This window comes from Dipodomys merriami, unplaced genomic scaffold (assembly GCF_024711535.1).
Source record: "Dipodomys merriami isolate MVZ:Mamm:240054 unplaced genomic scaffold, mDipMer1.0.p SCAF_4, whole genome shotgun sequence".
NCBI classification, from domain to species: domain Eukaryota; kingdom Metazoa; phylum Chordata; class Mammalia; order Rodentia; family Heteromyidae; genus Dipodomys; species Dipodomys merriami.
The window spans coordinates 55,940,170-56,012,258 of NW_027205603.1; positions in this window are offsets into that span (position 1 = coordinate 55,940,170).

Here is a 72,089-nt window from a genome sequence, read left to right on the forward strand (position 1 = left end):
TTCCTGCCCAGCTAGCTTTGAACCTCAATCCCAAAATCTCAGCCTCCTGAGTAGCTAGGATGTGAGCCACTGGTGCCTGTCTTCTAACTCCTTTTTGCTGCCTTCCAGGTATAGTAATTCAGTGTTAGGGTCTACGTCTTATTTATTCTGATCTCTTCACTGAAGCCAAACAACAACAAAATAAAAAGCCCTACTTCTTCAGTAGTCCATTATCTTTTCTTAGGTCATATCCAAATCTTCAAGTGTTCTACTTTTAATAATTGCTATAGAGTGCCTAGAACCTGATGAGAATTGCAATCCAATGAGTACTCAAAGATAAAGAAAAGTAAATATGAGGGTATTCTTTAAGTGAGAGTTTTAACTAGAGAAAAATTTTCAAGATATAAGTCTCATTGAATTTACAATGCACCTACTAAGAAATTAAAATAACACTTAGGAAGATCCTTCAGAGACTGTACATTATGATGATTCCCATAAAGAGAAACGTGAGAGCCTACGGTTAAGAAATAGAGAAAAATTGCAGCTTTGTATGCATACAAGATCCATTTGCATCTTGTACTTGTATCATATACTCAAATGGTAAATACAATTTTTCAAGTTAGTCTTGACTCTTCCAGAATGTCAGGATAACACTAGTAACTAACAGAAATAAATTCCACTTTTAAATTTATTAACTATGGGAGAGATTCAAAATATACCTTCAAAATGAATGCAAGATGAAGTTTTGAATAAGTTTCTGAAGAAAGACAGAATATGAGCAGTTTCATTATGTGTCTATATCATACAAACTGTACTTCAAAATTAATCAACTTCTGAAGATCCTTCAACTATAGATCTGAAAATTTCCCTGGGTTTTTCATTTTTCATACAACTAGTGAAATAGGTTAGCTATATTTTTCTGTTTGCTTGGTTCCTACCCAAATGGAAGTAAGCACTTTAGAATCAATGACTGTTCTATTCACTCAGAATCTGCATCCAGTCAATGTTCTAGATCTTTCCATGACAAGGAGATGTTGTGATCCCCAGCAGATGTAGAAATGACTCTCAAGTTTTCAAGTCATAGTTGGCCATGCCAGATATCAAACTTAAAATTTATATCTGATAGTTTTATATGTAATTTTAAGTTTTATATCTGATGACTTGTTTAAGGGATTTTTGTAAAGCATTATTTTCCAAAAGCTATGTATCATCATAAATAATGATGGAGAGAATATGAAGACTAGTCCAGCACTAGTCCATTTTACACAAGTAAAATGGAAAGTATAGAATCATCCATTAGCGTCATGATCTGGAACCAAACATGATGAACCTGAATTTCCCCATCCTTCAAATGAAAATACAAAGCACTCACTGTTCTGGATGCCCTTAATGTGAATCTCAAAGAAGGTAAATGCATACAAAACACAGTAAGTATTCAAGTATTAGATTTTTATCAATAAAATTATTTTCATAGAAGACTGATTTAGGGGCATCACTTGAAAAAAAATTTTGGTGCCAGTCTGGGGGTTAAACTCAGAGCCTGGGCATTCTCCCTGAGCTTCTTTTGCTCAAGGTTGGCACTCTACTGCTTGAACCACAGTGCCACTTATAGCCTTTTCTATTTATGTGGTACTGAGGAATAGGTTCTCAGGCATGCTAGGCAAGCACTCTACCACTAAGTCACATTTCCAGCCCAGCACTTAATTGATTTATTATTAACTTACTAAAATTAATGATTCCATATTTTTGTTTGTTAAATCATTTTTAAATTTTATTTTAAATATATTTTTTTGTTGTAAAGGTAGTGTACAGAGGAGATACAGTTACATGAGCAAGGTAATGAGTCTATTTCCTCTTGAGCATGGTTACCTTCTCCTTTGTTTTCCCCCATCATCCCTTTCTTCCCTATCTCCCCAACTCCTCCCTCCCCCTGACGCTGGCAAAGTTGTAAAGTTCATTTTCAACATAGTGTCTTGTACATCTCAGTGTTACAATTGGTCATCCTGTATCATTATTCAGCATTTTGTTATTTCCCATCCCCTCCCCAAATTAGGAAAATGCATATACAAGATGCAGGGCACTGGAATTTAATATAGTGAAAACAGGGTTGTACCATGGGGGAAGTACATAGAAACAAACAAAAAAATCACATAGTACATTATAAGTACATTTTAAAAATAAACAAGAAAGATACAATTATTTCTGTCCCTATTGGGGTTCGTTTCACTTAGCATCAGGTTATATAGTCATACATACAAAGCTTTTAAACTCTTCTACCTGTACTAGACATAGAGTATTTAATGCAGATAAGGGAAACCATGGGACCTAGGTTGGGTCTGCATTACTTCACTTAATATGATTTTTCCAAGTCTATCCATTTACTAACAAATGGAGTGGTATCATTCTTTCTGATGGAGGCATAGAATTCCATTACACACACACACACACACACACACACACACACACACATACACATATCACATTATCTTGATCCATTCATCTACTGAGGGGAATCTGAGCTGGTTCCATATTTAGCTATGGTGAGTAATGCTGCAATAAACATAGTTGTGCTGGTAGCTTTAGTATGGTCTTGTTTGTGATCATTTGGGTAAATGCCCAGAAATGGCATTGCTGGCTGGGTCATAGAGGAGCTCTATGTGGAGTCTTTTGAGGAACCTCCATACTGCGTTCAAGAGTGCTTGAACAATTTTACACTTCCACCAACAATGCAGTAGGGCTCCCTTTTGTCCACATCCCCTCCAGCATCTGTTGTTATTAGATTTCTTGTTTATAGTCATTCTAACTGGGATAAGGTGGAATCTCAATGTTGTTTTGATTTGCATTTCTTTTATGGCTAAAGAAGTTGAACATTTCTTCAGTTGATTCACTGAGGGTTTGTTGTTGGGGGATTTAATTTTTTTAGTTCTACGTATATTTTAGATATGAGAGCCTTGTCCATTGTATGGCTAGTGAAGATCTTCTCCCAATCTATGGGTTTTCTATTGATCTTGCTTGCTATGTTCTTTGCCAGGCAGAAACTCTGCAGTTTCATGCAATCACAGTTTGTCCAACCTTTCTTTGATTTGTTGTGTTTCTGGGTTTTTATTAAAAATCTCAGCCTGTTCCTAGTTTCTCCTATTCCTTCTTGTAATGTTTTCAGGGTGTCTGCTTTTATTTCAAGGTCTTTGATCCAGTTGGAGTTGATTCTGATGTAGGGTGATATATAAGGATCTAGCTTTAGTTTTCTACAGGTGTTATTTTGCCAACACCATTACAGAAGAGGCTTTCTTTCTTCCATTCCATTTTTTAGCTCTCTTACTGAAGATTAGGTGGCTTTAGGTCTGTGGGTTCATTTCTGGCTCTTCAGTTCTATTCCATTGGTCCTCAGGTCTGTTCTTGTGCCAGTACCAAGCTGTTTTGATTACTATGGCTTTGAAGTAGAGTTTGAAATTTGGTATTATTCCTCCAGCACTGTTCTTTCTGCCAAGGATTATTTTGCTATTCGGGGTCTTTTATTGTTCTATATGACTTTTTGAATCGCTTCTTCTATTTACTGAAGAATGAGGTTAGAATATTGATAGGTATCTCATTGAATTTGTAGATAGCCTTCAAGATGTTAATCCTCCCAACCCAGGAGCATGGGAGGTTTTTCTAATTCCTTAGTTCTTCTTTAATTTCCTTTTTCATATTTTTAAAGTTTTCAACATAAAGGTCCTTCACTTCGTTAGTTAAATTAACTCCTAGGTATTTTGTTTTTTGTGGGGTTATTACAAAAGGAGTTGCTTTCCTGATTTCAGCCATGCTTTTCTCGTTTTTGGCATACAGGAAAGCCATTGATTTTTGAGGCTTAATTTTGTATCCTGCTACTTTGCTAAAGTTTCAAATCAGCTCTAGTATCTTGGGAGTTGAGTCTGTGAGGTTCTTTAAATACAAGATCATGTCATCTGCAAAGATTGAGAGTTTTATTTCAGCTTTCCCTATCTGGATCCACTTTATATTTGTGTCTTGTCTTATTGCTCTCGCTAGGCATCCTAATACTAAATTGAAGAGACATGGAGAGAGTGGACATCTTTGTCTCGTTCCTGAATTTTGATGAAATGGCTTTAGCTTTTCTCCATTAAGTATAATGCTGGTTGTAGGTTTGTCATACACAGCCTTTATTATATTGAGGATTCCTAGTTTTTCCAGAGCTTTCATCATAAAGAAGTGTTGGATGTTGTTGAATTCTTTTTCTGCATCTATTGAGATAATCATGAGGTTCTTATGTTTGCTCTTCTTGATGTGATGAATTATATTAATTGATTTGCTTATATTGAACCAGTTTTGCATCCCTGAAATGAATCCTGTTTGATCATGGTGTGTGAGTTTTTTGATGAGTTGTTGAAGTCGATTGGCCAAACTTTTGTTGAGAAGTTTTGCATTGATATTCATCAAAGAAATGGGTCTATGAGGGTTATGATGGCTTCGTAGAAAGAGTTTGGTAGTGAACTTTCATTTTCAATTTCATTGAAAAGTTGGAGGAGTATTAGTGTGAGTTCTGCTTTGAAGTCTTTGTAGAATTCATCTGTAAATCCATCCAGTCCTGGGCTTTTCTTGGTTTGGAAGTTTCTTATTGCTGTTTCCATTTCAATGCTTGATATGAGTCTGTTAAGTTGGTTTACCTCATCTTGGTTTAGTTTTGGTATGTTAATATTAGCTAGAAATTTGTCATTTCTTGCAGATTCTCAAGCTTATTAGCATAAACGTTTGAGAAGTATTCCCTTATGATGTTCTGAATCTTGGTTTTTTTCTGTGGTAATATTGCCATTCTCATCTCTGAGTTTGTTTATTTGGGTGTGTTCTCTTCTTTTTCTAGTAATATTTGCTAAGGGTCAATCAATTTTGTTAATTTTTTCAAAGAATCAGCTCTTTCTTGATTTTTTGGACTCTAATTCATTTTATTCTGAATTAATTTTAATTATTTGTTTCTATCTACTGGATTGGGGTTTAATTTGTTATTCTTTTTCAAGGAGCTTCAGGTACCTTGTTTAGTTGTTGGTTTCACATCTCTCCAATTTGTTGATGTAGGAAATCAGAGCTATAAACTTGCCTCTGAGTACTGCCTTTGCTGTGTCCCAGAGGAGCCAGTAATTTGTGTGTTAATTTTTGTTAAATATCATGAACATTTAAATTTCCTTTCTAATCTCTTCTATGACCCACTGGTTGTTCACCAGTGTGTTGTTCAGCTTCCATGTATTATACGGTATTCTTTGGTGAATTTTGGTGTTGAATTTTAATTTTATTTCTCTGTGGTCTGAGAGAATGCAGGGCATAATTTCAATGTTTCTGAATTTGAACGAATATGTTTTGTGACCTAAAATGTGGTCCATTTTGGAGAATGTTCTTTGTGCTGGTGAGAAGAACATGTATTCTGATGCTGCTGGGTGAAATATTCAGTAGATGTCTGTTAAGTCTAGTTGATCTCTTCAGATGCTTAGGTCTAAGTTTTCTCCGTTGAGTTTTTGCTGGGATGATCTGTCCAGCAAGGATAGTAGTGTGTTAAATTCCCCAACAATTAATGTCTATATATCTATGTGTGATTTTAGGGAAAGTAGTATTTCTTGTATAAATTTGGGTGCTCTGTTATTTGGTAAATAGATACTTAGAATTGTAATATCCCTCTGAAGGAGAGATCCCTTAACTAGTATGTAATAACCTTCTTTATCTCTTCTGGCTAATTTTAATTTGAATATTTTAATCATATAAAGATTGCAACTCCTGCCTGTTTATGGGAGCCATTTGCTTAATAGATGTTATTCCAGCCTTTCACTTTCAGAATATGTTTGTTTTTGTGGACAACGTGTGACTCTTGAAGCCAGCAGATAGAAGGATCTTGCTTTTTAATCCAACTAGACAGTCTATGTCACTTAATTGGAGAGTTAATTGAATTTATATTGAGAGATAGGACTGAGAAGTGTTTGGTAGTTCCTGAATTCGTGGGGGTTGTGCCAACTGGGTTCTTCTTATGCCTCTTGGATTCTCTGTTTGGGGGTTGTTTCTTGGCCTTTATTGTGTGCTTGTTGTTTTTCTATGTGTAGTACATCTTTAAGTACTTTTTGTAGGGATGGTTTGGTGGAGATATATTGTTTCACTTTTTCTTTGTTGTGGAAGATTTTTGACCTTCCATTTGAAGGAGTTTTCTGAGTATAATATTCTTCGTTGATACTTGTTTGTCTTTAGGGTATGGCACACATTATTCCAGGCTCTTCTGGCTTTGTCTCTGCAGAGAATCTGAAAGTATTCTGATTGGTTTCCCTTTATAGATGATTGATCTTTTCTCCTTGACAGCTTTAAGGATCCTTTTCTTGGTCTGAATTGATCCTGTGCAGATTCCAATGTGACAATAGGGATGTCCTGTTATGGTCTGGTCTATTTGGGGTTCTAAGGGCTCCTTGTGTTTGAATAGGCCTATCCTTTTGCACGTTTGTGAAGTTTTCTACTAAGATCCTGTTAAATCAACTTTCTAGACCACTAACTTCTGTCTCAAGGTGCTCATCTACACCCATTATCCTCAAATTAGGCCTTCTGATGGTGTCTTCTAAATGTTGAATCAATCTATCTTATTTCTTGGATTTGGTCTTGGATAGTTGTCTGTTCTTTCTCTATGTCTAGGCTGTCTTCAGTCCCAGAAATTTGATCTTCTGCATAATCTAACCTATTGTCAAGAGTTCGTACTTCATTTTTTATTTCTTTTCCTTCAAATCGGTCAGCTTTGATGGCTTCAAATTCTTGTTGGAGTTTTGTTTTAGATTTTTTATGGACTTCTTTACTTCCTTAATTTGGTTAACAGTGTTCATTCTCCAATCCCTTAGTTGATTGGTTCTGGTTTCATTGGACTCCCTTTCCTTCTTTTGGGCTTAATTCAGCATTCCCTTCAGGCCCTCACTGGATTCCTCTAGCTGTCTGTGGATTCTATGAATGCCTCCATCAATCTTTGTCTACTTTCATCCCACTCATGCAATTCCTCTATTAATCCTAGATAAGCCTCATAATACTTGCGATATTCCTGTATTAATCTTTGGTTAGCCTCATCATGCTGGTGGTATTCCTGTATAAATATTTGGTTAGCCTTATCACTATCACACAATTCCCTATTCTGCTCACGAATTTCCCTATCATGCTCATACTGAGACCTTTGCAGGCTTTCAAGCTTTTCATTCAGCATGTTTACCAATAAGTGTGTAGAATTTGCCTCTGGGTTATTAATTGACTGCTCAGTTGTCTGATTGTCATGAGCTGGAGGTGAAATACCTGGACTTGCCATTTTTGTGTGTGTGTTTCTGCTTGTTCAGCCTGTTTGAGTATGATAGCCAAACCATCCGAGCTACAACACTATTTTAAAGCAAGCATCAACCAGAACCCTGTATTTGCACACAGATTGTCTGATCTAGTCAAAATGGGTACAGATACAATCTAGTTCAACATCTACAATCTAGTTCAATAACAAACAGCTAGGGATCAGTGGACTAAGAAAAATCAAAGAGGTCAGCACACCAGAAATTAATAGGTTTAGGGAGAATTGTGAGAAAAAAACAAGATTGGTGGAATGTATGGTGGGAACGTGAGAGAGTGATTCAGAGAAAGGGCAGGGATAGAAGGAAAGGAGAAGAGAGGTAAAGAAAAAGGAAAAAGAAAAAAATTTAAATGAAACACTTAAAAATTATGTAAGTATAAAGAAATAATTCTACAATTAACAGAGTTAAGGCTGGGAGTTTGTGAATTGATTAATCAATATCTGAATTAAGTATGTGCACAATAAAGGATAAGGTCTAATAATCTAAGACATATATATCTGGGGATGAACAGAACAGTGATTAAGTAAGATAAAAAAAAGTGAAAAGAGTATAAAGAGAATATTTAAAAAACAAAAAAAGAAACATCAACAACCAAAAAAACAAAAAAGAAACCTAAAATAAAAGTGAAAAAAATATAGACCAGTTTTAAAAAAGGAGCTCTCGATATATTTTTTGGACAGGGGGATGTAGGGGGGGGATGTGTAGGGGGGGATGAGGATCTAGTGTCTCCCCTGTATTAATCAGTCTCTTGGTGGTGGAGTTACTGGTTTGCTTGCTTGTGATGTTTTGTTGTCATGTGGCTTGGTTGGTTTTCAAATCAGATTGTTTGAGCAGGCTGAAGAAAGCTCTCTATTACAGGAGAATTTATGTCCCTCCTCCTGGGCTAGTTCAGTGGAACAGCCAGAAATCTACTTTGAGTATCACAAAAGAGGGAGGTGGCTTTTTCCTCTAGCTTGGAGTTGCTGTGAGGGGGACTAGGTTGTAGGTAGGGCTGTGGCCTGTCTGCAGTCAGTAGCTTTACCTTGATATACTAGCTCCTGAGGGATTCAATCAGCCCTGCCTGGAGCCAATCTCAGAATTTATGTGTAACAAATTTCCAATTGCTCTAGGGCTGGAGTTGCTGCTTGTATTGCAGCTGTGTAGGATAGCCTCTGACTCTGTTGACCCACTAAGGATCATCTTCTGCCCTGCCTACATGGAGCTGCCTCTGTTTGGGAGTGATAACTTTCCTGAGAGGTGGATCTGAGCCCTGCATTAGGTCAGATCCCTTTGACTTGTTGAATGGCTCCTATTATCTTCTTCCAAGGCCTGAGTTACACTAGCTGCTTTGGCTGGGTCTGTCAGTATCAGAGATGGAGTTCTTCTCCAGTGGTGGAGGAAGTGCTACCTTCCCACTGATGCTGCATGAGAATGAGTGAGGATGTCTTGGTTTACTCACAGCTTTCCTTTGGTTTTGGGATCATTCACATCCAAGGTCTGTGACTGTATGTGGTCAGCAGGATAAAAACTTTCACTCCTTGTCAGTTCTTGCTGGTGGTGAGTAGAATCTACTTGTGCACGGCCTCTGGTGCTTTTGTTCTTTTCTCTGTTGATAATGGTGGCCAACAGCAACAGCCACCACTGCTGCCACTGCTGAGAACTGGGGTGCTAAAATTTGTGTCCTTAACTAAGCTGCCTGAGTTTTTACTTTCTGGACAAACTCTCTGTATTATGATGAAACACTTGGTGTGACTCTCTAGCCTTAGATTTTTCTACTGGAACACTAAAACTGGTTTCTACAGGAGGGCTTGCTTAGCCCCCAGCTTCTCCTCCATTATCTTCCAAGGATCTCCTGTTTAAAGAATTACTAATCAATAAGATTACTAATTCCTTGCTTGTGTTATTCTTTTTATATCATATCTAAGACACATTGCCTAATGAAAGGCCACAAAGATTTCTTACTGTGTTTTCCTCTAGAAGTCTATAGACTCAGCCTTTACATCTATGATATTTGCAATCGTTGTTTGTAGTTATTATTTTGTATTATAATAGAGTGAATCAAAGGACATATTATGATTTCACATTTGTTATTCCATGTAAAATCAGAAAATCCACTTTAAAAGTAGACTAAAGTTTGTAATAAAAAACTTATTATAAAGACATATACAACAATGTATTAGATGTACGCCAATGCACACAGCCACTAAAACATTCCCTTAATACAGTCGCAAATAGTTACACAGCATGATGCTGTTAGTTCTAATTTTATCTCATTTAAACAGAGATAGAAATTCTATTGCTGGAATTTATTTTATTTATTTTTTAGATTTTATTTTTTATTGGTAGTGGGGTTTAAAATCAGGATCTAGTGTTCAACTGGCTTCCTTGCACTAGCTGGTACTTTACCACTTGAGCCATACCTTTAACTCAGATCTTTCTATGAGGATTGGATCCAAAGGGTAATCTTCCAGTCTCAGTCTCCTGAGTAGTATGAATATAGGCATGTGCCTAGCTCATAATTAGAATTTTTTAATTGAGCAGAAAGTACATTGTTATTCTAAGAATTAAATAATATTGTCTAGAACTCTTGGAAATGCTGAATGTTCAGTAAGTAATTGAAACAAGTATTCATATTGATGATGACTCAGTGTGAATTGAAGGCACATTTTTGGTTCTGCTGTTCTCTGTTCGATTATGTTCTTCTCTTTATACATCTCTATGTCAGACATTTTTACAGATGAAAAATGTAGTGAGGTCTAGGGAAAATATTTTAAAAGTCAACTCATTTCTACTTAGAATATATAACAAATGAGGTGGTATCTCAATATTGTTTTGATTTGCATTTCTTTTATGGCTAGGGAGGTTGAGCATTTCTTCATGTGTCTATTGGCCATCTTTCTTTCTCCTTCAGAGAAGTTTCTTTGTAAGTCTTTAGCCCATTTATTTATTGGGCAGTTGTTTCTTTGAGGATTTGTTGTTGGAGGATTTAAATTTTGAATTCCAAGTATATTTTAGATATGGGACCCTTGTCCCATATCTAGTGAAGATCTTCTCCCAATCCCTGGTCTTTCTATTGATCTTGCTAGCTATGTCTTTTGCCATGTAGAAGCTCATGCAATCCCACTTGTCCAACCTTTCTTTGATTTGTTGTGTTTCTGGGTCTCTTTTAAGAAAATTTTGGCCTGAGCCAAGGAGACCTAGGGTTTCTCCTATTCCATTCTGTAATGTTTTCAGATTGTCTGTTTTGACTCCGAGGTCTTTGATCCATTTGGAATTGATTCTGGTGCAGGGCGATACACAATGGAATTCTATGCCTGCATCAGAAAGAATGACTTTGCCCCATTTGTTAGGAAATGGAAACTTGGCAAAAATTGTATTAAGTAAGCCAGGCCGAAAGAAACATAGGCTCCATGGTTTCCATTATTTGCAATAACTAGTATATGTCTGAGACAAGCAGAAAAGGTCAGATAAGTTGATGTTAGGTGAAATGAGCCCCAACATAAGGATTCAAATGGCTTTTCTTTCCAGAGATACATTTTTTTTCAATTTTGATTCACTTATCAATATAGAAAATAAAGACTAACTCAACATCATTTAAAAGAGAATTGATGCTCATGAACATCAGATTTTAAAATTTAAATCTGAAAAGGAATACTTATGCATGACTCTTTGGCTTGTGACACTACATATTTGGCTTAGTAAGTGGCAGCTTCAGAGTGAACTGGACATGGGATTTATGACTTAGAGAATCACCTACTGCCTTATTCCTACTGCATACTTGATGTCTTGTAAATGAAGAAATACATTTTTTAAAGAAGGTGAGGAATTAGCATTTCAGTGATAATTAAGCTTTGGGATTTCATCAGTCAGAATATGAAGCTTTCAGAAACACTATTTAGGTAACAAAAATGATATTGAGAAAAGTCATACTTTTCCTTTCAAAATTTGATGTATTTTACATTTCTGTAGATTTGTTGATTTTATCTGAACTTTTAAATTTATCAGCTAATATTAAAACTACATTGAGAAGCTTAACCAACATAATCAATGACTATAGCTTTAGATTTGAGTGACTGCTCTCACCTAAAGGGGAAATAAAATTTCACCACAACTGAGGAGTTGGCTACAAATAATTCATCCTAAATCCTGATACTTATGTTTTCACAACAGAGATATTTTATTGTGTCCTGAAGTCTGTGATGAACTCTCTCCCACTAAGTGTTAATTGTGAAAATACCATTCAGAGGAGTTACAATTACATGGGTAAGGTAATGAGTACATTTCTTATCAAGCACTGTTGCCTCCTCCTTTGTTTCCCCTACCCATCCCTTCCCATCTCTGCCCCCTCACACCCTCCCTGTACTTGAATTTATATGGTCTATGTCCAGAAGACTGCCTTATTCAAAACTTAACAGAAAGAACCCTGTGCCAATAATGGAACTGAACAAATATGAAAAGATTCATTTTTAATATCAAAATATTGCTTAAAGAAACATTCCTTGAGATAGTATAGTGACTTACAATTGGAACAATACATCAATTAATAAACATTACTATTTTAGTGAGGGTTTTTTTGTTCATCAATAATTCAAGTAGTTATGTTAAATGAAAGCATATCATTTCATTTATTCAGTTGCTCCAGCAACAGTGTTGAAAATGTCCAATAAAGAAGCAAAACTTAGACATGTTTAAGCTAATGAAGAATTGTAGTTTATGTAGAGTTTACCCCCCCCTTGGTTAAGTGAGTGTGTATCATGTAGATGACAGATTATTCACAAATTCCATGATAGAGAAAAATAATGCTCCAAATGTTAAGAAAACTGCATTGGTACTGAGTAGAGAACTTGGGATAGTGGTGTAAGAAGTAGCTATACATGGAAGCAGATGAAAAAGTATGCAGGTCTTTTGGGTGCTATGTAAGGAATTTGGGTTTTGCTCAAATTAAAAGCCTTTACATCAGTTATGAACTGGAATTGTTTGAAACCAATTGCTTTGATTTCTATGTGAGGAAGTGAGGAAAAAATGTAAAGAACAAAAGGAAAAAGGATATTTAGGATTCTATCATGGCATTTTAGAGAGATAAAATCTGTGAGAGCCTAAGGACAATCTGACTCATTGAAGGGATGGGAAAAGCAAGCATGGAGCAGGGTTTCCAGGTCTTTGTATTTCTTTGTTTTTGGTCCCATATTCATTTGGAATTACTACAGGAGGAAGAATAAGGGAAGGAAACAATAACCTTTTTTAAAAATATTAAGAACTATGAGAAAACAGTATAAACAAGCTAAAATATGGATGGCATCACATGAGGGAACACAGAGCATGAACAGGGAAAGCTGTAGATAAGATAGGACTATGCCTGGAATAATTATAGAAAGGTCTTCAAAGGCACATTAGATTTGAGTACATTTCAGTATCCTTCTTATGAAGAGGAAAAATAATCCCAGGGGAAAAAGGGTATATTGACATAAAGATAAACTAATCAAAATGGCCAAGAAATTCAGTCACTTTCTTATATCCCTTTCATCACATGTATAATGGTGAGAATATAGACATGGAGGTGATAAGAGGCAGACATTAAGTTCTTTATTAAGCAAATAAAGTTTATTTCTTTGAAGAAAATGCAAAGTTACTGATGTATTTCAAACAGAGAAGGATGTGACTAAGTTTCCTAGTTGAAGAAAGAGGAAAAATTACAATAGGCTTTCTTAATGTTGTTCCAAATAATATTAGCTCAAAAAAAGGAAAGAAGAAAGAGAAGAAGCAAGGAAAGAAGGAAGAAAGAAGAAAATATGATACACACACACACACACACACACAAAATGGAATTCTATGCTTCCATCAGAAAGAATGACACTGCCTCATTTGTTAGGAAATGGAAAGACTTGGAAAAATTGTATTAATGAAGTAAGCCAGGCTTAGAGAAATATAGGTCCCATGGTTTCTCTCATTTCCAATAATTAGTATACATCTAGAATAATTTTATCACTTGAGTAGAAAAGCTCAAAAAGCTATGTACATATGACCATATAAGATGATGTTTATCTTGGAGTTCATTTCACTCACTTTGCATCAATTTATATGGACATATATAAATAGATTTTGAGCTTTTTAGCTCATCTGGTAAGATTATACTATATGTATACTAATTATTGAAATGGGTTATGTCTTTATTGTTATTATTTTAAATGTACTATGGGATTTTTTTGTTGTTTCCTTTGTATTTTCTTCCTCCTATGGTATATCCTCTATTGTCACTGTACTTGATTTTGGTACCCTCTATCTTGAATATACATTTGTCTAATCTGGGGAGTGGAAGAGGAATAACAAAACAGTGAAACATGAACACAGGATGACTCATTGCAACAACAATACACACAGGACATTATATTGGAAATAAACTTTACAATTTTGGGGGGGCAAAAGAGTGTGGGAGGGGGGAAGGAAGGGATAGTTGGACAACAACAAGGGAAGGGGTAACAATGCTCAACAAGAAATGTACTCATTCCCTTACTCATGTAACTGTAACTCCTGTAACCCCTCTGTATAGCATCTTTACAATAAAATAAAAATTAGAAAAAAGAAGGAAGGAAGGAAGGAAGGAAGGAAGGAAGGAAGGAAGGAAGGAAGGAAGGAAGGAAGGAAGGAAGGAAGGAAGGAAAAGAGGGAGGGAGGGAGGGCGAGATGGAGGGAGGGAGGGAGGGAGGGAGGCAGGGAGGGAGGAACAGACAGAGGGAAGATTTCAGTTGATGAAGCCCTCAACCAGTGGCTGATGTTGTAATCCTAGCAATTAGAAGGCTGACATTTGAGGATGGTGGTTTCAAGCCAGTCCGGGATTGAGTCTGAGACTCCATCTCAAAGGAAGAGGCCGAGAATGGTGGCAACTCTCTGTCATCCCAGTAACGACAAGATGCCTAAAATAGGAAGTGGCACTGTGGCTCAAAGTGGTAGAGCACTAGACTTGAGTGGAAAAGCACAGAGACAGTGCCCAGGCCTTGAGATCAAGCTCTGCAACTCCCACTGTCCCCTGTCACAGTTGCACACACACACACACACACACACACACACACACACACACTCACACACACACACACACACACACACACTCACACACACACACACACAATCCAGGAAGCCTAAAATAGGAGGATTTTAGTCCAGAAGCATATCTGAAAAATAATGATGGAAACATAGATCTCCTGAGATCAGGAGTCAATAATGCAAAAACCCAAAACAAAACAAACACAGTAAAAAATCACTCAGTTGTATAAACAAGCAAGTTTGGGGAAATACTGAACTAAATGCAGGTCTCTATCACAAGTAATTTTCAGAGACTACAGTGTGCTAATGTAAATTGCTAATTTTCAGAATGGAGATGAAACACTCAGTTTCTCAAAGGTATCAGACCATGGAACAATTTCTTCAAATAGTAGCCTGAAGCTGTTGTTCTACAAGACATACATTTTTAAACTGCTCACATTTAATATCATTTATGTAACACTGTTCTTTCTGCATAGATTTTATGATTTGTAAAGACCATTAAAAATGCATAGGCATAGAGCAATGTGGTGGGTGCAAAATGGTGATGAAACTCACTAAGACACAATCAACTTTCAGTTCTGCAATATTTCTTTTTTAAATAATTTTATTGAGATTGATTACATAAATCACAAATTTCACAGTATTGTGAGATAGTGATACTTAATTAAAGCCACAAACACATTTTAACCTTCACATGGCAACTTGTCATTATCATGGTCTATAATATCTGTGAATTCTATGAGCTTTGACAATACAACTATTTTTTTTCCACATTGGGTAATATGTACATTATTTTCCTTTTGCTTAGTATAAACTGTTCCCTCTTTCCCTCTCATTCCCTCCCTCCCATTGCTGCCCTTGAGTTGCTTAGTTCATTTTCATCAATATCCAGTGCAGCTGATGGGCCCCTCTGTAGTATATTTTCCCATTTCCCTCTGATTCTGTACCCTTCTCCTAGCTTCCCTCAGATGTGCATATACATACATATATATATATATATATAATGATATATGTGGTCAAGAACATGGAATCATTTAGAAATGATACAACAAATTGAGTGGAGGTCCTTTGTTGCTTGAGTCCTGTTTACTTTGTCATATCTCCTTGCATTTTGCATTTAACATCCACATATCAGGGAGACTATTGTCTCTGGTCTTGGCTCACCTTGCTCTAAATGATTTATTCTACTTCCATCCATTTTGCTGCAAGTGTCATTATTTTGTCCTTTCTAATGGCTACATAATATTCCGTTGTATATAGGTACCACAGTTTTTGGATCCATTCATCTGTAGTGGGACATCTGGTTGTTTCCCTATCCTGGCTATTCTGAACAGTGCTGCAATGAACATGGAGGTGCATGTGTCCTTGTATGCTGGTTCCTGTTGCTCAGGTTATATGCCTAGGAGTGGTGTGACTGAGGTACCACCAGACTGCTTTCCAAGTGGTTGTATTAGTGTACACTCCCATCAGCAATGTGAACCAAATAATAAAAACAATAAGAGGAATCTTTGACCACATAAAGACAAAACTGAATAAGAGCAAATGGAGAAAACAAATTTTGCTCATGATGATCTTGCTTCTATTTCTTGCATAGAGCCAATTCTTTCCATGTTTCCATTGATTTTTCCTGAGTGAAAGTTCAAAGCCACTTACCCTTACAAAAAGATAACAAATTTTATTTAGCTTAAATGTCAATAGTCACCAAACCCAAGTAGTATGAGGATGGTGTTATCTGGCTTCAGCTTCTTTCTATACATTTTAATTCCTATGACCACTCAGACTTCTTGTTTTCTGACTATGACGATTAAGAATGCTCAAAACACTCATTTCTCAGCTTTCTTAGGAGTATAGCTGTTGGAACATTTGACATATAGTGGAGAAAGAACAGTCACTGATTATAAAGTCCTATGGGTCTCATATTTCTGTTTCTGTATTATTCACACCCAAATTCCTTCCACGAGGATGAATCACATTTTTTTATATTTTAAGTTAGCATTTGTCTTAATTCAGCACACTATTCAATTGCTTAACGTTTATAAAGAGGGCAGCTGGTCTATGTATAACAATCGGCTCAGTGCTTGAGAAGACTTCCTTCAAAATAGCTAATGACAGGAATGTTTACATAATGTGAATGTCCACAAAAGATTTCCTACATAGAATTTGAAGAAGTGAAACATTAGGATATTCGCACTACTATAATTACTTTTGAAGTGTGCACTGTGAATTATCCAGTTTACAAGTTACGACATATTCAGTCTCATTCTTGCACAGCTGTAGTTAATATGTGGTGGTATCCTCTGCAAAGATTCATGCTACAATACCAAGTAGGAAAAAAATCATTTCAATAGGGTCTTTACAATAACAGGGTACCTATTCCATGCACACTAAGCCAATTACTATTTTAAGGGAAATTATATATAAAATAATAAGGGTTCAGCATGTTGTCGAAGGAACTGCTTTCTTGCTATTGTTTCTAACATATTTATAAGACGATTTCTTTGTTGCTTTGTATGTACCTCCCCCATGGTATAACCCCTGTTTTCACTGTATTTGATGTTGGTATAATTTGGGGAGGGGAAGGGAAACAATAAATTGTTGAAATAGGGATACAGGTGGACCCATTGCAACAATGAGATGTACAAGACGTTATGTCAAAAAACGAACTTTACAACTTTGGCGTGGGGGGGGGGGCCTGGGGAGGTATGATAGGGGAAACAAAGGAGGAGGCAACAATGTATGATAAGAAATGTACTCATTATCTTGCCTATGTAATTGTAACCCCTCTGTATGGTATTTTCACAATAAAAACATATATGTATAAAAAAGAAAATAATAAGGGTTTATCTTAAAATTATTCTAGTAATTATACACTATATGTCAATAGAATGTGTGCTTTCTATACAAAATCACTTCAAGAAGCAATATATAATTTTGTTTGCTAAAATATTATTGAACTATCAATTTGGAATTGCTTTTGCACCCTGTTTACCACTAATATGAAAGAATTAATGTCATTTACGTTTGGTTAGAGTGAACAAAAATCTTTAAATGAAAAGTTAAGTCTTACAGTAGTTTAGAACTAGGAGAGATTATTTTATATGTGAAGAAGCCATGTACGAGAAGTGAATTTTGAATTGAAACTGTTTGGAGATAGAAAGACTCAGAGACTACTGTGTACAGATAGAAATATGTAAACTAAGTATGTAGAGCAACCCAAGTTCCAATCATAAGAGAATAAATAGATGTGGCATAGGAAATATACACCAGAGAAGATGCCTGTAATCCTAGCTACTCAGGAGGCTGAAATCTGAGAATCCTGGTATGAAGCCAGCCTAGGCAGAAATGTCTCCTTGAGAATCTTATCTTCAATTAACCACGCAAAAACTGGAAGTGCTACTGTGGCTCAAGTGGTAGAGTGTTATCCTTGAGCACGAGATGCTCAGGGACAGCATCTAGGCCCTTAGTTCAAGCCCCACAAATATCCAAGAAATGAATAAATAAATAAAATAAAATAAAATAAGGTAATTGTGGAGAGATTTGGAATAACATTACATACTGATATTCCTGCAGTCCATACTAAGAGCATTTTATTATTTTATTATAAAACTTCTCATTAAGAGTTTAGTGGAGTTTCTCTGACAATACACAGAGCTAATATTGCTTTCATTAACTATGATAAACAAGATGCTTATTAAAAAGTCTCTCATTTCTCATAGTACTACTACCTTTATTTGTTAGATATTTAAAATTAAATATATTTGAACAGGTGTGAATAATAGGTGACCTACTTCATTAAAATGTTTAATGAAAGATGTGTCCTGTTTTCTAAAGAATGATTTGGGAAAGTAATTGGGGAAAATATATAAGCTTGCAAAACCCAGCAAGCCAATCTATTTTTCACCAAAATTGGTAATTTGGGAATTGTTTTTGTCCATATTTCATTAAAAAATGAAGTATCATCATTGGATAGAAGCATTCCTTTATCCCTTTGTTTTACATTGCTCAATATACTTACCATCTTAACTCATAGGCTTAACTACCAAAATCTTCTACTTACATTGTTAATGCTGAGAGCAAGTGACAATGGAGCAGAGATTACATTCATCTGGAAAATGACATTTGTGTGTTCTTCTCCAATGTCTTTGAAACATCATTACCTTCTTCATTTGCGGTCATTCAATTATATCCAGAATCTTAAAAGAGACAATTGAACACTCAAAATATGGTTGTAGAAGAAATCTGGATACCACTATGGGACTCTCTAAAGAAAACGAGAAGCCCAAACAAGAAATGATTTTGGAAGGCCCCTATCAAGCACAGTAAACCTAAGGTTAGTTCCAAATGATAGAAGTGACTCAAGCAAAATATAGATGTAAATAAATGTTATCAGAAAGCTTAGAATAGGCAAGTTTTCTGAGGAGATAGAATTTGGGACTTTGATGTAACAACATGTTAATTGACAGAGCTGTGAATTATTGATTCTGAGCTAGGGTATGTATATGAGGAAATTGCTGTGAAAAGGAAATCTGGGTCTGGATCATTTAGTCTTAAATGCCACACTACTGATATTGTGCATCCTGAAGGGAAAAACATGATAGCATGGCTGACCTTTAAACCTGGGTATTGTATTAAAATTTTGTAACATTTTTGTACATGCAATGTAATGACTGGATTGCTGGTAGTAAGGACTAGAGACAAAAAGTTAAAGTTTATTATTCTGAATGAGAGGTGACGAAGGTCAAATGTGGCAGGAGGAGTAAATTGGCAAGACTCTAGGGATATGATGGCAGTAAAAGTCAACAGGATTTTATGGCATATATATGGAAGTGTGAAGTGAGAAATAGAAACGTGAATTTAAAAGTACAGCTTATATGGTATTTCCTTCAATTAATTGCTCAAAGTATTAGTCATTATTTTTGTTTAATTTATATTGTCTGTTAATGAAGGAATAGGATTTCTTGTAATTGTATAAAGTTGTTATCTGAACTTACATTTGCACATCCTTACAAAGACTTATCAATGTATTTACAGTTAGCTGACATCCTATGATAATGGATGTTAATTGTCTTCATCCACATATTACTAGTCTGGCAATGGCTTCTCTTATAGCTGTGGGCCCCAGAGTGTCTCTTTCTCTAATTACTTTCATCTGATTTCCCAGATGGTGATGAGAAGAATTTTAACCTAATTGGATCCAAGTTGAGACCAGGGCTATCCAGATGTCAATAATGGGTACTCTCTGATTCATGTCCATAGCTATTCACCTGGTATGTCAGGTTCTAGGGCTTGCTTTTGAAACCCTTGCTGTATATGTGAAGCTATATTAGTATAGCAATAAGTATGTGAAGCTATATAATTATAACAATAAAATGTAAAGAATAGATGTTTTATGAAGAAATAGTAACAATCCATGTCCTACCAGCAGAACCTCTGAAAACAAGGCTTTCTAGTTCTTCAATCTTTGCCAAATTGTCATGATTGCTCTGATCTCAAAGGATGGTCTACCTAACTCTTAAGGAGCTCAAGGAGCTTGTTTCTCCTACTAAGACAGTAGCTTTATTTTATCAGCTTCATAGAGTCTGTGAAGGAGTTTTAATTTAAAATGGATTTCCAAACATCTGTTTTCTTTCTTTGAAAAGCAACTTATTCCACATTGGGTTTTTATTTTTTGAAGTGTTAACCCACAAATTGAATACAGCCTGTGCTTGACAAATGAATATTAGATGCTTTTTCCTGGAAAATGTGTTTGTTCATTAAATTTGACAGTCATTGCTTATGTGGTAAATGTTATCAGTGCCAAGAACTATCTGGCATGGTTGCCAACCACAGGTCCATTATTTTAATTGCCTTTAACCTATAATCAATATTTACTGCCTTCCATAGAAAGAGACGCATAGCTAAGCAGTATAAAAAGTGAGTTTATTATTCTGCACCTTAGATTCTGCCTTCACATCTAAAAGATAATTCTACATGTTCCCTTTGAGTAGTACTTTCTTTGTCAAAATTGTTCCCTACCACTGGTTTTTGGAAATGCTTACATCAGCCAAACTATGTGTACTTAAATGGAAGAGTTTGAATTTATGACTCAATGAGACTCAAATTCCATTCATCATAAAGTTGTCTATATTGTTTTGTCTGAATTTTAATAACATTTATTGAGTAATGGATACTTTGAACCATAAAATCTCTAGGATTTGTTGCGGAATCCAGAGAAAAGCTAAGCCTACCGATAAATATCAAGATGCCTGAATTGAAAAAAATAAAAAGAGGCTTTAATTGGAAAGAGGCAGACAGTAAAAGCTACAATGATGCTTTGATCTTATAAACATTCAAGCTGACAATGGGGGATCTTATAAACATTCAATTTGACCATGGGGAGTCATTGTAGATTACTAAACTGAGGAATGGCATTATACAAATGGCATTGTGAAAAGATCACTCTGATGTTAATATGCAAGAGAGCATAATGGTGGAGCAGGGAAAGGAGGTAAGTTTTACTATGTATAAAGACAGGAACTTAAATGAATTACAGTAACATTGTGCATTAAGACTATTATAATTGTGTGTGTGTGTGTGGTGTTTGTGTGTGCCAGTGTCTGTGTCTGTGTCTATCTGTGTGTATAGAGCTAGGCTTATGACTTTTCATTAGATTTGATCATCATAACAAACGTTTGGGAAGAGCTTAAATTGTCAAAACTCAATAACTGGTAAAAAGTAAAAATTAATATTTCATTGAAGTTGAGCTTTGAGAACTCAGTTTAGTTATGTAATATGTGTCATTTATATGATACATTAATAAAACACTATTAACACACACTTTGAAACAAACACTATATATGTACATGTGAATTGTTAGCAGTTCATTTTTATTTTCTCTTTTAAGCTATATTTAGTTAATTTTTACAGTTGAGCATTGTGTGCGTAGTTTATAATATTTCCTACACAGTAAAAGTTTCTTTCACTTCTCTGTGGAATGAGTCATGAAATTGAGGGAGAAGGCATAAATTTGTAAATTAGATGTAACTCTTACTTATATGGATTCCTAAAAAATAGCAAGTGTTTCGCCAAAATCACCAAGAAAGCCCTATGATAGACTCATTTCTCAAACATTAACTTTATGTATCATAACCTTACTTTGTTAGAGAAGGTTCAAATAATGACAGCATAAACAAGAACTGTTGCATGTGATTTATTAATGTGTAACTGCTACCAAACAACCCTAATTATTCTAAGAATGAAACATCTACAGACAGTAAATGATTCAAGTTTTCAGGCACAAAGAAATGAGTGTCTCTTTCTAAATAAAGGAATCCCTCACATTCTGTCAGGTAGACATGAACTAAGCTAAACCTGTGGTATTAATCATGGATAATTAGTATAGAAATTATAAAATTTTCAGTCATAAACAGGTGTCTAAATTTATATATATGGCTTAGCTTATTCAATGAATACATGTTTCTAGTATGTTAAATTTACTGTGGTTAGTTCTAAAGAACATTAAAATTAGAAAATGCACTGTAATCTTAAGGAAGTAGCAGGCAAACAGATAAAGTAGTCATTGAAATCCAGAAGTTGTGATAAGAATAATACTAAGAAAGACACAACATTTATCTAAGTTTGACTATAAAGGTTTTTTTTTCAGGTTTTTTAGAGGAAGCTGAGAACAAAACAGTATATTATGTCTTGAATGTTTGTCTCCTACAAAGCTCATGTTGAAATTGGAATAGGATTGTAGGCATTGTAGAAGTCTGAATTTGATCTAACAATATGTAAATGTCATTTTCCTTTTACAAAAGATGTGTGATTCTTACAAAGTAGTCCATTAGTTAAAAACCTTTATTCATCCTGTACTTCCACTAATGTCCACACTATATACCATGGACCTAAATCACTGTATAACAACCATCTTTGGAACTACGCCATAGATTTAGATTATTTCCAATATTGTGCTTTGAGAAGTATCAAAATGAATGTTATTTTGCATATTATGCTTCAGAAATATAGAAGCGTTTTTTTTCAGGGTAGATTCACAAAGGTAGATTGTTGAATGAAGACATAATTATATGGGTATATTTTCAGAGTCTTCTTGTTTATAATGTAATGTTTGGAATTCACACCATCATAAATGAGAGTGAATTCTCCGTAGTCTGACCAACACATTGTATTTTAAGCTTTTGGAATTTTATCCATCCCAAATATCAAAGTAAAAGTATTATTTTCATTCAAATTATCTATTGCCTCAAAGAAATTCCAGTCTATTCATACCTTCCTTTTTATGTGCGTTTAGGATATGCTTTTGATTTATTTACTATATGAAATAATTATCAGATGAATCACAATTTTAAGAGTAATTTCTTTGAGGAAAACTTTTACAAGACATCATATTAATAGAAAAATCTTAAGAATGTGTCACCTGCTCAATTGATCTGTTCACATCTCAGTTAATTACACTGAATAAATCTATAATGTGGTAGTAATTGACTTGTTATTCCTCATGGTCCAATAATTGGTCTAGAAAAATATGAAAGGATAAAAATTGAGACACTGTCCTTTATAAGTAATTACACCTGGCATTTGGTTGAAAGTTTCTATAGCTTCATACCTAAGGAAATACACATGGAAAGATGAGCTTACTTCTTTATGTAACAACATTTGTGGTTTCATCAAACGCTTTTCTATTAGATTTAATTAAATTTAACTTTAAAATCTACTGATTCTTTATAAAATTTAGATATGTTAAATACTGAAGTTCTTTAAAATTTGGTCAGTGGCTGTAATCCAAACTTCTTAAGTCATCTTCAACTCTGTGGCTTCACTCTGTTCATATTGGTATGTCAAGAGCGAATGCCATCATGGAAATCCACACTTGAAGTTAATCTTGTTTTATGATTCTTTCCATGAGCTGCCCGAGCCCCTGTGGCAGACAGCTAGAACACCAGCTTATGTAATGGTGCTAAGGACTTGGAAAGAAGTCCAACCTCAAATTGCCAGGGAAAATTACATTAATTTATAGGCCTATGTAGAAATTTAAGGACCAAACAGCTCAAATCTCTGATTTTTCAGGTTAGTAAACTGAGGCATAGAAAGATGAGCTCATGCTTAAGGTCAGATATCAAGTATATTTCAGAGTAGCACTTGGATGCCAATTTTGCATACTTCTAGTCTCATACAAGTCATTGCAAAGTGGTGCCTCCTTTAGTTAATAATTTTGCTTTTTAAACAACTATTCTATGTATATCAGTATGTGTGCTTGTGTGTAAGTGTGTGTGTATGTGGGGGTATAAAAATTGAGTTTCTAAACATACCTTAGAGCTACATTTTAATTATGAAGTATAATTGTTTCTTTGCAATTTATTTTGCTTTCTTTATGTAATATAACTACGTTAGTTTATTAAAGTGTGGCACACTGAAACCTACATATTTAAACTATCTGACCATTTTTTCTAAGCCTCTTCCAAGATCATGATTGCAAGATTACAATTTTTACAGTAACGGAAAAATACCTTATTTATCTCACTATCTCCACAATTTACCAAGGCATGACATTACTTTTTCCCCATGATATGTTACTTATTTATTATGCTATTATTTATTTCATATCTACATCTGTACTTTCTGGTTACTAATGACCTATGGCCTATATGATGTCTTAATTATTCATTATAACTGTATGGGAGAATTGGGAATGTAGCATCATCTGCAAATATATGGTATCACTATGTCTTTTTAAAATAAATGGTGTAGTTTGTAAAACTGAGGACTTTTACTTGGTATAAGAATACAGAAGTCCCTCTTGGGGCATATTAATATGCAATTGTTGTATAAGGTTTTAATTTATTTTATTAGTCCTTTGAGAGTTAAGGAATGTCTGGTTTCTAGTTCTTAAATATTAACACTTAGTAAAAAGTCTGGTGGAGGTAGGTCTAGTATTTGACATTCTTGATTTTCAATCTAATTTGGGTACTTCTTATGTACTGGAACAATTATATCATCTTAAACTTTGTAAATATAAGTAAGTTTAAATAAAAAGTAAATACAAATCATTGCTACTTTTTAATTTTGTTTTGTGATTTCTCTTAGGAAATACAAGTATCTCAAAACTATTCAAATTGTTACTTTTTTGTTTTAACTTCAGATATCTATAAACATTGTATTCATTCATTACCTCAGAATCATGATACTTCACAACCTGAAATCTCTTATGCTCTAAAAATTTAAATAAATTCATTATAAAATTTTATCAGAAATGCAAACTTCAATAGTAAATAAGTAATTTTATAACTTTAAATGTGCAGATTTTTGTGTAATTCCAATTTTTTTTCCATGTTACCTCCTTTTTTATTGTAAAAATACTGTACAGAGGGGTTACAGTTATATGAAAAAGGTAACGAGTACATTTCCTATTGAGCATTGTTGCCTCCTCCTTGGTTTTTCCTTTATGTTACCTCCTTTTATAGCCACACATTTCCAAGGACAGAAATGCATTTGTTCTAATTTCAATAAAGACAATTCCTTGTTAAGAAGTTTAGACTGTGCTGATCAAGTTTTCCAAGCAGAAATTACAATTATTTAGCAAGCACAGGGTATAGAACACTTACTCTGTGGAGTTCTTGTCCTGAATTAACTGGTTGATGACCCACTGTTTAATTGCAACATGTTTATTTCCCCAGGTGATGTATAGTAATGTCGACTCTAAGTGTGCCCAGACAGCCTTTATGACTGAAATGCAAAGAGATTGCCTTGCAAATGAGATTTTGTCTGCAAGTTGTTCTTAAATGGTGTCTATCTAGCTGTGAGAAAAGTGGAAATTTGACTTTTCCTCCTTAGCTTAGCAACTGTGAGTTCATTTTGATTTTCTCAGCTCATTCTCTCCTTCATTCCAGCCTTTATTCCCCATATCAGGACAGTTGTGATCAATTCCTGTTTTGCTGCCTTTCTTCCATGCTTCTTCCTTCCTTCCAATATAACTCCTAAAATCAGGGTAAGCAGGATATTCTCTAGTTGTACAGGGACTTGATTAAAACTCCTCATTTTTCCATGAAAAGTATTTCACAATCACTAGATTCTTGGGCTCTTTCTTATACAAGTTCTGCATAGTAGACACGTGGATCATTCTATTCTACCCAGAACGAATCTTTCTTTTTTAAATTTTTTTGCCCAAAATTTATTTTCTTACTGTTTTCATTATTTTTTTCTAACACTAAATTCTAATAATCATTTATGTAGTAGTGAAGCTCCTTTTTCATCATCTTCATTTCCCACATTTCTAGATTGTTTCTCATATATCTGCAGTTTTTGACCCTAACTTAATATAGGACTCAACTTCAAGAAAAGTTAGCTGTACCCTTAGCTGTGTGTTTTTAATTAATCTAGGAGAATAGTATATAGGTAAGGGGATTTTTAACTCTCTCTAGAGAAATCTGGTTAACAGCTGCTGTCATATGTGCTCTACTTATGCACTCACTGCATAGTTCATTAAGCAATGTAGTATGACACACACCAACTGGGAAGAGTTTATATATTCTAAAGGGTTGGGGTTCTGTATAAATGTTCACACACTTGTGATCTACTAATACCACATGAAAAGCTATTATTTTGTATTTACTGTTTTGTATATTGAGAGTATAGTATAAATAGAAAATATAATTTTTAAACAAAATATTTTAGTCACCAATAAAAATACCTCTTTTAAAATTATAATTATATAAACGAAGAACCAAACTTCTCATTTCCATTGTTGCTCTTTACCAATATTAGTCAGTATCAACAGATAATAAAAACAATCTATCTCATAGAGTTCCTAGATTGGGGAAGACAGAGAGGGACAAGTTCAAAGACTGATTATGCTTAGTAAGTTTAGAAAATAATGTGAATAGCAATGTAGCTATAGAAAAGTAAGCAAGAGGACTGTGGCAGGAAATGATAGAAGCCATAAAACTGCTTGAGAGCAAACCCCATTGTACCAGGCTGAGCTTCAGCATTTACTGAGATGGACAAACACCATTGGAATATGCACAGTTTGGAAGGACATATGAGAACATCTCAAAACGTTTTGCTGTTGTTAAGACTTCTTTTTATACATAGGGTGAAAAGCTAGGGTTAGTAGTTTAGATTAAAGAATAAAAAATATTTTTCAGAAATTAAAAATTCTAGTTAAAAGACTACTGAGTAGCTTAGAAAGACAATAGTGATTTGGAACTCAGAGGCCGGAAGGAAAATGGTATGAAGTATTGGGATTCTGGATATATTTTGAAGTGAATGCCATATACAGATATGCAAGAAAGAAAGAGCATTAATTTTACTCAAAGATTTTTAAATTAAGAAAACTTTATTGAAGGCCTTAGCATGAAATCAATGAAATTTGATAAGTGTAATCATCAGCTGACTTCAGCTGACCTGTGAGATTAAAGATATTACTGTATGATCTTTGAATTATATAGCTAGTCCAACTACTAATTGATGCATTGTAATTATAAACAATGTATACATTCATTAAGCAGTGTAATACAACACATACTATTTTTGTCACATAATACCAGTTACATTACATCCCTTTCTCTTTGTAAAATAGAAATGACAATAATATTCACATAAGAGTATTGTATAAAATAAAATAATATATGCAACATGCATATGAAACATAGCTTGGCTCAACGAAGGGAAATGTGACTACTGAGGGTTTTGTACACTCTTGAAACACAATGAATTTCCATGGAGGACTGAACATTTTAATTACAGTTGTATTACTGGGTATTTACTTGGTCCCTTGAGTTTGAATGGGACTGGCACAGAATGTTGAAAAAAACATATATTTAAGAATAACATATAAAGTGCAGCAAAGAAAGATGATTATAGGGGGAAACAAACCCATCACTAGGTGTAATAATCTTGAATCCAAAATCAGAGAACAAAGACCTCAGGAAAAGCACGCATTTTATAACAGTGCTTCATTCAGCAATAGATAACATATATGACAGTAGTCATATGAAATGACAATAGTGCTGAAAATCTTTTACTGACAATAATTTTACTGACTCTGAATGATTCATACAGAACTTTGTATACTAACACAAACCTAAACAGTACATTCTCTGGGATGTATGCATTTCTCCAAATGTATTCCCATAATCAAGTGGCACATGATCACAATTGCAAATTTTAAGTCATTTATCTTCTGCAAGACTGCCACACCATATGGCACTTAATAATTATCCAACATATAAGTGGATAAACAGTAATAAGAAACTAATATAAATAAAACCTTTTTATAGATCCAGCTGTGACTCAACATTTGATTTTATATAACAAAATGAGTTCCATGGTGCAGTCTTATATTTATTTGTACATGACTGCTCAAATTCTTATTTTCTCTACCCATAAATCAGAGATCATAATTCTTATAAGGGTATGAATAAGGACTTAGAAAGATTTCTAAAATTATCAGCAGTTCAATAAACCAGAAGAGGAAGATACCTGAGATGAAGACAATATGAGAAGGGTTTACAAGTTCCTGGTGCGGAGAAGGTGGATTGCAAACAAGATACCACAGATGGCCTACATACTGCTAATGGCACCAGGTGTCTAAGTTGCTTGTGAAGTAAACCTTCATGCCATTTATCAATAATATTGCGCAGGTACTTTAATTCTTTTTGTTACTATCATTAGTCTAAATTATCATGCAACTTTGGGTATATAAATCAGGCATACTTGAAACAAATAGACATAACTGTCCATCTGGCTATGATTTTGGAGCCAAAGCAGGAACTACACCTGCAGGGTGACCAGTTAGAGTCACATGTGATAGCAATCAGTGAGTGCCCAAACAGGCTTCTGTCTCTATTCTCAGGTGAATAAACTTCACAAAATATCATCCAAAGATAAAGTGATTTTTTTAAGCACAAAAGTTTTGCCAAATACCAAAAAACAAGCACTTACATTTGTTACCTCATTTCTGATCATGCTGCCCCTAAGATAAATGAATTGATTAGTGTTCTTACAATATTTTCTAATAAATGTCTTACATATGCCAAAAGTTAGAAAACTGGGTGTGCTCAAAATACAATATCATTCCTATCATTGGAAAACTACAGTACCATTGGCTGATTGAAACAACTTACTTTAATAAGTTGTACCAGAGCTTTCTGACTATGTTCAACCAATGATAGATTAAGAAAAGTTTGGAAGTGCCAAGCAAGGGAGAAGACAAGGTGTTGCTAACTCTATTCCTTACTAGAGGAGCAAATCCAATACTGGCTTTCATGCAGTTGTAGGCTTTCGCAGGATTGTACTTCCCACATGGCCCCAGCTATCCAGGAAGTCTTCCACACTTTTGCATTTGCTCTAGTGGCCCAAGATTCTGTCTGCCATAATGCCACCATTCCTTGAAGAGGTAATGATTTTCTGTAATTATTCATTTTTTTTGGGGGGGGGTTCGGTCGTGGGGCCTGAACTCTTGGACTGGGTGCTGTCCCTCAGCTCTTCAGCTCAAGGCTAGTGCTCTACCACTTGAGCCACAGCGCCACTTCCGGTTTTTTTTCTTTTTTGCTTATGTGGTGCTGAGGAATCGAACCCAGGGCCTCTGGCATGCAAGGCATGCGCTCTACCATTGAGCCACCTTCCCAGCCCTAATTACTTATTTTTTCATCTTTTATTTTATTATTCTTAAAAAGGATTTTTAAGGAGTTATACAAGAGAGTTGTCATTTAACAAAGCAGTTTATGAATACAATATATCTTGATTAATGTCATCTCTTTCAATATTCTCACCCATCTCTTCCCTCCGAACCACTTCCCTCACTCTTCTTAATTTTGTAGGATATACATTTGATTCTTAACTGTGCTTTCCCTCTACTTCTCTGCACGTATTGACCCTTTCCCCTTGACCTGTACTAACTTCCCCTTTGCCTCCTATTCCTATTGCAAGCTAATTAGCTTTTCTTTCATGTGGCCAAAAATTCTTTGAAATATGATTCCTCCATTTGCAATACTGGTTCCTATTTATATGACTGGCTGGCTGGCAAATTGGCTCATGACTATAATCCTAGCTACTGTGGATATGAAGATCAGAAGGGCCACAGTTCAAGACTAGTTCAGAGAAAAGGTTGGTTAAATCTCATCTAGGGAATAAACAGGGTATGGGAAAATCTGTCTGTGTTTACAGCTACATGGGAGGCCATAGGTAGGAAGAGCACCATCTAGAGTGTTGCAAGGAAAAAAATAAGACAAGCTAAAATTTAATATAAAAGCAAAAAAGCCTGGATATGTGGATCAAGTAATAGAGCATTTGCTTAAAAAGTGCAAGGGCTTGAGTTCCACAAACACTACAACAAAAGAAAAGTCAAAATACGTATTTTTTATTGTGAAAATACTATACAGAGGGGTTACAATTACATGGGCAAGATAATGAGTACATTTCTTATCAAGCATTGTTGCCTCCTCCTTTGTTTCCCCTTCCCATCCCTTCCCATCTTGCCCCCCATGTCTCCTCCCACTCTACACTCCCCTATCCCCCCACTCCACCCCCCACCCCCCCGCCAAAGTTGTAAAGTTCGTTTTTCTACATAACGTCTTGTACATCTCATTGTTGCAATGGGTCCACCTGTATTCCTATTTAAATGATTTTTTCCCCTTCCCCTCCACAAATTATACCAACACCAAATACAGTGAAAACAGGGGTTGTACTGTGGGGGAGGGACATATAAAGCAACAAAGAAATATCTTATAAATATGTTATGAATATTCAAGCTTGCTTGCAATTTTACATCACTGCTAGTGAAAATGATTTTTTAATGTCTAATGTATTAGCAGTGTTCTTTACTTCTCCAGAGGTAAGGTTCATTTTTCTTTAAGAATGATAGCCAGTCTCTAACTTATTAACAATGCTAACACAGTGATTCACTTTAACTATGTATTTATGAGCATGAAATACATTAAGTAAATACATATTCAATAAATTTGAATTGTAGCATAATCAGGCTTATCCTAATTTATTTAGGTATATGTCCATTGTAAAGATACAGAATTTGAGCTGGGTGATAGTGGCTAGTGCAGGAGGCTGTGCTCTGAGGATCATGGTTTGTTTGTTATTAGTTTTATTTTATAGTAAAGGTGCTGTACAGAGTGTTTACAGTTACATGAATATGGTAATTAATACATTTCTTGTCAAACACTGTTACCCACTCCATGTTTCTCCCAATAACTCTACCCTCTCCTACTCCCCTGCCACCAAAATTGTAAAGTTTATTTACAACATAGAGTCTTGCGAGTATCTTGGTTCATCTTTTGTCCTGTTCCACCATTTTGTTATTCCCCCTTCTTTTCCCCAAATCATATAAACATATATACAAGACTCGGGGTGCCAGAATCAAAAACAGTGATTGTCAGGGTAAACCAATGGAAAAAAAGAAAAACAAAATAAAATAAAAAGAATATGATACAGTACATTGACAATAACAATGTTAGCAACCAAAAAGATCTGATGTTTCCATGTCTTGGAGTTCATTTCAATTAGCATAATTATATAGGGTCCTATGTATATACCTGTTGGGCTATTATGATCCTCTGCTAGGACTATCCTAGACATATACTAATTATTACAAATGAGGGAAACCATGGAGCCTATGTTTCTTTAGGTCTGTCTTACTTCACTTAATATGATTTTTCAAAGTCTTTCCATTTCCTTACAAATGGGGTTATGTCATTGTTTCTGATGGAAGTATTGAATTCCATTCTATATGTGTAGATAGATAGATAGATAGATATAGATAGATAGATAGATAGATAGATAGATAGATAGATAGATAGATAGATAGATAGATAGATAGATAGATAGATAGATATACCACACACACATATCACATTTCTTGGTCCATTCATCTATTGAGGGGTATCTAGGTTGGTTCCATATCTTAGCTATGATAAACAATGCTGCAATGAACAAAGTTGTGCTGGTAGCATTAGTGTGGGCTTGTTTGTGATCATTTGGATAAATGCCAAGGAATGGGATTGCTGGAACAAAAGGGAGTTATATGTTTAGTCTTCAAAAATATGTTTTTACTGGTAATTCAAAAAAGAAATCATGGTTAGTTAAGGTTTTGGGAAGAGATATCTCCAAACAGTTTCTTCTTCATAGGAATTTTCTAGAGTTCTTACTTCAGGGTCGTTTCCAACAGGAAATATATATATATATATATATATATATATATATATACACACACACATTATTCTTTATGTTATTATCAAAAACTGGGAATTAGTTTGTTTTGTTTTGTTTTTTAATGTTATGAAGTACCTACCAACACCTCATGGAGGTATTGTTATTAAAATGTATTCTAAAATACTGTTCAAATACACTTTAACTTGCATTTTTTGTATATATAGTATATAATGAACCAGTGTTTTTCTTTCTTTCTTTTTTTTAATTTAGTTTTTTATTGTGAAAATAGTTGAGGAGGTGGGAGGGATGGTATGGTAGGGGAACCATTGTTTAATACATTCCATTTGAGGCATTCCTAGCTGCAAAATCCTGAAACAAGTATTTTGAAAATGAAGGGAAGATGGATGGCCCAAGTACATAAAAACCAACTCTTGCACTTTAATCCATTTGCAGTATTGTGGTGGACAAAGGCAAGTTATTTCATGCTGAAACACCTTTTACAAATTTGGTAATTGGATCCCATTTGTGGAGTTTGCACCCTGTAAATGCCACTGCATTTCATTTATAATCAAACCGACTGGATTTGAGATGATATTAAATGTGCCAGATTGACTAAAAAAGTCCAAATGGATTCATACAGAAATGCTATTAACTTGGAAATGGTTCAATGGGCCTTTGGCATTTTCACATTGGTAAGCTTAATTTGTGGAGTGAGAACAATGAGCTAGAGAGATATTGAGCCCTGTACTTTTGCCACTTTTTACATTTATATTTGTTGCCTATGAACCTGAGCTGAGAATTAATTAAATTTCTGCCTTGTAGCTTTTCAGCTTTATAACATAGAGAAACTCTGTGATATTCACTTATTTCCTGTGTATTATCAGTTTAAACACAGATTTATTTTCCATGCAAGTATTTGTCTCAAACAAGGATAAGAAAAAGAAATGGGTGAAAAAATATAGCCCTGTGAAAATAAACTCAATATTGCATGCTTAATTGTACAAGTATCTGAGGTTTAAACCCTTAGGTTCTGCTCATAAAGACAAGGTAAGTATGTATTGTGTAAAGGTGAAGTAGCAATTTCAGCTACACAAATGAGCTGAAACCAAAGAGAAGCAGTGATAAAGACCAGTAAATAGGAAAGTATGTAAGACAGCTTCTGATAAGATAATTCGCAATAAATAAATGTCTACCAATATGATAACACCTTAATATTTGCATTCCCACAATGACTAGCAAAAATGCTGTGCAATCAGTATTCTGCAAGAATGAGTCCACTTTCTGTGTATAACATATAATCAGAGTCAAGGTACTTAAGAAGAGGTGTAAATTATATTTCATGAGGTTCATCATAGTAACCAGCTCTGATCAAAACCAGTTAGCTTAGGGCTAAGTAGTCAACTCTAGTCATTTATTTGCTCCTCAAACATCTATTTCCCTACTCTGATGGACACAAAGTTAGGTTATTGGAAATTTTAAGACATTTACATGATAAGCAAATCATATATTTGAAGACAACAAATGAATGCTAACGGTATCTTAGAACCAAACATGTTAATAAAATAGCAAGTGGTGAAGCGGCTTTTTAGTTGAGTGGCTACTGATATCTATGTTCCAAGCAGCAAAAGGGTCAAGAGGTGAGGGTGTGCTTAGCAGTTCTCACTTACATCCAGTAGCTAGTGTGGTTGGATCAGATAGGAAAGATGAAGGAAGTCGGGAGATTGGGTCAAGCTTTCTAATCCCTTTACAACTCTTTTATCATTGGAGAAATTGGATTTCAAAAATCTCTGAAGTTCTCTAATTCATGTGAATAAGATTGATAAAATTGAATCTCACTGACACATAGGAAGAACAAGAGAATAAAAAAATCCCTATAATACAAGGTAAATAATAGAGTGTCTAGAAAGTAAAACAAATAATAAAAATTCAGTTATGCTCGCTATTTTTAATAATTGTCATCAAAACAAAGGTCAGTCTATAGAGGAAAAATGTAACAGAGAATGAAATGCATAGCTATTAGCAACTTAAATCATCTTTACTATATTTTTTCTTCGCATTGTTACATCTGATATTACATTTAATTCACAGAATAATTATATTTAATTCACCAGTCCTTGAACTAGGAAGAAAACAGAATTTTGAGCCAGATATAGCTCCTGTGCTCAAAAATTAAATTTTAATATAAACAGAGGCAATAGAGCAGTCAGTTGCAGTAATATATGATATGTGTATGGAGCGGTAGTAATCAGTGGCTGTAGAAGAACATAGAAAGTCATGTAATCAAGCTGTGAGATCAGAGAGGCCTTCCTGGAGAGCTAATATTTATTCTCTTTGGGATGAGGAATTATTCAGATAAAAGAAGTCAGGGACAGGAGATGAATAGGGTAGGGGAAATTACAAGGAAAGAACTATAAAAAGGCTTAGGAGAGAGAAAAGAGAAGATTCAACCTACTTGGAGACTCTCAGGTAGTCACTTGAAAACAACTTGTAGTGCAAGTATAGAATTCAGAAAAAAGTTGTCAAACAGGTAAAAAGATCAATAGAGCTTTCTTGTGTCATTGGCGATTTTCAGTAATGTAGCAGACTGGTCTTATACAATGATAATTTAATTTTTCAAGTATTTTAAACTTTAACAAAAATATTAACAGCTAATATTTTACTTAAGTTTACTATATAATAAACATTTTATATATTAGGAAGGTAGAATGATTAGCATTCCATATATATATATTCCATACATATGTGGAATATATATATATTCCACATATGTATGGAATATATATATATGAAATCAAAACACTCAAAAGAGCTAAGTTACATGCCTCAACTCTGATTGATTTGGAGAACAAATTTTGGGGAGTCAAGTTAAATCAAGAAGACATTTAGAGTACTCCTAAAATAAGTAGTTCAGATACTATGAATAGTAAAATAGTACATACATGTATATAGTAACAGTGAACCTAAGGCAAAACTACCAGTATAGGGCTGTGATTCAGAATTCCAATAGACATGAGAGATGGAAGAGTGTAGGATATCTACCAACTTTGCTACAGAATGTAATGAATGGTACTGCCACTGGCTAAGGCAATGACCTGGAGAGAGAACACTCAAGAAAGCCAGAGTCAATGAGGAAAAAATTAGATATGGCTGAATGTGAGGGATTGTCACACATTTTAATACTCAGGCATTTGGATAGGCAAGTTTAGCCTGTCTGAGATAGAGAGCGATCGGGCTCTGCTCAGGTGATGGTGGGTATTCAGTGTTATGGAGCATGTGCAGGAAGAGTTAACATAGGAAACTGAGACGGATATTTTGAGAGCAAATGTTCTTGTGAAGTTGGCCCTTTGGCGGCCTCTGCAACTTAGCTTTTGAAGTATTCCCTGGTATAGTTGTTTTGCTCTACTTTCATTCTACAAACGTTTGTGGATGGCAAACACCCGCTTTCTCTTTGGGATTCTGAAATTTTTATAGCTTCTCGGCAGAGACTGCCTACAGGAGCAACCCCCATTAAAAGTCTAAAGGTCTGTCTCTGCTAGGCTTTCCAAATACACACACTGCTATATGAATAAATGGTGGCCCTATGCTACCATTCATGGGGAGGGGGTGAGAATGTAGGAAAACCAAGCATACATTTCTCCAACTTCTGTTAGCATCATGTGGCCTTAGAGCTACCTGCAGGACTTTGCTCTTGTAATAAATTTCGGCTACATACTTACCTAGTGAATGGTTCTAATCATTTACAGGTTGTATGGGTGGCCACGGGGAGCATTAAAACAGAAAACAGCAAGATTAAAAATTACTCCAGGTAACAGGTATCTGTTTTCAGAGAGGTAAGAACAGAAACCATATTTGAACAGGTTTACCAGTTCTTGAAAGGTAAAGAAAGTGTCAAGGGAATAAATATTCTCCAAGAACTTGAACTTTACGAAAAAGGAATAGTTGAAGAAACATGAAAAGAAACATAGTTTAGGAAAAATTTCAGAGTTGTAGAAGACTTGACTATGTCTATATGCTAATGCGAAGAAAAAATATAAGATTAAATATATAGACTAGAGAAAGGACTCAGTAGAGAAAGCATGCAAGGTCAAAGCCACAACAAAGGTATCATATTTTGATTTGGTTACCAAGTAGTAAACACTTACAAAGAGATAAGAAAGAAGCAAAGCTTAGTATGCAGAAAGACAGATGTAGGTAAAATGGACATAGGATAAGGGAACAGGAAACTTTGATTAGATGACTTTGTTATTTAGTTTAATTGTGTTTCTCTATGAAGTAAGAGATTTGTTGAACAGAATTATATAATTTTGATCAAAATAAATAGTTTCTATAGAATTTAGTAGCTAATTTTCATCCATCTCTCTCCTGCCCAACCCTTTTTTGATATATTATATTCAGAAACTGCTTTGTTAAATGGCAACCCTTTTGTATAACTACTTAAACATAATAAAAACATTTAAAACCTGTCATCAAAAGATTAATAAAGTAGAATTGAGTAGCTGAATTGATAAGCCATTTTAATTTTGGGGCGGATAGGCCTTCTGCAGTGAAGATCTTATAACTATCCATACTAGCCTTCTTACCAATGGCCATGGTCTCACTGATACTCACTTTAATATTCCCAGTAAAGGGTTTTTCAGACAAAAATATGGCAGAACAGAAAAAGATCATCAACACATTCATTGCAAGTTATCACCATTTTCTAGTATATAATTTCTTATCTCTTATTATTAAGTATTTTCTTGTAGCTAATCCTTTTTATTTTCCACATGAAAAGCCTTCAATTAAAGACATAAATTGGTACTAAGATTTTTTTTATTCCTTAGAATATCTATCTATCTATCTATCTATCTATCTATCTATAGAGGGCTCTTTACTATGTTCATAAAAGACCATTTCTGAACCCTTTATTAGTTTCTCTTTTACTGGTGTGTATGACTAATGATGTCAGTACCTATAGAAAAATGAAGCTATGGTTTAAGGTATGGCTTGGTAATTTAAAAAGTGACCTTTATAAAGAAGCAACCTCAGTAGAGACACTTACAGTAAAGACTTGTTTCTTCTATAAAAAAAATTATGAATAAGTAAGCCTGGAACCTGTGGATCATACCTGTAATTCTGCTCAAGAGCTTGAGTTCTAAGGACTGCTCTAAGAAGCCAGCCTAGGCAGGAAATCCATAAGACTTTTCTTCAACTAATCACCAAAAAGCCAGAAGTGGAGCTGGGGCTCAAGTAGTAAGTGGGCTATCCTTGAGCAAAACAGCTCAGAGACAGTGAGTGCCCATGCCCTGAGTTCAAGACTCAGGACACACACACACACACACACACACACACACACACACACACACACACACACACACACACAAACACACATCAGTTATGATGAATGAAATAAAATCTATAAAATACTTAATATAGTCATAAGGAGATTAGAGAGAAGTAATACTGATTATGGAAGACTTTTTCTGGTAGGTCCAGGGAAATAATTTTCCACTCCTACATCAGCACATGAAACTGTCACCCATCACCTGGAAACTGGCTTGCAATACATTTGTATGGCTACATCAGGTCTAAAGTACCTGAATCTCTAGAGAGAGGAACCTGCAACTACAATGAAAACTGGGGAATCTGCTATTCACATAATATGTCAATGATAATTAAGGAAGAAACAGGAAGTGTTAAGCAGAGGATGAGTCTTATGATCTGGCAGATGCTAAAAACATTATCCTTACTTTTTTGAAAACATGCATAAGCAGAAGCAATGAAGTCAGTTAATGGGATTTATGCATAATTCAGAAAAAAGGATGATAGGCTTGGTATTGTCAAAGGAAGTAGTAGAAAAAGAGTGAATTCTAGGTATATTTCAAGGTAATTTCAACAAACAGAATGAATAGAAGAGCAAGAGAAAAGACAAGGAAAACAACACAGATGTTTGGAGAATCCTGAGGAGTTGAGCTCCTCTGAACTAATAAATTTTCCCTCTTTATAGGACAAACCTGGATCTGGCCAAACTGAAATAAAAATGATGACAGTTTATTTTCTCCTCTCTTTATGCTTTTTCCTAGCATACCAGTGACATCACACATAGGTGGGATCAACAACCTGAATAGAATGTTCCAACTCTAAGAAAAATGCTTTGGAAGCTCTCAAAACATTTTATACAATTTTTGACTTACCTTTGAGAAGTCACTAAATAAAGTTTAAGCTCTGATTTATTGTTACTAAAGACATTATTATCATCATCATCATCATTAGCTGATATTCTGGGATCTTGTTATTTAATACCCAGAAACTGTAACTTGTCAATTTTTCATATTTATGATAATGGCAGAGAAGACAGGAGCTTTTATGAGAATTTTATAACACTTCATTCCCACCCAGATGGAAAATTGAGCTCTAAGATTTACCACCTGATGAATTCAGATATGCTTCATATAATGACCAAGAATGATTCTCTCCACTCTTAGGAAGCACTTTGCTCAGAACTATAACTTCAGTGATAAATGATGCTTCTTTAAAATAAAGTGCTTCTATTTTTATAATTAATACTTTCAGTAATATTAATGATTCCCACAGCTGATTTGATTTTTAGATAGACAATTTTTGATTTCCAAACACTATCAAATTTTGATTATTCAAATCAATGGAATAGAACTTTGGAAGAGATTATCCCAAATACAAATCACCCAAGCCATTTTATCATTACTTTCAGAATTCATTTCCATACATTTTAATTTGAGTTTCTGAACAGTCAAAATGCATATACTCATGCACAAATTATGCAACTTTCTCATGTGATAGCCAAAGTAAAATTATCCCATGTTATTGATACCTAAGTTAATTATTCAAAATTGAATATTACAAATGGTCTCATAGTATGATTTTAGTCATTGACATAATGTAATGTGACTTGCTGACTTTGTGCATCCTTTTTGTCTTATTTTGGCTAGTTTGAAGCCAAGAACTATAAAATTCAAACCTAGTGCATTTCACTATAGTGATTTTCTGATCACTAACAAAGTGATTGGCTGATAACCTAGATTTGCAAAATAAAGAAATAAATAAAATTGAAAAGCTCTATATCTTAGTATTGAGAAGTTTAAACTTCCCTAATCTAATTTTTATCAAATTACTATTATTATAGTTATTGCATTTAGAAAGATTTTTATTACATATACATATACATAAACCTTTCTAGAGATAATGAAGTCATAGTTAGCTCATCATCGGTGGCTACTCATCCATCACTAACACCTGTGCTCCATGGCTACTCATCCATCACTAACACCTGTGCTCTAAACTTCCATTGTCCTGGTTTCCCACCTTCACTCTTCTTTTTATATCATCTAAAAGTCTCCACACTTACATCATTGAAGACTCTCAACTTTACCATGTAGTCTATTGCTCCAATATTAGTAATGACATCATAATCTTCAGAAAAGCTAAAGTCTGTATCTTTGTCTTACTCAGTATTATTTGGGCATTCCTTCTTTCCTTTGAAAAAATTATTGTAAAGGTGATATTCAGAAGGGTTATAGTTACATCAGTCAGGTAATGAGTACGTTTCCTTTCAACAGTGTCACCCACTCCTTTGTTCTCTCCCAGTTTTTCCTCTCCCGACTTCCTTCTCCACAAAGTTACATAGTCCATGTCCAACATAGTGTCTACTGAATATCACTGCTGAATTAATTGGCTCACCCTTTGTCCCACTATTTCTGTGCTTCCCTTCCATTCCCCAAGCCTGATAGACAAGACAAAGTGTACAGAAATCAAATCCAGCAACAAAAGGAAATGTACCAAAGTAAAAATGAAAGAAAGAAAGAATCCTGAACAATACAATAATAAACCTCTTGTTCCCATTTCTTGGAGTTCATTTCTATAAGCATAATTTTATATGATTATATTCACATAGCTATCGAGCCTTTGTGATCCTCTCCTAAGAATATTCTCCTTTGTTCTCACTGTGTGAATGTTTAGAATGTTGTTCAATTAACCACATCCAGGAGTAATTATTTGTCTTTTACTCTCCATTGGGTTTACTTGTAGATTTATAGGCACATTATAATTATTATAGATGAGGGAAATCATGCAGCTTGTGTTTCTTTGGGTCTGGCTTACTTTGTGTAGTATATTTTTTTCCAAGTTTTTCCATTTCCTTACAAATGAGACAATGTCATTCTTTTGTGTGTGTGTGTGTGTGTGTGTGTGTGTGTGTGTGTGTGTGTGTGTGTGTGTGTGAAAATACTGTACACAGAGGTTACAGTTACATGAGCAAGGTAATGAGTACATGTCTTGTCAAGCATTGTTGCCTCCTCCCTTGTTTCCCCTTCCCATCTCCCCCTCCCCCGCCAAAGTTGTAAAGTTCATTTTTCCACATAACGTCTTGTACTTCTCATTGTTACAATGGGTCCACCTGTATCCCTATTTAAACGATTTGTTTTTTCCCCTTCCCCTCCACAAATTATACCAATGGAATTCTATGCCTCCATAGAAAGAATGACATTGCCCCATTTGTTAGGAAATGGAAAGATTTGGAGCTAATTATATTAAGTGAAGTAAGCCAGGCCCAAAGAAACATAGGTCCCATGGTTTCCCTTATTTGCAATAACTAGTATATGTCTGAGTCAAGCAGAAAAGGTCAGATAATGTGATGTTAGGCGAAATGTCATTCTTTTTGATGGAAGCATAGAAATTCACCTCACCCCAGTTAGAATGGAATTATCAAGAAAACTAATAACAGATGCTAGTGGGGATGTAGCCAACAGGGAACGCTACTACACTACTGGTGAGAATGTAAACTCCTTCAACAACTCCCAAAAGCAGTAGGGAGGTTCCTCAAAGGACTAAACATAGACCTTCCCTGTGTTACAGTCCCACCTTGTCCTTGAGCTCCTTGACGCGCATCAGGAAGAAGCTGTCTATCCAACTGAGAGCGGCCCTGTGCTCTGCCGCACAAGGCCCCACATTGGCCCCCATGTTCTCACAGAGCTTCTGGATGAGTGCCATCACCTCGTCGCAGTTCAACTTCACGCAGAATACCTGGGAACAGAACAAAGCCAAGTTCCAGGCCCTCCTCTGGCTCCTCCACTATCTCCCCGCCTCGTAGCTTTACCCAGAAGATCCTGAGATGGCCCTGATACTGAGGCCAGGCCCCTCAGGGCTCCCCGTCCAGCCTCCACTTACTGTCCTGATCCTGGATCTTCTCAGACAACCATCCTCCGTGACAAAGTTTCCTCCAGCTTCCCCAGCCCCTCTCAATCCTCTTGCCTGCCGCCCCTGCTGGGGCCTCAGTCCCTGACCTCACTCTGGCCCACAGCCTACCTGTCCCGAGCCCTGACGCCCTCCCACTTGTCCTTTTGCCTCTGCCCCTGAGGCTGAAGGAAGGTTGCACCTGCTAAGTCCTGACTCAGCTCGCTTACTCATTAGTGCACCTTTAGCACGCCCACGTGCCAAAGCCCCTGTGCAGGGCTGTCTGGATCCACACTCTGTGTAGTGAATCCATGGGCCAGGATGCCAAGGAGTGCGTGGCACCTCCATGTGTGCCAGCCACTGGGGACCTGACAGGGTACGGGCCATTTCAATGCACAGGCCTCAGGGATACCAAAGGCTGGTACCTCCTAAAGGAGAATGAGAGATGTCCAGCCAAGAAGGGCCCTGACATCAAGAGAAGGCCCAGACATGTTGATCATCACCTTGGCAATTCTGGAGGAGGCACAGAAAATCATCCCTGTGTTGTGCCCCAGAGATCCTCCTTGCATTTCTCCAGCCCCCTCTCCTTTGAAGCACCCCAGAAGGAGCAGATCTGGCTTACTGTTGGAGACACAATTTTGAACATGATCAGCTCTGCCCACAACTCAGATGAGGGAGCTACTCTCCCTCAGCGTCAGCTCTGGCTAGTTCTTGATGCTTTTTGCATTTTGGGGGGGAGGGAGGGGGGAGTCGGTCATAGGGCTTGAATTCTGGGCCTGGGCGCTGTCCTTCAGCAATTCAGCTCAAGGCGAGCACTCTACCACTTGAGGTACAGTGTCACTTCCACTTTTCTGTGCTAACAAGGCACCTTCCAGTGGTTTATTGGAGATAAGAGTCTCACAGTTTTTCTTGCTTGGGCTGGCTTTGAACCACGATCCTCAGATCTCATCTTCCTGAGTAGCTAGGATTACAGGCGTGAGCCACTGGCGCCCAGCTGGCCATTCTTTCTTAAAATCAGTATCTTTAACACATCTTCCCTGGGTCTAACTTCCACCCAAATATTCAAATTAGAATTTTGAAGTCAGCCTATTTTTTTCTGTCCCTTAATTAAATATCTTTTTTGTTCATTTTCCCACCATTAGTTTCCTCAGTTCCATTGCTTTTTTCCAAATCCCAGGCCTACCTCAGTACTAAGCTAGTCTCACTAAAATAAAATCTTGATATCACAATAAAATAGTCATTCTTATAAACTAAATTGGAAATATTCATAAATCATCCAAGGATTATCATCTGAAAACTGACTATAAATTCATTTGAAGATATATACATCCCTTTTTTTAATGACCTCATTCATTCTAACCACCATTCACAGAATATTACTTATAAATAACTCTTACAGCATTTTGGAGGACTTGTAATGTTCCATCATTTACTATACTTCTATTTACATATGCATTTCCAACTGTACAATATGTTAAGCACAACTCTAGAGATGAGTATAATATATTTTTAAAAATAGGTTGTTCTCCACGTTTATGTCCTCCCATAGGATCTGAGTGTCGGGGTAAAGTTGTTGTTGTTGTTGTTGCTGTTGTGTGTGTGTGTGTGTGTGTGTGTGTGTGTGTGTGTGTGTGTGTGCGCATGCATATCTGGGTTCTTACTTGTTTCTTCAGTATCTCAGCATCATTACACAATCAATACTGCACAATTAGGAGGTAAATGAATAGATTAATCATTTTACAATGAATTTTATTTGAAAGATTTAGATTAGTTCAACAATTATTTAAATAAAAAAGTAAATGTATGTCTTGAATTTATAGAGAGGGAAATAAGATTAAATATTCTTTGCATTCTTAATAATGAGCTAGAAAATTATAATGTCACAGAATATTAGTGTTTGCCCAGCACTTCTACAGGAAAGAAATACAATAAATCAAGATATTGTCATTGAAAACAACACAGCTAGTTTTCTTGAGGAATAGAACCCAAACAGAGTAAAATGACATGGCATTTTTTAAATAGAGAGTATACACTTGTATAATTCCTATTAGCTATAAATTCTTTAACTTTCCCACTTCAAAGGAAATTATGATTATTATCTGGCTTGATATTGAATGAACAGGAAATTTTAGGTTTAGGAACAGTCACAAAACAATACAAGTTTTAAAATAAGTTTTTTATGAAATTTCAAAATGATCCTTTTTCAAGTCATCAAGATATCAAAGAGGAAATTGAAGGCTCAGCTCCAAAGTCCCATTCATATTGTCAAATCTATACACCAAAGTTCATCATAAAGATAGTGGCAAACTCATAATGTCTTGAAAACATGCAAGTATAGTTTAAAATAGCATTTCTCATCAGACAAACGGGTCAGTTTTCAAAGGAATCAAGACACCAACACCAGTCAGAAAATGAACATAACTCTATTTCTATCCTTTACTGTTTTAAGGATGATCCGCATACACTTTCTTATTTCAAACTGCACTTCCTTTAGGAATCCATTCATAAATAATAAATAAATAATCACCATTTTCACCAGTTCAGAGATTCACTTTTCAGTACTTCAACAATTTGGACTGGAAATGCATAGAAAATTTGATGCTATATCATACTTATTGACCAAATATTAAATTTTATTGTGAAAAGAACAATGGAGGAGGAGGAAGAAAGAAAGGAAGGAAGAAAGGAAAAAGGAAGGAAGGAAAGAGAGAAAGTAAGAAAAGACAGACAAACCTAACTAGACAAACCTAACTAGACAAACCTGATTTTTTCATTTGAAAAATAGGTATACTGCATTATATTTCAACACTTCAATGTAACAGAAATCATTAAATCCAGGAAGAATTCATCTGAATAATAAAATTGTCATTTACGTCTACTGTATTTATGAGGTGATTTTTTTTGTTGCTTTGTATGTCCCTCCTCCACGGTATAACCCCTATTTTCACTGTATTTGATGTTGGTATAATTTGGGGAGGGGAAGGGAAAAAACAAATTGTTTAAATAGGGATACAGGTTGTCCCATTGCAACAATGATATGTACAAGAACTATGTAGAAAAGCGATCCTTACAATTTAGGCAGGGGGTGGGGAGAGGGGGTGTATGGGAGAGGGTAATGTAGTGATAGAGATGGGATGGAAGGGATGGTGGGGAAAAACAAAGGAGAAGGTAACAATGCTGGATAAGAAATGTACTCATTACCTTGCTCATGTGATTGTAACCCCTCTGTACAGTATTTTCACAATAAAAAAAAAACTTATTTTTTTTAAAAAAAGGTGAAAATAGAAGTCATGGAAGTGATGGTAAAGAGCTCAAGAGGAAAGAAGAGAGTCAGTTCTAGAAAAGAACCAATTTAGGTCAGAGGACTTTAGCAGTACCCCTGATAGGTGTGAATGTAAGGGCAGCCCTCATTTGCAAGGGAGAGTGTTCAGGAATGAACTAGGATTCCTTTATTCACAAAACAAGTTAGACTGTCAGCTCTTAATGTCAAATAATCACTTGTAAAAGTGGGAATGATCATGTCAGAACTCATCTAAGCAATATTTACCATAAAAATAAGGCTTTTAAATACCATTTATTGACTATTTTTTCCATTCTCTATCTTATTTATATTACTTTATCATTAGCTTTTATAGTTAGATTGAAGTCCTTTTCAAGATCATTATATGTAATAAAACTTAATACTGACTGAGTAAAACTAGGCTCCATCAAAATTCTTCCTAAATTTCCCCAGAAGTTATTTTACTTTGCTTAAATTATGATTTTTGTCAACAATTTAAAAAGAAACAGGGAAAAAAAACCCTTATTGTCCTTAGCTGAGGCCTTCACACACCTTGGGATTTCTTTCTTAACCTCCTTACTCATATTATCAGAGAACAAGAGCCTCCATTTCTAGTTGGCACCTAAGTTTCTGGCTATTATGAATATATGTTTCTGCAAATCACATGAAGTAGTTATACCAAATTACAAGACAGTGAATCGTAACTAAGGCTACTGCCTCAGTAATTTCATTGTTGAAATTATTCAAATAAACTCCAGGCCTCACTTCTTCAAATGATTTACCAATTTCTGAATCTTCACAAACCTCATTCCATCCTTGTTTCTTAACATTAAGGACACTGTTTCATATTCTTAGAATTCTCAACTCTTCTTTACATTCCTCATGTTTCAGAGACAAGAATTTCAACTCTTCTAAAAATTAATGATTTAACTTTTATTTCAATTTCTGTAATTAATCACAAGAAAATAATAAACATTTCAATATTGATGTGCTTCTATTTCTCATATAATTCATGTCAGAATGTATGAAAGACAACCAAAATCTATAAAAGTGGAATCTTAGACTCAAAGTTTAGAAAACTCTTTTACCTACAGGTAATGTACCATTCAGACAATGACAATTTGGTAGGTGGATAATAACATCTTTCCCTTCAAGGTGCTTCCAGCAGGTAATCTTAGACTGATTTCTGCACATGAAAGGTGATTTAGAGCTATGATGGAGCATGAAAAAGATTCATAGAGACTACTGGAAAATCACAGGAGCATAAAGATAAAATGGAGCTATGGATGGTTTTATAATTATAATAGGAGAGGTTATAGTTATTTAAATACAGTATGCTTACATCTTTCCCCAGTCTTTAATCCCTTTCTTTTTGATGTCAGCTTCATCATACAAATATATGCATAGCTTCTTGACGCTAAATCAAAAATAAAGCAGCAATTTTTTTTTCCATTTTCACATTGCATTAAAATTCCACCTGTCAATGCCTTGAACCTAAAGGATGCAGTGGTAAGTTTCAAATGGACACCCAAATGCTTGGACTTAGCAGCAAGAAAGAGCAAAAATCATGCCTATACCTATTTAAATATGTATGTGGAAAATAAAGATGCTTTCGTGAAAAGCTTCTTGCCATTCAGATTCTAAGACATCCATCCTCAAGAATATTTTAATACTTTATCCACACTAAAAATGTTTATTTTCCCTCATGTAAATAAACATGAACTTTATTTCTTTTGCAAAGGTTTCTGTTGATTTTTCAGAAAAAGAGATAGCAAAAATAAAATATAGCTTTGTGGCTTTCATGTATATTAAGACCTGTTACCTGATTTTTGAGGGAATCTATTATCAAATCTTTACTAGCTAAAAAGCATTTTCCTTGAGGGCTTAAAATATAAGTCTGTGCTGTTTTTTACAGTTGATGTATAAGGTTGCCTTCACGTTAAGATTTGAAATGGCTCATTCATATTTACTCCATTTTCAGTCAGGAGAGCAACAGGCTAGTCTGTAGCTCTATAACTCTCAATAAACTAAAGTAGCTCAAAGTTGGTTTCCTATTTTATTTTCACTCACTCACAAATACTCTTTTATTTTACTCTTCCAAGACTGCATGTTCTCTCAACACCAAACTCTGGACAGTGTGGATGAGGCAAATTTAGGGTGCTGCTTCACAGACATCTCCTCTCACTAGGATTTCTTCTTTGTGGTACTCAGTAGAATTTTAAAGACAACCAATAGATAAATATAACTTTCTTCATCCTATGTCCTTTGGGTGTAAGAGATGGAGGTGATGATCAAATGATACTAATGTTCAATGATAAATAAATAAGTTCTGGTGAGCTAATAAATATATACCATAGTGACTAAAATTAATCATATCATATTGATCACTTGGCATCTCTTAAGAGAACAATTATTGATTAATTTCATCAAATAAATACCAAAAAGTACAACCAAGTATAGATAGATGGTGATGTGTGCTTTCCTTTATTTGCTTATGGTAATTGGTTCACAATATACACATTTGTCAGGTCACCGTTTTCTACATCTTGAGTACATGACTTTCTGTTTAAACATTTTAAATAAAATTCTTAACTAACAAAATATTAAACAATAAGATCTCTGCTTCGAAAAATTTTTTTCTGACAAAAAGAATATTATCACTTGCGATGATCATGCCCACAAAGTATAGTGTGAAGATCTGTTTAAATAAAATGAACACTATGGTAAATAATGCTGCAATAAAGATAGTTGTGCTGGTAGCTTTAGTATGGTCTTGTTTGTGATCATTCGGGTAAATGCCCCAAAGTGGGATTGCTGGGTCATAGGGAAGCGCTACCTGGAGTCTTTTGAGGAAACTCCATACTATTTTCCAAAGTGGTTGAACAAGTTTACATTCTCACCAACAATGCAGTAGAGTTCCCTTCTGTCCACATCCCCTCCAGAATCTGTTGTTATTATACCAGATGCCCCTCAGTAGATGAATGGATCAAGAAAATGTGGTCTATATACACAATGGAATTCATTGCCTCCATCTGAAAGAATGACATTGTCCCATTTGTTAGGAAATGGAAAGCCTTGGAAAAAAATTATATTAAGTGAAGTAAGCCAGGCCCAAAGAAACATAGGTCCCATGGTTTCCCTTTTTTGCAATAACTAGTTTATGTCTGAGACAAGCAGAAATAGACAAGTTGACGTTAGGCCAAATGAACCCCAAGATAAGGACTCAAATGGTTTTTCTTTATTGCTATTGTTTCTAACATATTTATAAGATGATTTCTTTGTTGTTTTGTATGTCCCTCCCCCACAGTATAACCGCTGCTTTCACTGTATTTGATGTTGGCATAATTTGTGGAGGGGAAGGGAAAAAACAAATTCTTTCAATAGGGATACAGTACTACCCATCGCAACAACGATATGTACAAACGAGCTTTACAACTTTGGCAGGGGTGGGAGGGTGGGGAGGGGAAGATGGGAGAGCAGGCATGGTTAGGGGAAACAAAGGAGGAGGCAACAATGCTTGATAAGAAATGTACTCATTACCTTGCTCATGTAATTATAGCGCCTCTGTACGGTATTTTCACAATAAAAAACTTATTAATAAAATAAAAAAATAAAAATAAATAAAATGAACACTTGGAACATAAGAATAATACAATAGTATAGAGACAAACCTTTAGCAATGTAACTTCAAGGATGTTCTGGAAAACAGCAGTAATAAAGAAATATTTTTTTAATTTTTAATTTTTTTATTGTGAAAATACTGTATAGAGGGGTTACAATTACATGGGCAAGATAATGAGTACATTTCTTATTAATAAAGAAATCTTTAAAATAAAATAAAATGCTCTTTATAACGAGTATTTTAAAACAAACCTGGACATAGCTCTTCATTTACTTATCATTTACCCCATTATAACATTTATAGCAAGAACTACCCTCAATAAAAACATTAGATTGAGGAAAAACAAATAGGGATACATTAAGAAATATTTAGGACAGCAAAGATTTATGAAGAGAATAAAAATTTCAGAGAGAGGAAATTGTCCTAGCCATTTTAGGCTGTGTGGAATTACACACTTAACTAGGGGCTTTCTGGCAGCAAATGCAAAAAGGGAAACTTGTTTTTGTTGTTGTTGATTTTTTTACGCTTTTCATATTTGTCTGCTGGTAATATGTGTCTTCCATAAGCAAATTGACATTCTATTAGTGTCTACTTTTAAGAAAATATTTTATGTAATACTAGCATAAGAAATAAAGCATATGTAGTGATATACTTCGGGGATTATTATTTCCCTAACTATAAATGTTAGGGAAAACTTATATTTTCATCAGCAGTGTTATTTGTAAAAGTCTGAAGAACATTAACATGTGATAAAAAATATGTGATCATATGTATTCAAATGTTTTTTTTCTTTCATGTTTCTAACACATTTATAAGTTTATTTCTTTGTTGCTTTGTATGTCCCTCCCCCAAGGTATAACCCCTGCTTTCACTGTATTTGATGTTGGTATAATTTGTGGAGGTGAAGGGAAAAAACAAATCGTTTAAATAGGGATACAGGTGGGCCCACTGCAACAATGAGATGTACAAGTCGTTATGTCAAAAACGAACTTTACAATTTTGGTCGGGGGGGAGGGTTGGGTGGGGTGGAGTGGGGGGGAGGATGGGATGGGAAGGGGAAACAAAGGAGGAGGTAACAATGCTTGATAAGAAATGTACTCATTATCTTGCCCATGTAATTGTAACCCTTCTGTACAGTATTTTCACAATAAAAAAGAGAAAAAATTATGTCATCATATCTTCAAATCTTTAATAACTGATATTTTAGCAAACTTGTCTAAAAAAGGTGGGGAGATACTTAAAATATATATATGAACATTACTAATAATATGCAGAGAAAGTGGCATGTGCATAGGAATGCAATTTTTCTTCTTTTCTATCTCAGATTGGAAGGCATCTTCTATAGTTCACAATATATTTTTGGAATTATCGCACATGCTGTATTGATGATTATACAAGTTATCCTCTCTTAGCTTCTGAGAATAAGAGATTATATAAAGATAATTTTTATTTTAAAGATCATTTTTATTTTAACATATTATAAAGATTACCAAGGTACCTATAAACAGCCACTAATAATTAGGTCATATTTTCTCTTTTGGTAATTTCTCTCTAATGTATGCAAAAAGTTAGTGACACAGAATTTCTCAACATAATTTTTAATGTTTTATTGTGCTCATTTTCACTCACCATCCAAATACATAGTAAAAACACATTTTTATAAAATATGATTTGTTTCATTAAATATTTATGTAGGTATATCACTGATTTATATGGATGTGTTGCTCTTGAAAATTCAATTGTTTTATATTAACATATTCAACTGTATAATATTGCAAATGCTTTAAACAGTTTCTAAAAAGCAAAGGGCAAAAACTATGACTACTCAGAATATTGCAAGTGGTATAGATAGATTAGAGTTCTTTACAAAGTTCTAACAAGCACTCATCATACCAACATTTTAAAGTTCAGTAAAATTTATTAATAAAACATTTGCTTCCACTAGATGTAATAGAAACAGTCATGATCCAGCATGAACAAAACCTCCAATAGGCAGGAATAAAGTGCGGCAGTATACATACCATATCACATAAAAAAACTCCTTGTTACAAGTACTTACCTATCTGGAATAAATTCCCTCACAGTTTGACAATTAAAACACTTGCAGATCTAAGCAGACCCACTATCTATACAGAGATAAAGGTATGACTGAAGTATTACAATGTAAATATATAAACCCTTCAGTGTCATAGTAGAATAAAAGTGATAATTATAGAAAAATTAATGCTAAGTAAGAGAAAATTTTGCACACAAACCCAAGAGCCATAAAAGTAGAAAATGTCATCTAAACTAAAAAGACCAAGCAGTTTTTGAACATTAATGATGATGAAGCACTTAAGCAGATTATTATGATGATCAAAGCTGTTCTCTACCACATGAGCCACGGCTCCACTTCTGGGTTTTTTTGATGACTAATTGGAGATTAGAGGGAGTATTATAGACTTTCCTGCCTTGGCTGGTTTTGAACAATCCTCATAGGATTTTCAGAGAATTGAGATGACTGGGAGAAGGGGTGTTTGGAGGAAATTAGCCAATGGGTGCAATAATACAGGAATAAGTTCTGATATTCTGTCACCCAATAGCTCACTAGTAAAAGTGCATTATATCCAAGATTTGGGTAACCATTTCTTCTGTTTCTTTCCAGTTTGTTTATCATCACTTAAATGAAGGACCCAAAATTGAACTTGATATTCTTATTGTCCTACTTAGAAAGCTTTTGGCCGGGAATTCACTGTTTAAAATTTTTAAAAAAGTCTAAACTGCTTCCTCAGACATTCAACCTTTAGGTTGACCTCGCTGTTTTTCAGCCTCAGGTCCTGTCACAAACAGTGCCCTAAACTTCAACAAAATTGAAATTATCTCTCATAAATGCTATTTTTCCATATCAATATTTTCTGTACAATATAAATTGACCTCATATCATTTTAGATTGAGACAAACTGAAATAATAAATATATATATACATTAGTATTACAGAAAAACCTGATATATTACCACAAAATTCTAACTTTAGCAAATTGTTATTGGAATTGGGTAATTTTTGAAAAGTATTTTTTAAGAATTGCTGTTAACCCAGAGACCTGTGGCTCATACCTATAATCCTGGCTACTCAGGAGGTTGACATCTGAGGATCCTACTCCAAAGCCAGATGGGGCAAGAAAGCCCAGAGACTCTTATACCTAATGAGCCACCAAAAACCCAAAAGTAGAGCTCAAATGTACACTCTACAGTGTAAAATCTTGGGCAAAAGTGCTCAGGGACAGATCCCAGGCTGAGTTCAATTCCATGGATCAGCACCAAAAAAAAAAAAAGAAAAAGAAAATGCAGTTATACATTAGTATTGCCAATAGGTTATATTACTTAAATTGCTTTCCATGTGTCAAAAATTTTAAGTACTGTATTTATTTTCATTATAAGATTTACATACCTTAACTTTAGAGAATTTTATATATATATATATATATATAAACAAACTACTTAAGCAAATAGTACTTAAGTCAACCTAAAATATAGATGAGATATTTTTATATTCATGAAAAATTGCAAGACTATATGTAAAGAAGGGTGTCAATGATGCAATATTTTCAAACTTGTCTTGTGTGTTATCAAATTTCCTGCCCATACAGCAGAGGCAAAGCTAGTATTTATTTTTTTTTATTGTGAGAATAACATACAGAGGAGTTACAATTACATGGGCAAGATAATGAGTACATTTCTTATCAAGCATTGTTGCCTCCTCTTTGTTTCCTCTTCCTATCCCTTCCCATACTCTCCTCCTTCCCCAACCCAATCCTCACACCCCCCACCAAAGTTGTGAAGTTCATTTTTAGACATAACATTTTTGTACATCTCATTGTTGCAATGGGCCTACCTGTATCCCTAGTTAAATGATTTGTTTTTGCCCTTCCCCTCCACAAATTATACCAACATCAAGTATAATGAAAGCAGGGGTTATACTGTGGGGGAGGGACATACAAAGCAACATAAAAATCATCTTATAAATGTTAGAAACAATTGCATGAAAGAAAAAAAAACACTTGAATACTTACCTTGGAATTCATTCACCTAACATCAATTTTATTTCAGGTATAATTTCTCTAGCTTCTTAGTACATGATATGATTGAAATAATCTTTTAGTAGTAGAATAATTAAAATCACAAACTAAGTGAGTGTAAGATCGGAAATGAAACATTTTAAGAAAGTAGAGCTACTCAAAATTGCATGTAAATCTACATTCATTAGCTAATACCTAGCGTAGACTTTTATTCCTCGAAAAGCATCGAGTGAGCTACTGTCTGCACCTCTGTGATGCATGTTTCTCCAAATCATTAAGTTTAAATATTTTGGTAGGGCTCAAAGTGATTCTCTTCTTTACTTCAACGTGTAAAAACCACCATTTCCAGGGGCAAACTAAGTGCATAACTGTCAGGAAAGGAACCACACTCGAAAAATGCTAAAATTTATGTCTATTCAAGAGAAATGATCATTGTTCTACTTAACTGACTGTAGATTGCATTGGGCCCCGGGTACTGTAAAATGGGCAGCAAGGGAAAGACATGAGGGCAGCTATGCTTCTTTTGTATAACAGAAAAGAGAAAATGCCTAACACTTCCTTAAGTGCCAGGAAAGTATCTTTCTATGGAGTATGAAGGTTTAGGCCTACAAACAGGTCACAGAGTCTATCTCATACAAAATATCATTTAACTTTCATTTATCTTTCATCTAAGTTTAGAAATTTACAGTTAGATTTTTTTAAATGTTGCCATTTAAAAAAAAAGCATTAAAGGGTTTAATATGAAAATAGGAGTAAGAAAATTAGGATTAAAGAAATCCCCAGAACCCCCCCCCTTTTTTGCCTATTTCTAACACTATTCAGTTTGGTGATAAGATCTAGTTTGTTTTCTCCATACACAAAAGGAGAACTTTTTAAAGAGAACTTTAGGGTGTTAACTGATGGGACAGTCTCCATTGAAGGGATAGCTTTCTCTAAAGAGCAGCCCTATCTGTGAGCTGTTTGATGGATTCCAAGAACTTATTATCTGTGTTCCATAGTATTTAGAGTTTCCCAAATGCAGAAGATACATTTGGTTTTCTCAGAGAGACAAAGCTGGTGAGTCTCTTGAATATATTAAATGCTAAAACTTATACAAAGATATAGTATATAATTCTATTTTATGGCACAGGCTGAGAGAAGAGAAGAAAACATCTCCTGGAGAATTTATCTGCCATGATAAATTAAGTGGTCTCCCCATTTCCCTTCAGTTTCATTTTCTCTGCTTCCAACAGTATTTCAACTTAAACTTTGTTATTGAAACAATTTCCAGAAGGATTTGCCAGCCAGTTGTGAAGAACTATTAGGACAGAGTGAAGGCCAGACTTAAGGATAATTCAAGAGAAAAATAGATAACATCTAAGGAGACACAAATGAAACCAAATTAATAGCAAAGATTTCAATATCATTCAGGACTATGGGCTTGGGCAAGGGAAGCTAAAATACTAGCTTTTGCTTTGCTAGTGCCAATTCAGCCTTCATAAGTTTAGGAAATAATTTGAATTTCAGAAAACCAAAAACTAAAGAAATAATTTCAAAATATGTACTATACTAGAATACCAGGATGTCACAGAACTTACAGATCTGAACTTCTCTTATTTTATTTCCATCGCCATCACATCTACATGGATTTTATCTGTAGGTAACATTTATTGGTACCACACACTTAAGATGCATGAATGAATCCTAAGAGTAAGAATAAATTACACTATGGCAAGCACTTCAAACATTTGTTGAGTATGTTTATAAACCAAGAACTGTCCACAGCTCATTACATGACTGATCTCATTTGTAGATAACATTTTGAGGTAGTAGCCCATTTCACAAATTAGGAGACCAAGTATCAGGTGCTACAGTTAAAGACTGAGTTAAAACTGGCTCACAACCAGAAGCTTCCATAGGAAAAAAATCATACCTATTGGGGGTCATACATAGTAGTCATTAGACGGTTTTTGTTCACATATGAGAATGCTGATTATACAGAATATTTTTATCACCTCTTTGTATTCACAATCTATTCTAATAAGCAAAATCCCTTGGTACTTCTACTTGACAGTTTTATTTTGAAAGTGATTTCTTCTTTTTTTCTTTTTAGCAAATAAAGTTAAGTATTACTAGAAATGATGCTACCCCTGTTAAAGGGTACAATGAATTGTTTAAATCAAGTTACATTCAATGGCCTTAGTCCTGACTTAGATTGGGGTATATATAGATTGCTGGTCGATGGAGCCATCTTCCCCCATGCTAATCGAAATAAAAAATATAACAGATATTTTTAATAAGATATTTCAATTTAATGCAGCATAAAATTTAATAAATACTGACAAATTTATTCCATTTTTTCACTGTGGTTGAATAAAATTTAATTTTCTTTGAGTTGTATAGAGGGATTAGATTTCAAAATAATGTTAAATGTTTAGCATAAATGTCTTGCATTTTGATTCATAATTAAATAGAATCACATGACTGAGGGTATACTAATAATGCTAAGACAATATTAACATGTATCAGACATTCCAAATGAAAATATCTCTCATCTGGAATTTCAGCATTGAATTAATATTAGTTTTGCTAAGACTGCAGGGGTGTATTCACCCAAAAGCACATGTAATAACTAAACCAATCAATAGCACGGAATATTTTTTAAAAATCCTCCATGATCATCACTTACTTGACTGTAACTCAGTAAAAACCTTCAAAATGTTGATTTCCAAGAAATACAGAGAAGTTAAACATTTTTTATGAATTCTAGCCAAGGTAAAAGAATTTGATATGGATAGCACAAGTCATTTCTAATATTCTTTCCTTTTAGCAATGTTTCCCTTAATGTGATTATAGAAATGACTGCCCCACCCAATTATAGCTTAGAAATTGCAGGCTCTTTCCAATTTCCTTAGGGTTAAGAAAATCATCCCTAACCAAAGCAATATCAGATAACCCAATTTGTCTCCTGGAAGATAGTAGAAGTTTCAATATATTAAATGCTATTATATTTTAGTTTCTACTTACAATATTACATATATGTATGTATACATGTATTGCACATGTATACCATTTAAGGACCATTTCTTGGTCCTTAAAATGACTGGAAATAATGCATTACCCACCGCTAATGAACACAGAAAGCTCTTCCAAGAGCAAGAAAACCAGCAACTGATATCATCTGGAAAATTTGTAAGACTCAGATGGAAAGACTTCAGAACCTTTCCAAACATGAGTTTAAACTTTGTCTCTACAACTTCCCAGCTAGAGGACTGAGGCCAGAAAAAAATATGGCTTTAGGGAAACATGCCTAGAGTTGAAATGACATTTGAGAAGAGCAGGCCACTGAACATCTGTTCAAAATAAATGTGCATTTAACACCTGGCACGAAATTTCACTGGGGAGCAAAAAAATCTCTTTAGAAAAATTTCAACAAAATGTCATTTCTGAGCTATTTTGTTCAATCTTTCATGGCAGTAGGAATTCTAGCAGTGTGAGAAGTGGCTTCTATATAGGTTGAAATTAAAATTGTATTTTTTCAATTATACAAATTTGAAAACTAATGTTTTCTTACTTGACTTTTAGCCACGCTAGTAACGTCTCTGCTGGTAAAGGAATTTTTTAAATCTTCCTGGAGCTTGAGCTCAAGGCCTAGGCACTGTGCCTGAGCTTCTTTTGCTCAAAGCTAGCACTCTATGAATTGAATCACAGCACCACTTCCAGCTTTTGTTGGTGGTTTAGTGTATATAAAAGTCTCACAGACTTTCCTGCGTGGGCTGACTCAATTAGCGATTCTCAGATCTCAACCTCCTGAGTAACTAGGATTACAAGTGGGAGCCTCAGTATCCAGCTAGAGGGAAGTTGTTTAAGGAAATAATTTTCTTGAAATGTTTGCCTTTCTGTTACCTAATCAATCTCATTTCCAATTCTTCAAAATCGCAGGAGATTTCTCATAAAGAATATTCTTTACAACTCTAATCAGGTAGCTTTGCCTTACGAATTTTAGTTGTTCAGTTCATTCAAGAACATGCACCAGAAATGGCTAGAGCTACTAAGATATTCCAAAAGAATTCTTGCCTGTTGGACTATTTTGGAATATCCTTCCTAAGCCATCGTCACCACTCATGACAAAGATATTTCCAAAATGGAAAGTGGAAGATTCAGTAAAGGAAGAAATCATTAAATCTAGAGTATTGTTGACTACAGTCTTCATGACTTGGCCAACTCATGACTAGCTGCACATTGACTGGTTAAAAACATATTATATAGGGCTGGGAAGGTGGCTCAGTGGTAGAGTGTTTGCCTTGTATGTATGAGGCCCTAGATTCGATTCCTTAGCACCACATAAGCAGATAAAGCTGGAAGTGGCGCTGTGGCTCATGTGGTAGAGTGCTAGTCTTGAGCTGAATTTCTGAGCCCAGGCCCAGATTTCAAGCTCCATGACCGACAAAAAAAAAAGTATAAACAGTCAAAGGACTTTGGCCAAAATCCTAGGTCTAGCTGCCAATTTGTGCATTAATGTAAGACTAAATTGTTCTCTCTATCACATCAGATGGACATAACAAATCCTATAATAGGAACCTTTTAAGGAATTAATAAAATAATGTATAGATATAACAACTGAAGAAAAAGAGTAGACCTAAATTATTACAAATCTATGGAGATACTTACTATGGTTTCTTGGATATTATATCCATATGTATTTTATGTATGGATATATTCAGCTAAATGTATTTTTAATCCTAAAGATATAAATATACATATATACATGTATATATATGTATATATGTATATACACACACATATACATACACAACTGCTCACATTCATGGCTTATATCCAAAAGGAGTCCCTCACACCAAAATCTGTAACTGTTCAATTGCTTTATGTAAAGCAATGTGGTGTTTGCATACAAACTGTGTCTTCTCATATACTTTAAATCATTGTAGATTAATTCAAATACCTAACAATATATGCATGTTTTATTTAGAGAATGATGACAAGAAGAAAAGAGTCTGTATATATTTAATATAGATGTAACTTTCCAAATATTTTCTGTACGCAGTTGGTTGAATCCCTGGATATTGAATACAGAGGATCTATTTTAGATTTGTGCTGAGATAAATCATAGTAACTACCTATAGAGAGACCATTAATAAATTTAATGATGTTTAATAGAATGAAAATGCAGCAATAATGATTTGTAATATTATCTTTAGATTATAACTTCCTACAGTTGAGGAAACATATTACGCCCGCTGGTTCTACGAAAAACAACCAGTTCACTGAAAGGGAATGAGAGTGAGCCCTCTGAGGGTTCAGTAATGGAGCAAATTCTCTTTTTGATACCTGTCACTTCAGGTATTGTTTATGTGTTCCCTTCTATTACCTAAACTCTAAGTTATCTAAAATTGTGACTTTATCTGACTTCTCTTATTACTAGTCACAATTCATTGAACATCTCAATTAATAGTAACAGTAACATCTAGGGAGGGAGAGAAAAATATTTAAATTTGTATAAAGGATGAAATGTATATAAAACAAATATTAAAATGGGTAGAGAAATAGTACAACGTAAGCAATAATGCTTAAAGATAATTCACAGAGTACCAAAGTGCTCAGCCTGGCCAGGCACTGGTGGCTCACGCCTATAATCCTAGCTACTAAAGATGCTGAGATCTGAGCATCGCGGTTCAAAGCCAGTCCAGGCAGGAAAGTCCCTGAAACTTTCCTGATGGTTAATTTTTTCTGGTGGTTATAACCACAAAAAACCAGAAGTGGCACTGTGGCTCTTGTAGAGTACTCACCTTGAGTTGAAAAGCTCAGGGACAGCGGCCAGGCCCAGATTTCAATCCCTAGGACCGCTAAAAAAAAAAAAGTTCTCAGCTTCAATAAATCAGTAAAGTGTGAATTATTATCACATATCATTTTACCCATTGAGATTGATAGAATATAAAAGTGTGAATTCCCATTGCTTACTGAATGGGGTAAAGTGCTTCTGTGTACTATTGATTAAAAAAGCATGGTTGTACCCTTCATTTATAAGAAATCTAGAAGTGTGTGTTGTTGTTTTAAAATCCGTATAAATTTTTACCCAGCAATTTCACTCTGAAATCTATGATAACGCTGAAATGCTGCTGTGCATAGAAACAAGGAAGTTTATGGCAAGATTTTTAGAGCTTATTGAAACAGAATAGAAAAGCATCCTAGAAATAGAGAGTTCCCAGAGGGCATTTGTTTAATAAATTAGTATATCTTCATAAGATACCTTGGTAATATATTTTAAGTTATGGAAGTAAAAGGGGGAAAAATATATAATATGAATTAACTAACATGACACAGTGCCAATGAGAAACTATATTTTGTATATGATTTTCTGAGCATGTGGGGAAAGGGTGGAAGTAAATGTACCACACTGCTAATATTATTTTCCTCAGCAGAGGAAGAGGTCAAAGAAAGAAGTAAAAGGATTAGAAGACTACTAGAAATAATTTTTTTGTTATGGACTTTGCATTTCCTTTAGGCTGTCTGAGAATATAAATCAGAGGTGATAGATATTTTGAAATAAAATCTCAAAAATATAAATGTTCAAAATGTGAAAGGGCTCAATGAAGATACAGAGGTCTAAAGAATGCTCCAATGTTCAATAATCCTAATTCAAATAATATGCTCAATTTTTTTCTGTAGTTATTTTTATACGTAGAGAGAATGATCAATAAAACTATTGGCCAAAGTCAAGGTATGCATGTACTGTACACTGATACTTAAACTTCAATAATAAGAATCTTTAATAAATCTATTTAAATAACACAAATATACAAAAAACAACAGGCAAAATAACCTGATTTTCTTGTTCCACTGCATGAAATTAGACTAAATCAATTGCCTATAAAACAAGGAACTATTTGAATGTTGAAATATCAAAGGAATACAAACTTTAAATAAATTCTACCCATGATCTGGCCTATACACAAGTAGAGAAAAATGAAACTCAACACCATTAATAACTACATATCATTTTGATATCAGGAGTTTTTTCACAAGTCTATTGTCATATGGAATTTTCTGTGTAGCAGTGCTCACACATGTACACATGTATGTTCTATAACAGAAATTGAGATGCTAATAAAAATTTTTACATCTGTAAATAATAAATATAAATAAAAATTGAGTTAATGATTTTTCTACCACTGCAAAATAAATTCCTGTAAACTATTTTTTTAAGTATGTAATTTTTGACTAGCAGCCAAAACTATTCACTAAAGTATGTGGAAAAAGGAAATGAAAATACTCTAAATTGGATACATTTCAAACGCATAAGAAAAATGTCTCTAATAATGATTACTTTATTTCTTAACATCTTGACATAACTTTGAGCTACTCAGGAGAGGGATCCAAAGGCATAACTCTTCTGACCAACTAAACTACTATTTTTCAAGATGAATACCAGGAAGTGGAGACATATTTTAACAGGTAAGCAAAGATAAGGGGAAGGACACATGTTTGGGGGTGGATAAAAACAAAAGAAGAAAGGTGAGCAAATCTAGTGATTATCTTCAATGCATATTATGCAAAAATACTATGTAACTTTAGAGTCAAGAAGAGGAACATGGAGGAGAATGAAGGAAGGATTGACACTGGCCAAAAATCATTGTATTTATAACTTGATTTATGGAATTTATGGAACTACTTAATATCAAAAATAAAAATGCAAAAAAGCAATATATATACCAAACCTGGGGCAAATGGATATAACACCAGTATAGATAGACATTATATACACACACATACACACATGAATTATACCACCAATAAGGTATTAAGATAAGCTCTGTGTTCCAATATTTCCATGTCTTTAATTCAAAGAGTGTACTCACAATTCATTGTATTAATATTCCTGCTGAGATATTAACAAAAAATAAAGATAACAGTGTTACTTATCCAAAAATGCATCTCTATGTTTTTAAATATTATGCTTCATTTTGTAAACTGGAAATATATTTTAAAATTAGATGAAGAATAAAGTAAGTAGAAGAATAACTGAAAGGAAATTATGTTAAGTAGCAAGAAAAAGGTCAAAGCTATGATACACAAGTAAGAGCAAAGAGAGAAAAACAGTCCTGAAATGTGCAGAGTATGTGAGGTAAAACCAGGTCACATGCTCCCGAGAAGTTTATCTCTTCCTCTCATTGAAATCCAAGAAATTTTTTCAACATGTGAGGAATCATAGAAATAATATGTATAATCTTATTCAGAAACTCCTCCTCAATAATCCTGCAGTGTTAGAGCCCCAAAAGTTGAGCTGTGAGACCCACAAGGATTAGGAGTTTGCCTTCTTTCAACATGAACTCAGAACAGCTGAGAGTTTCCTGAAAAGGTCAATCAGCCCTAGCTTGACAGGAATTCAGATTTCTATCCTGAGTGTAGGTGAATTCCACCCCAAACTTTCTGGGAGCTTGGGGCTAGACAAAAGCCTATAAAAATTGTACATCATTGATGGCTTACCTCTACTTCCTAAGATAAGGAAGTAATTTATCACTTAATAAGAGTGTATCACATGATTGGTGCTTGTGACTTCAAGAATATTGACACCTCATTTTCTACACATATGGCCCTGCACCCTACTTAATAAATACCCTGTAAAAGGGACCTTGGACACCTGAAGCTGGCGGAAGTCTTCAGGCCCCCACGGTCAGGTCAGGACTCCATTACTGCCTTGTCCCTAGTCACAGCAGGTTGTGACACTGCAGACTGTACAATAGTAAATTACCATCAGTGATCTCTTGCAATAGTGTTCAGTGGGAGGAAAAAAATACTATTCTACAAATAACAATGAATGAAATGATGGTGCAAATGCACATGGTTTTTAGATTATCTAAATGTGTTGAATTATCTAAATGTGTTGAACTGTAAATTGGAATATTTTCAGGATTTGTCATGTGGCAAGAAATGTGAGACATTAACAGAAAGCTATATTCTATTCCACCTTCTGGGATGATATACTGTGTGTCACACATTCCCCATAGCGGAATGGGTTTGGGGAATGGGGTGTGATGAAAGTAAGGTGTTTCACTGTTGAGTAAGGCTCATTAGAAATTCCTAAGGATGTTTCCCTTTGTTGTATTCCATTTCTAATTGATTGGCAGGCAGAATACAGCAACATCTTGCAAGCCACCTGTTACAACTATAATATAAGCAAGAAATAAGCTCCTATTATATGTACAAGACATTGTAGCTATTCTGGATAATTTCTTACAGAGGCTAGATTTACAATAATGAATACTACAAAGCTATAAGGACTATGTAGGGCAAATCTTATATATATATATATATATGTATGTATGTATGTATATATATATATATATATGTATGTATATGCATCTGAGAGAAGCAAAATGGGTTGCTTTAAAAGTGATAGGGGCTGGGAAGGTGACTCACTGGTAGAGTGTTTGCCTGACATGCATGAGGCACTGGATTCGATTCCTCAGTACCACATAAGCAGAAAAAGCCAGAAGTCATGCTGTGGCTCAAATGGTAGAGTGCCAGACTTGAGCTGAAGAGATGAGGGACAGCACCCAGACCCAGAGTTCAGGTCCCATAACTGACAAAAAAAAAAAAGTAAAGAAAAAAAACTTGAGTGATAATGGCGAAAAACTAAATCCATTTCCTCTAAATTCTGGAACTAGACAAGGATGTCCATGTTCTCCACTTCTCTTCAATTTAGTATTAGAATGCCTCACTACAGCAATAAGGTAAGATGCACAGATAAAGGAGATCCAAAAAGGAAAAGATGAAGTAAAACTCTCCTTCTTTGCAGATGACATGCTCTTTATTTAAAGAATCCCATGGACTCCACTCTCAGATTACTCAAGCTGATTCAAAACTTTGGCAAAGTGTCAGGGTATAAAATTAACCCTCAAAAATCAATGACTATTTTGTATGCCAACAATGAGAAGAGTGCGATTGAGATCAGGAAAGTAACTCCTTTTGTAATAGCCCCACAAAAAATAAAACACCTAGGAGTTAACGTGAGAAGTGAAGGACCTTTAAGATGCAAACTTTAAAAACCTAAAAAAGGAAATCAAAGCAGAACATAGGAAGTGGAAAAACCTCCAATGGTCCTGGATTGGAAGGATCAACATCGTGAAAATGACAATACTTCCAAAGACTATCAACAAATTCAATGTGACACATATCAATATTCCAATCTCATTCTTCAATGAAATAGAAGAAGCAATCCAACAATTGGAAAATATGGGACAATAAAAGACTCTAAATAGCAAAAACAATCATTAACAGAAAGAATAGTGCTGGAGGAATATCAGTACCAAATTTCAAACTCTACTACAAAGCCATAGTAATCAAAAGAGCTTAGTACTGGAACAAGCACAGACCTCAGGACCAATGGAATAGGATTGAAAATACAGAAATGAACCCACAGACCTATAGCCATCTAGTTTTCTATAAGGAAGCTAAAAAATAGAATGGAAGAAAGACAGCCTCTTCAGTAAATGGTGCTGGCAAAATTAGTTAATCACTTGTCGAAAACTAAAGCTAGAGCATATATAGATATCACCCTGCACCAGAATCAACTCCAAATGGATCAAAGAACTCAGAGTCAAAGCAGACACTCTGAAATAATTACAGGATGGAATAGGAGAAACCCTAGGTCTCCTTGTCACAGGCCGAAATTTTCTTAAAAGAGACCCAGAAACACAACAAATCAAAGGAAGTTTGGACAAATGGGACTGCATGAAATTACAGAGCTTCTGCATGGCAAAGGACATAGCTAGCAAGATCCATAGAAAGCCCACAGATTGGGAGAAGATCTTCACTAACCATAAAACAGACAAAGGTCTCATATCTAAAATACACTTGGAACTCAAAAAATTAAATCCCCAACAACAAATTCTCAAAGAAACAACTGCCTAATAAATAAGTGGGCTAAAGACTTAAAGAGAATTGCAAATAAGGGAAACCATGGGACCTATGTTTCTTTGGGCTTGGCTTACTTCACTTAATAGAATTTTTTTCCAAGTCTTTCCATTTCCTAACAAATGGGGCAATGTCATTCTTTCTGATGGAGGCATAGAATTCCATTGTGTATATATACCACATTTTCTTGATCCACTCATCTACTGAGGGGCATCTGGGTTGGTTCCATATCTTAGCTATGGTAATTAAGGCTGCAATAAACACAGTCTTGCTGGTAGCTTTAGTGTGGTCTTGTTTGTAAACATTTGGGTAAATGCCCAAAAGTGGAATGGCTGGGTCATAGGGGAGCTCTATGTGGAGTCTTTTGAGAAACCTCCATACTACTTTCCAAAGTTGTTGAACAAGTTTACACTCCCACCAACAATGCAGTAAGGTGCCCTTCTGTCCACATCCCCTCCAGCATCTAGTATATGTCTGAGTCAAGCAGAAAGGGTCAGTTAAGTTGATGTTACGGAAATGAACCCTAAGATATGTATTCAAAATTTTTTTCTTTCATGCGATTGTTTCTAACACATTTATAAAATTATTTCTTTGTTGCTTTGTATGTCCCTCCCCCACGGTATAACCCCTGCTTTCACTGTATCTGATGTTGTTATAATTTGTGGAGGGGAAGGGAAAAAACAAATCGTTTAAATAGGGATACAGGTGGACCCATTGCAACTATGAGACGTACAAGTCGTTATGTCAAAAACGAACTTTACAACTTTGATGGGGGGGAGGGTTGGGTGGGGGGTGGGGATAGGCTGGGATGGGAAGGGGAAACAAAGGAGGAGGCTACAATGCTTGATAAGAAATGTACTCATTATCTTGCCCATGTAATTGTAACCCCTCTGTACAGTATTTTCACAATAAATTTTTTTTTAAAAAAAAAGACTTAAAGAGAAACTTCTCTGAAGAGGAAAGAAGGATGGCCAATAGACACATGAATGGCTGGGATGTAGCTCAGTGGCAAAGCGCTTGCCTAGCAAGTGCAACGTCCTGGGTTCAATCCCCAGTACCAAAAAAGAAAAGACAAAAAAAATACAGTTAAAAAATAGACACATGAAGAAATGCTCAATCTCCCTAGCTATAAAAGAAGTACAAATCAAAACAACACTGAGAAACCACCTCACCCCAGTTAGATTGGCTAGAATCAAAAACTCTAATAACAACAGATGCTGGAGGGCATTTGGCCTGAAGGGAACCCTACTGGATTGTTGGTGGGAGTGTAAACTTGTTCAACCACTTTAGAAAGCAGTATAGAGGTTCCTCAAAAGACTCCAAATAGAGCTCCCCTATATGCCATCAATCCCACTTTTGGGCATTTACCCAAATGATCACAAACAAGGCCATACTAAGGCTACCAGTACAATTATGTTTATTGCAGCATTATTAACCATAGCTAAGATATGGAACTAACCCAGATGCCCCTCAGTAGATGAATGGATCAAGAAAATGTGATATATGTATATATATATATATATATGTATGTAATATATATACATATATATTATACATTATATTATATATATTACATATATAATATAATATATATTGCATATATATATATATATGTAATGGAATTCTATGCCTCCATCAGAAAGAATGACATTGCCCCATTTGTTAGAAAATGGAAAGACTTGGAAAAAATTATATTAAGTGAAGAAAGCCAGGCCCAAGGAAATATAGGTTTCCATGGTTTCCCTTATTTGCAATAACTAGTACATGTGTAGGACAAGCAGAAAAGGACAAAAGCTATGTACACATGACCATATAAGATGATGTTAAACGAAATGAACCATAAGACAGGGACACAAATGTTGTTTTCCTTTCTTGCTATTGCTTCTAATGTATTTATAATGTACTATGTGATGTTTTTATTTGTTTGTATGTTCCTCCCCCATGGTGTAACTCCTGTTTTTACTGTATTTCATGTCATTGCCCTGCATCTTGTATGTACACTTCTCTAATTCTGGGAAGGGAAGGGAAAATAACAAAATGCTTAAATATGGATACAGGTTGATTCATTGTAACAATGGGATGTACAAAACACTATGTTGAAAATGAACTTTACAACTCTGGTGGGAGGAAGGGTTGTGGAGGTGGTTGGGAAGGGATGGAAAGGGGAAAACAAAAGAGGAGTAAACAATGCTCAATAGGGAAATGTACTCATTGCCTTCCTTATGTACCCGTAACCCCTCTGTACATTTTTACAATAAAAAAGGTACAAAAAAGTTAAGTGATCTACTTAGGCAAATGCCAAAGAATATGTCCTACCTCTGAAATTGTCCTTATTCAATAGTCATTGCTGATTAACTTTTATGAGCATGATGACAAGTAATAAGTACAAGGTCAAACTCCTCCTCAAAGGGATTGCTACAGATACAGTCCATAAGTCCCTCAGAAGCACATGTAAGTTTTCTCCAAAATCAGAAAAAGGATAAATTATGGTCCCCAAAACTCTATATCATAAACAGTGTACCTAAAGTACTTGTTAGTATGGTCTACCTCTCCATCCCTCACAAAATGCAGCTTGGATACTAGCTACATTTGTGTGTTTGTTTGGGGGGGGGTGTGCCTGCTCACACACGTGCCAGTTTTCAGGCTTGAATTCAGTGCATGGACACAGTTTCTAAGTTTTGTCTTTTTTTTTCTTCTCAAGTCTAGCACTCTACCATTTGAGCTACTTTCAGATTTTTGGATAAAGCGTCTCATGCCCTTTCTTGCTTCAGCAGACTTTAACCCGTGATCCTCAGATCTAGGTTTTTGAATATCTTAGATTACAGAAGTGAAACATGGCACATGGCATTATGGTCATTCTTTTTCACAAAAATTTACAGTAAGCTACTCATATATTAAAAGATAGAAATTGCCAAACAGTCACCAGTTAGGCATACAAATTCATCATACACATAAAAGTAGTTTCAAATAGTAAAGAAAGCCTGGCATTCTTGTTTAATAATGGTATTGTACCATGATTCTTTAGGTGACTAGACCTATTATATCCCCAAGTTGAATACCAACTTTACCAAAACACTGAGTACAAACTTTGTCACAGAATGTTTTCAACATAGATGAAATGAAGAAAAGAAAGAAAGAAAGAAAGAGAGAAAGAGAGGAAGAGAGGAAGAAAGGAAGGAAGAAAGGAAGAAAAGAAGAAAGAAAATAAACAAGCAAAGAAAGAAAGAAAGAAAGAGAGAGAGAGAAAGAGGGAGGGAGGGAGGAAGGAAGGAAGGAAAGAAAGAAGGAAGGAAGTTTGGCTCAAGCCTAATTTTTTACTTCCTCTGGAAATAGAATTGGTTTTACTTCTCTATATGTGAGGTGGACTTTTTATATGCAGAGGATAGTCTGTGGGCCATGAGGATATCTTTCAGTTCTTCAACTATAGGAAGCAGAATCAATTAATAGTTCCAGCATTGTGCTCTCTTATCTGTTACCAAGTTCCTTCAGAAGCCATATGACCCACAGGCTTAACAGAGATGCTGTCTCAGGCTATTCTGAAACATACAAATCCCTTTGATGCCGGCCTTGACTCTGACAATGGTCCCATTCCCAGTGCAGATTGTGATGAATTTTTTATAGAGCTGTACCTCACAGAACTATCCAGCTTATCTACATTCCATGTTTTGCATCCTTTATTTTCCACTCCATTTTTTTCTTATAGATGTTTCTACAATTAATATCTTGCAATTTTATAATGCTATCTTGCTGTTGTGCTTTGTATAACATTCAGAATAAAGCCTCTGCTTTCCAGGTAGGTAAATTTCCCTGAAAAGTCATTTCCTTCACATTTCCAATTCATGAGTCTATGTGAAGGAGGGGCATGCTTCTGAGCATTTAACATTTCTTTAAAAACTTTGCTAAGCTTGTGTACCTCATAATGAGTTATACTCACTATAACTTTGTGTGTTTTGAAGCAAATTTAATTTTAAATAGGAGAAAAAGAACAGAAAATAGATCCTAGAGCTCAATACACTTCTTTCTCATCATTTAAAAATTGGTTTTCATGAATCATATCCCCAGACCACTAAATATTAACTTTTTCATGTGAAGCTTCTAATTCCATTTGTTGGACCATATGTCCTCTCCCTTGCTTTAAAAAAAAAGAATAAGAAGAGAAAAGCTGTTATAAGGCTTAAATTTTCATCATTACCAGGAGTGGGGGGTTTAGTTAAACTACATTATGACCAGGTAGAGAACTGATAAACTTGTCCCTATAAAATAAACAAACAAACAAAAAAAAGAACGAAAGAAAAGGAACATGAGTGGTGCCAAAACATGAGCTTTATATTTTCAGTACTTTCAAAATGAATTAATTTGCATATTCTGGAGCTTTCTTATTTGATAGGTTTGATTTTCTCTTCTTTGGGTGCATAGGGAAGCTGACAGGAATTATATGTCTAGGAGGAAAGGCGATAAAATCCCCAATGTTTTTCATCTTTATTTTGTTTCAAATTATTGCTTACTATTTAATCATAAAACAAACACCCAAGAGATTCTAAAAAGCTACAAATCGTTGATAAGCTCAATGTTGCCTTTATATATAATATGAATAGATTTCAGATAAAGCAAAATACTAAATGGAAAAGGTCTAAAGCAATTCTATTCAACATAGACACAGTATGATCAAGTGCAAATACACGAGCATTCATACACACACATGAGCATGCATATACACACAAGCACATATATGTATGTTCATAAACATGCATGCTAAAGTCCACTTGAAATCAGAATAGATGTGTAATACTGATACCAGACTTCCTGAATGCTTCATAAAAGTTGTAACAGCTCTCTCCTCCCCCATAGTAATCCCAGGCATTTGTTCCAAAGCTATTCCTTCATTTTATTTACAAAGTTCATTGGAGCAAAGAGACCTAGCAAGACAGCCTATCAGTTCCGAACAGACATGATTTAGGAGTTTTCTAGGTCACATATGCTCCCTCAGGTTTCCACTGTGGTTTGATATTAACCACCTGGGATATGAGGAAAATCCATCAGCAAACGCATTTAAAAAAGAGTCTCAAAATAGGTCACTCATTAAAACCTTTTCAATTGAGAAATACAAGTTTGACAAGAAATGTACTCATTACTTTACATATGTAACTGTAACCCTTCTGTACATTACTTTTACAATAAAATTAAATTAAAAAAGAGAAATATCCCTGGCTAAGATATGGTGGAAGAGAATTGTATACATTCACATGTGTGAGGAATATACATTTGAAGATTACATTGAGTTCTGTATATTTTCAGTTTCTACTTTTCACTCGACATTGCCACCATTTCTCCCCTGATACATCATTTTCCTTGCATCTTTACCCAAAATTTAAAACCCAAATCTCAGTTACACAGTTTCTTTAAAAATATATGTGTGAGTGTGTTTGTGTGTGTGTGAACATGATTGGGAGTATAAATAACAGTTAAATTACTTTCCTACTTTTTTCCCCTTTTTTTATCATTTTACCCCTCAAGGGATGGCTAAAATAAGTATATCCATCCATTTCATTTCAAAGAGCCAGACATATGAGACATATAAATCTCTAACACACCTGTGCTTAGTGGAGATAAAACTGAACATCACCTAATTGCCAGTCATTTCCTGCTAAGTCTTGGATGAAGCCCAATAACACCAATCTACAAGATTTTCCTCAACATCCTTGGACTACATAAATTATGCCTCCATTTGTTCCTCTATAGAGTCTAATCTATTGAATCACTTCAATCAGCCTAGGTTGGGCTAATTGGGTTAATGGCCACCTCAGTTGTTCAAGTCCAAGATATCTTCTAGTATGCAGGAATTTTAACACTAGATTCATGACAGTTACAGGAAAATGTGTACAATTCATCATCTAGCTAAGCAGTTACTATATAGAGAATATTTATAATTACAAATTTAACTTTTGAATGAGTAATGTTTGGTTATAAAATTGATTTTTCTAAGCATTTAGTCATTGAACAAAGCAAAGACAATGTTCTCATGGAACTTAAATTCCAATGTGATGTTACAGAAAGGTATTATTGTCTTTTTTGCTTTAATGAAGGGAAATGATTTTTTGTTGTTGTTTGTGGTGGTGGTCATAGGGCTTGAATTCAGGGCCTAAGAACTGTCCCTGAGGGTTTTTTTGTTTTGTTTTGTTTTTTGTTTTCTCACACCTGGTGCTCTATCACTTTGAGCCACAGCTCCACTTTGATTATTCTGGCTATTAATTGGAGATGAGAGTTTCACAGGCTTTCCCCCTGGGGCAGGCTTTGAACCATTATCCTCAGATCGCAGCCTCCTGAGTAGCTAGGATTAAAGGTATGAGTCACCAGTGCCAGCTGGGAAATGATTTTTTTAATCTGTTGTTGGTAAATAATGGGTTGTAGTTCTTTGATGACAAACTAAGTCTCTTTCTCAATGCATTTAATTGGTTTCTTTTGAATTTTTCATTTTTTGTTTTCCTAAGAACACTTCACATTAAGGCTATCTGTTTATTTTGTTGTTGTTTTTAAGAATACAATGTTGTTTTAATACATAGGCACAATGCTATACATCAGATCTCAAGACCTATACATGCTAAATAACTGAAATTTTATAATTATTTTTAGAAAGTCATCATTTTTCCCTCTTACTCTCAGAAATAGCCACTATAGTCTTTATTTCTTTGAGTTTGACAATTTTGTAGTATTTTACTCCATGACTGCTTATTTCACTTTGGTATCATTCCCTTTAGCTTTGTCATAAATATCACATGTTGAAGGATACCTTTTATATTTAATGATGAATAAAATTTTAACATGTGAATATGTATATATGCATATACACCAATATCACTCATTTTCTCAATGAATAATGAGGATTTTTCTAAATCTTGGCTATTGTGATTAATGTATCAAATAATATGTAAGTCCTAATATCTCTTAAATATCCTCATTTTAATTACTCTGGATGGATATCTTGAAGCAAGATCAATACATCATTTAGTTTATTTTTAATTTGTTTCCATAAAAATTTTGCCATTTTGGGCAAAAACTCCTATGCTCCTGGATTGGAAAGATTAACATCGTGAAAATGGCAATACTTCCCAAGGCTATCTACAAATTCAATGCGATACCTATCAAAATTCCAACCTAATTCTTCAAGGAAATAGAAGAGGCAATCCAAAAATTCATATGGAACAATAAAAGACCTCGAATAGCAAAAACGCTCCTCAACGGAAAGAATACTACTGGAGGAATATCAATACCAAATTTCAAACTCTACTATAAAGCCATAGTAGTCAAAACAGCTTGGTACTGGCACAAGGACAGACCTCAGGACCAATGGAATATAATTGAAAACCCAGAAATGAACCTACAGACCTATAACCATCTAATCTTCGATAAGAGAGCTAAAAAAATAGAATGGAAGAAAGACAGCCTCTTCAGTAAATGGTGTTGGCAAAATTGGTTAACTACTTGTAGAAAACTAAAGCTAGAACCTTATATATCACCCTGCACCAGAATCAACTCCAAATGGATCAAAGACCTCGGAGTCAAAGCAGACACTCTGAAAACATTACAGGATGGAATAGGAGAAACCCTAGGCCTCCTTGGCGCAGGCCGAAATTTTCTTAAAAGAGACCCAGAAACACAACAAATCAAAGAAAGGTTGGACAAATGGGATTGCATGAAACTGCAGAGCTTCTGCATGACAAAGGACATAGCTAGCAAAATCAATAGAAAGCCTACGGATTGGGAGAAGATCTTCGGGTCACATATCTAAAATATACTTGGAACTCAAAAAATTAAATTCCCCAGCAACAGATCCTCAAAGAAACAACTGCCCAATAAATAAGTGGGCTAAAGATTTAAAGAGAAACTTCTCTGAAGAAGAAAGAAGGATGGCCAATAGACACATGAAGAAATGCTCAACCTCCCTAGCCATAAAAGAAATGCAAATCAAAACAACATTGAGATACCACCTCACCCTAGTTAGAATGGCAAAAATCAAGAACTCTAATAACAACAGATGCTGGAGGGGATGTGGCCAGAAGGGAACCTTACTTCATTGTTGGTGGGAGTGTAAACTTGCTCAACCACTTTGGAAAGTAGTATGGAGGTTCCTCAAAAGACTTCACATAGAGCTCCCCTATGACCCAGCAATCCCACTTTTGGGCATTTACCCAAATGTTTACAAACAAGACCACACTAAAGCTACCAGCACGACTATGTTTATTGCAGCATTATTTACCATAGCTAAGATCTGGAACCAACCCAGATGCCCCTCAGTAAATGAGTGGATCAAGAAAATGTGGTATATATACACAATGGAATTCTATGCCTCCATCAGAAAGAATGACATTACCCCATTTGTTAGGAAATGGAAAGACTTGGAAAAAATTCTATTAAGTGAAGTAAGCCAAGCCCAAAGAAATATAGGTCCCATGGTTTCCCTTATTTGCAATAGTATATGTATTAGTCAAGCAGAAAAGGTCAGATAAGGCGATGTTAGGAAAATGAACCCTTAGATATGTATTTAAATGTTTTTTTTTCTTTCATGCATTTGCTTCTAAGGCATTTATAAGATTATTTCTTTGTTGCTTTGTATGTCCCTCCCCCACAGTATAACCCGTGCTTTCACTGTATTTGATGTCGGTATAATTTGTGGAGGGGCAGGGGAAAAACAAGTCGTTTAAATAAGGATACAGGTGGACCTGTTGCAACAATGAGAAGTACAAGTTGTCATGTGGAAAACGAACTTTACAACTTTGGTTGGGGGGAGGAGGACTAGGTGGGGAGGGTAAGGCTGGGAAGGGATGTGAAGCGTAAACAAAGGAGGCCACAATGCTTGATAAGAAATATGCTCATTATCTTGCCCATGTAATTGTAACCCCTCTGTACAGTATGTTCACAGTAAAAAATAAAAAATATTTTGCCATTTTGCATTCCTACTTGTATGTTCTGAATTATCCTATTACAGAAGATAATATCTATTATCTTACAGAATTTTATTATAGTCATCATGATATATATTGTGGTTTAATATGCATTTTCCTGATAAATAATGATACTGGGTACTCTTGTCTTTTTTTTTCCCCATTTGTCACAGAACTTGAACTCTGGGCCTGAGATCTTCAGATCAAGGCTAGAGCTCTTCTTTGAACCACAGTATTACGTCTGGTTTTCTGATGGTTAATTGAAGATAAAAGTCTCATGGCCTTTCCTACCTGGGCTGGCTTTGAACCTCACATCCTCAGATCTCAGCCTCCTGAGATCTAGGATTACAGGAGTGAGCCACCAGCAACCTGGCTTGTATGTCTTCTTTAGAGAAATATCTATTCATATCTTCAGACCATTTTAACAATTGTATTATTAGGGATTTTTGCTGTTGAGCTGAAGAAGTTCCTTCTGTATTTTAGAAATTAAACCATTCTGGGATATTTGATTTGCTGCAAATATTGTCTCTCATTCTATAAGTTACTTGACTTACTATATGACTTTACACAATGCATTAAACACTTCAACATACAATGTTGAAAACACAG